This window comes from Dipodomys merriami, unplaced genomic scaffold (assembly GCF_024711535.1).
Source record: "Dipodomys merriami isolate MVZ:Mamm:240054 unplaced genomic scaffold, mDipMer1.0.p SCAF_1, whole genome shotgun sequence".
Taxonomy (NCBI): domain Eukaryota; kingdom Metazoa; phylum Chordata; class Mammalia; order Rodentia; family Heteromyidae; genus Dipodomys; species Dipodomys merriami.
The window spans coordinates 29,387,654-29,459,742 of NW_027202270.1; the positions used below are offsets into that span (position 1 = coordinate 29,387,654).

A 72,089-nucleotide genomic window follows, 5' to 3' on the forward strand; every position below is an offset into this window, starting at 1 on the left:
TTGGCCAGTGGCTCCTATAATCCTAGCTACTCAGGAGGCTGAGGTCTGAGGATCATGGTTCAAAGCCAGTCTGGGCAGAAAAGTCATGACTCTTATCTCCAATTAGCTCCCCCCCCTTAAAAAAATTCAAAGTGGAGCTGTGTCTCAAGTGATAGAGTGCTCGCCTTGAGCATAAACGGTCAGGGACAGTACCCAGGCTCCGAGTTCAAGCCCCAGGACTGGCACAAAACAAAAAAATTGCAATATTGAGAATTAGGAGATAAATAGGAAATTGCATCCTCTAAAAAAAATGACATCCTCTAAAGAAGGATAGAAGAAAGGACAAGGAAGATGTTTAGTTTTTCTTTTTGGAGGTTTATTTTTTAATGTAAGATTACTATTTACCTATTACAAAGAATAATTTCATTATAAATATTTATAAATTCATTATAAGTAATAATTTTAAATACATTTTGCTTTTTGTTTTTTTTCTTTGGGCTAGTATTGTACTTTGAACTCATAGTCTTCTTTGGTTTTTTACTCAAGACTGGTGCTCTACCATTTGAGCCACATCTCACTTTTGCTGGTAAATTGAGATGAGTCTCACAGACTTTTCTGCCTGATCTGGTTTTTTAAATCATGATCCTTAGATCTTAGCCTCCTAAGTTGCTAGAATTGCAAGTATGAGTCACCAGCAACCAGCTAAATTCAGGGGTTTGGTTTTGTTTTAAATTGTTAGCTCTCTAAGCCTCATATTCCTTGGTATAAAGAGTTTGTCTTAATATAATGCAAATCTCTCCCACACACTCATCCTTAACCTGTTATTCAACATCAACTCCACACATTTAACTCCTCAAAGCACCATGTTTGTGCTTTCACACAAATTGGCTCTCCACCTAACATATAACACTCCGCACACTTCATTTGATGGTTGTCTCCCTTGTCCGTTAAAATTCAATTGGTGTTACGCTAGAAATATTTTCCCTGAGCTTCTCTCACTCCCTCTTTGTAGTGAATAGTTCCCATCTTGGATCTGTAATCACTCCCTACGCACAGCTCTATCGGAGACCAGAAAACCTGCATAAAGCCTTGGATCTCCCATAGCCTGGGAACTTGAAGTCAGGGACTATATCTAAGTCCTGTGTGAAGTTCAGTGCAGAGCATGCCAAGTTGGTGAACTCATAGTGAAACAAGCAGCTCACATCTACTCATGTTGAAAATGAAGATGGTATAAGCAAAGGGATAATTTCCTGAAGGAGGTCATCCATTTTAAAGTCAACGACGCAACTGAAAAAAATGGACAAAGAATGAATTTACTGCTCACAGAAGAAAAAATACAAATAGCTCTTAACCATTTAAAAGGATGATGTAATTGAGTCATAAAAATGAAATGCATATGATCTAGAGTATGTGATACCATTCTAAACTATCAATTTGGCAATGATCAGAAATGGTGTTAACACCATGCTAACAAGAATAAATGGATTTAAAACTCTTAAATGTGTTGATGAAAGTGTACAGCATTAGAATTTCAGTGCAAAACAAACTGGCAATAATTCAAAGGATTAAAAAAATGCAAGTATACCTACTTCCCACAAGTTTAGAAAGATTTATGTATGATAATATTCATTCCAGTCTAACACTGTATTTAGAATTTTTTGTTTATGAACTCATGCATATAGTCCTAAACTATACAAGAGGCAGAGATTGGAAGTAAAATAATTAAAGGCTAGCTTACACAAAAAAATTAACAAGACGTCATCACAATCAATATGTCAAGCATGGTGGTTCACACTTGTAATTCTAGCTACATAGCAAGCACAGGCAGGAAATTGGCAGTTTGAGGGAATTCCAGGGAAAAAAATGCAAAAATCTATCTGAAAAATAACTGAAGTAAAAAGAAGGACTGAGGATGTGGCTCAAGCCGTGGAACAACTGCCTTGCCAGCATAAAGCCCAAGTTCAAACCCTAGTACTGCCAAAACAAATATCATTATTTCCTTAAGAAAAAGTAACTCAAGGCTGGGAAGGTGGCTTAGTGGTAGAGTGCTTGCCTTGAATGCATGAGGCCCTGGGTTCAATTCCTCAGCACCACATAAGCAGAAAAGGCCAGAAGTGGCGCTGTGGCTCAAGTGGTAGAGCGCTAGCCTTGAGCTGAATAGCTAAGGAACAGCGCCCAGGCCCAGGGTTCAGGTCCCATGACTGACAAATAAAAGAAAAAGAAAAAGTAACTTATATTTTAATAGTAAGTTACATGAAATAATAGATTTCAAATATTTAAAGGTTTTTCAAATAATTCTGATTAGCAAATCTCAAAAAATAAAATATTTCTCTATGACTTAGAAATGCAGTGATGGAAAAAAATGCAAGCCAGTTGTATTCCTTTGGAGAAGATAATTCTAGAAGAGCTACAGAGTATGAAAAGTATTATAAGAATGAGATGAAGTAACTTACTCTAGTACACTCCTGGTACTAGGCACTGGGAAATATGTGTAGACTCCTCCATTAACTGAAAATTTAATCCCCAGAACTAATCCCACACCTAGTATTTTACAGGTCACCAAAACCTATTTGTTTTTCCTTTGAGATCTAAACCAGGAAGTTTGTTCTCACCTTGCTAAACTCACCCAATATATGTCAAGAATATATGAAAGTATGCAGAGACAACAGGAAGGAAAATCTAAAGAAGGGACTCAGGAGAGAAATGTTTATGGTATTAAGAACCTATTTTGTTTTATTTTTGCTTTAATTGATATGCATTGGTAGGTATTTTCTGGTTTGAGGATACAAAGCTCTGTTACCTAGTAGCAGAAAGGTTAACATTCTGTTAGGACCACCGAAGTCACCAGGACATATTAGAGACAGGCACCTGCTCACTCCTTTAAGAAGCAGGTGCATCCTTCCTAAGAGGATCCTGAGTGGATTTCAGCCCTTATCACCATCATTAGAGGCCTTGAGCAGGGCACACAATACACAGATATACACAATATTTCTATCTTCTGTGGAAGGAAAATCATGTAGTTCCTAAGACTCTTTACCCACAATGCCATGTATAAAGCGGGAGAAATTCATTCAAGGCCATTTTTTCCACCCCTTCCCTTAGTCACCAGATACTCATAAATTTAGTTCAGGTATTAAATGTAGATATGGACATTAACATGAGCAAGGAAATTGAATATGAAATTCATGAAATAACCAACATCACTTGTCACTGATGATGTTTATTAACTGACTCTTCTTTCTGAAATGGCGGCACTCTCTCTCCTCTCTCTCTCTCTCTCTCTCTCTCTCTCTCTCTCTCTCTCTCTTTCTGCAGGTGACACCCACACATATCCCTCAGCGTTGGCAGAGATGCTCACGCAGATAACAACTGGAGTTCATGCTGCACATTTTCATCTTCGTGTGTCATCACCACCATGTAAAACCACAGCTATAGGAAAACAAAGCTGTTTGCTACTCTTGGGCCTCAACTGACATTTCCACCCAGCTCATAGTTTCTTCTTTGGAGACAGAGAAACATTTAAATCTACCACTGAGATGGCTCTGCCCAATGAAATACAAGTAAAAATCCAATCCTCTTGCCCTGAGATCAATTACCTTTTATAATGACTTATCCTCTCTTGAGAATCTGGCACTCCAGACCCTTATACAGAGTTTACATGACCAAATAAAAGGAATGGTCTTTGAAGCAGACATTTTGGCCCTTGGTGTTGTTCCAAGAGTAACATCAGCTGAGGAAAACTGATACATTCTTCGATCATCCAAATTTCATCCCAAGAGATTTTCAAGCATTAGGCCCAATGTCAACACCCTGAGATGTTTAACAAAAGGCATGCTGAGAAAGTGAGTCATTCTGCTCTGGACACTGGCCTGAGGTCTTGTGCACTGGCAGCCTCTGAATCTTCAAAGGGAAAAGTGCACCTTGTTCCTGGAAGGCTAGACAAGAGAAAATGGGAAGATCTGGCCCCTCCAATGTGTTCTTGAAGATCCAAACTTCGAGGACAAACTTCAAGGAACGCTACTGAAATATAAGGCTTTGGGCAAAGCCTAAGTAGAACAATAAGACTTTAGTTATGAAAACATCCAGCAACATCCAGTGGCTTCCAGAGCATCCTAGTTACCCCTGCTTATTGTGGTACAACAGATTCAGACATTTCTCCTCTGATTTTTCTCACCCTTCCATCATCTCTATTCCAGATGAGGGGAAGAGAAGGCAGATCTGCTGCTTAAAAGGGAGTGAATTCTTTTTTTCTCAGACTGGAGGGAAGGCATGAACTCAGGATTGTGGGCATTTACACAGCTCATGTATTTTTGTATCCAGAACATGGTGGAAGGTCTGTCAGGTGAAGAAATGACATTCACATCGGTTTCCATCTTGAACTCAAGTGTCAAGGTACTAGAATAAATGAGTGTTTTCTGTTTCTTTTAAAATTTTTATTAATACAGTAAAAGGACAGCTTATTATGAAGATCTATTTACTAGCCAGGATTGTTTTAACCAATCTTATCCTTTTGCAGTTCATTAGTCCTGATGAACCATTCATGAGTGACTATACATCTTTTCCAAGCTGTTGTTGCCTTTATTACACTTTATTTAACAACTCCTGATCCACCTATTTGATTCTTAGACTAAAATTTGCAACCAAGGAAACTGGAACTGCTCTGTGAATATTCAGAAAAGTTCTGTCTGTTGTTCAAGGGCCTTCCCTACCTACAAGTTAGTAGTTGAATGTGTGCGTCTGTGTTGAATAAAGTTGATTTTTAAATTTTTTTCATTGGCATATATTAATTTCATGAGAGGGTATCTCACAATATTTCCATACATGTATATAATATACTTAGATAAAATTCCCCATTACTCTCTGTATCTGAATCCAATTCTTTCTCCAAGTGCTGCAAGTTTTATTGGTTTGTTATTCATTCTTTTACTTTGAAACTGTTGCGAGTTATCTAAGAGCTCAGTTATGACATGAGCATGACAGGTGAAGATGCTTACATTTTCTGTCCTCAAATTTCCATTTGTGAGCTCTTCTTGAATCAGAGCCAGAAATTTATAGAATTTGTCGGTGTAAGATCACTTCATAGGAAAGAGCAGAGCTTCAGTAGGAGAAAGCAGTTTTAACAACAAAAACAACATTTTCAGAGGATTAGTCTAATCATATAGTTAAAGCATGGTCGATACTCCAATAAGAGGAAACATGACTTCCATGGAAAATAAACTTGCTCTTAGTTTTGACTTCTTTAACATAGTTTTCCAGACTGCAAAAAAATTTCTAAAATGTAGGTAACATATCTACAAGATTCTCTTTCACCAGATGCTTTACATGTGCTTTATGTATTTCTCTTCTAAATATGATTTTAATAATATGAATTAGTTTGCTCCTTCTCAGAGTGTGATTAGACCATTTTGTTGGACCATCAATTCATAAACCCATATGAAATTCATTTTGTCAGCCATCAAACATTTATTGCATGCTGAGCAATAAACAAAACAGATGGAATCCTCTCCCTTATGGAGCTTACAGTCTAGTTTGGGGGAGGGAAGCAATAAACAAATCAATAAAATGACTAGTGTAAAGATGATAAAATATTATAGAGAAAAAATAAGCAAGAAAGTAAGCAGAAGATATCAGCCAGGTACATATTTAGGGAAGAACCTTCTAGAAAAGTACTATCTATATGTGAAGGCCTTAAGGTGGGAACATGCCTGGGATATTTGAAGAAGAATATGTCAAAAAAAAAGTATGCATAAACATGGGGAGGGGCAGAAGAGAGACAGAGACAGAGAGGCAGAGAGAGATTCATCAAGCCTCAAATGACCTTGCAGGTACAAGATTCACTGAGTCTAGACCTTGCAGGAAGCTACTCTCATTAATGTGGATTAATAGCAGTCCTGGGGCAGTGCTATCTTGGTTCTACATCCATTACTGATATCATCTCTAACTTCCAGCATGGAGTTGAATTTAGTACCTTGGGATCAGTCCCCGAGGCTGCTGAAATTTCCATCTGACAATGCAAAAAGGCTGGGATGAGGAATGACATCATTTAATAATCAAAAAAGCCATTAAAATGTCCATGCTGACAGGTGTCTGACTGATTCAAGACTGAACTTTGAGTTTTCTCACAGAGCATTTACATCACACAGAATGTACATGTTAAGTCCAGCCTGAGCCTTCAGTGAGGTAAACTATTAGCCTGATGAGAAACTGTGACTGAAACTAAGCAAATAAACCAACAGTATACCTTGCTTGAAGTGAAATTAACATATGAAAGTCTGGCCTAAATGGAGGTATTGGTAAGCCAGAAAGGATACATGCCCTGAAGACAATATTTAAACACAAAATTAAAAACAAGTATATGATAGTGTGGTAATTTTAGCACTAGGTGCAGAAGATGTAATGGATACTTTGTCTTTATAGGTTTACATGCTCAGCCTCCAAATTTACATACTCAGCTCCCAAATAAAAAATACATGAATTATAAACTCTTACAGTAATAATAGCAAATGATGCTGTTTTTCACAATTATCATATCTGAAACTGCAAAAAAGCATTACTCCAACCACTGTTTTTCAACTTTTTCTAGGTTCACACTAATAGTGAAAATGGACTTCCCTACATAACATGACTTTGGTTTGGTTCTGTTCAGCATGAGTAAGAAAAATCTCAAGTGTGATTCATCTTTAGTAAACCTACTTATTGCCAAAGATCAAATCTTTCCATGTTCACAAAAAGTGTTTATTTTTTTGCTACTGCCATTTCTACAAATTCTCCAGCTCTATCAATTTTAAAAATATAATCAGATAACTTGGATTGAAGAATTCTGTGTGCCAAGAGGTTGGCCTTAGACACAAGTGCATATGTAAAATAGCAGTCCATCAAACAACTACTGGTGAACTTGACCTTCTCTGGATTAATTAAATACAAAAAAACAGAAGGGATTTTTAAAAATCAGAGTACAATATTTCCTGTCAGAAGCATAAGATTCCTAAGACTCCTCTCCTTCCCACATTAAAACATAATTAAGACTTCTTTATCTACAAAGTGGGGAAAATGCCTTACATTTCATTACAAGATACAATAGTTCAAGAAATAGAAAAATTGAGGATTTTGATGTTCTCATTGTCCCATTTAATTTCTACATGTAATTTACCTATATGATAATAAGTGAAAATATTATATGTCAAGAATAAAGACTAGGATGGTATCTTGACAGTATGCCTTGACTGTCATGACAGTAGCCATGCCCTCATGGAGATTATAATACAAGGACAGATAGATATTTGTGATCATTATGTCCATTTTACAATTGAAGAGTCTTAGTGGTAGGTGAGCAGTGACTTGCCTGAGGCCATTCAAATAGTGATGAGATTTGAAACACTTCTCTCTACATCTAAAACATAGGCTCCTATAGTACATGAATAAACCAAAGTACTGAACAAATGATAATGGAGGCAGTAGAGCTAGTCTTCAGGGTCCTTAGGTATATTTCAGTTGACCCAAACTGGAAGCAGAAAAATATCCATAGTCATTCCAAGATCAGATCTTTTTAGAGCATTTTGACATTGTTTCAAGAGTCATACTCCATGCCAATGTTTCTCCTGGGTACCTGGGTAACTGAACCCACAGAATTCTGGAGTGCTGAAAGTTTCTATAAAGGAACTCTTACACCAAGGATTCTTCTATTTGGTGCCTTCTGGAAAAGTGTCCACTCAATGCAGACATTAGCACATGGCAAGAATTGCTTCAATCCCTTTTTCAGAAGAAATTTCTTGGAACTCATCCCTTGTACCTTAATAGACACTAACCTCCCCCTTTCACAATATCATCTCTTCCCTTATGGGTGTTCTATGTATCTCACTTCCGATTTCCACACAAAGAGAGCAACCGTACAAAGTTGAAACACAGCAGCTTAGCTAGCATGTGCTGCTGAACAAATAATCCATCATAGTATTCAAATCATTTTGACATAATGTGACCTTATTTTTGGACACATTCTTCTTTGTGTGAGAGGATTCTTCCATTCTTTTGAAGTCATACTGTGAACATTAAAATTCTCATCACTGGGAATGAAGAAAGCAAGTCTACTTATGTTTTGAGGGAATTCTGTGACTTAAACTGACATGGTCAGAATTCATTAAAGTCCACATCGTTTTAACAGGAAAATAGCATCATATAACAACCAAGTGGCTCATTTCATAAGGAGGAAAGTGTTTTAACAGTTTAAAACTATTCAGTGACACTACCTTCTCCCTCAGTTTAACCTACCCTAAATACCTATTTAACCAAAGGAAATTATTTTCTAAGCTTTCCTCTCCATCTAAAATATCTTTGAATATCATACCTTGCTGGACTGAGATGGGAAAACAAACGTGGAAGGAACTTGTCTCACCCAGCAGTCTAGGAGCAGAATTCAAAGCCGAGAGAATCCACTCACTTTTTGTTGATGTCTCTAAGTTCTTGATCAAGTCAATAAATATATGATAAGCTTGAATTGGGGTCTTAACAAAGCAAGACTTTGCCTGTCACAGGAACTTAACTTCATTGCAGTGTCAAGATGATCTTAAAATATAGCCCAGATGTTCAAGAACAATTGGCTTGGTGGCCTAACAAGATGGCTGGCTGAAAATGAGGTGTTGCTTTCCTATCCAGAGCAGTGGTGTTGGGTAGTTGGAGGGGCGCCAGCCAACTGGCTTCTGGATAGGCAGCCCTGTCAGGGGCGGTATGCTGCAAAGTCTCTTGTTGGAGCGTAGGGCTGGTAGTGCCTGCGGGTGGGCCCAGGCCTTCGGGGAGTCATGTTCATGTAGTCACTCTGAAGGAGCCTTTTGGTTTTACTATTCATCTGCAGAAAAGAGAAAGGTCAACATGGAAGGACATTAAGAAGATGTTCTAAGGAGAAGTTCTAAGACTTGGGCACATCTATTCAGGACATCAACTTCCTGATGACCCAGATGACTAGCATTTCTGAAGTACTATGCACTTGGATAAAGACTATTCAAACCTATTAGTTCTTCTACATTAACTGGTGAAATCTAAACCAAAAGAAATATTTTAGAAAACAAAATGTATCTCCGTGCATCATTTGACCTGAATTGCAAAAGTGTATCTATTGGTATTTAAATACTATTTGAAAGCCCTTGCTGTTCAAAATTGGTTAAGTGTTCACATTACAGTTTCCTTACATTAGTTATTTATATAACATTTTTCTTACAATTAATTAGGAAAAAACCCTCAACTCCTCCAGAGTCTGGAATAATCATAACTTCACAACAGTGGAGTCAAATTAAATCAAATCAAATCAAATTACAGTACTAGACAACTAGCTACATCTATTTCCTTGTGTGTACAGAGTTCTATAGAGACAATAATGTATCCACCATTATTTCAAACTAAATTTCTATCCAGAGTAGGAATTAAAAGTCAAGATGAATGTGGAGCAAGGGTTAAGCACACCATGAATTGTGGCAAAGCTTTTGACTGGAGCCTATGACTGTGAGCTAAGAGTATCATTTCTGGATCAAAGTCATGACAAGATTTGTATTGTGATAAAACATAAAATTTCTAAAAGTAGAAATTTATCTGAATATCTGGATTCAGAATTCTCTGCCATGGAAAACAACGTTTATTTCTAGGCACAGAGGCCTAATGCATGAGTAGACACACTGGACATAACTGACATCAAGGTCTGAATAACTAAAAGAATGAATGACTTTAGCCCTGGCCTCATTTCCATGCACTCCTATCTGAGCCTTCATACTTTCCTTGTTAAAAGAGTATAAGATTTGAAAACTACTAACAAGTTTTTAGCCATATTTTCTTGAACTCTCACCACCATTCTACATAGCTAGTCCTCCATATCATAGGCTCTTTATCTATAGACTCAATTAATAACACAGAGAAAATACTCAAAATGATATTCTTGTCATTGTTCCTTGAACAATAGAACTGCCTACATAGCATATATATATGCTATGTACATATATAGTATATATCGTATGTATATATATATATATGCTATATACATAGCATATTAAGTAGGATAAGCAATCTAGAGGTGATGTAAAGTTTATGCATTTTATAGAAGATATTTGAGTGTCTCTCAATTTTTTGGTGCTTGAAGAACCAATCCCAGTTACGATACCAAGGAAAGCTGTTACTGATGACTTGCTCCTTTTTTTTTTTTTTTTGGTCAGTCGTGGGGCTTGAGCTCTGGGCCTGGGCGCTGTCCCTCAACTCTTCAGCTCAAGGTGAGTGCTACACCACTTGAGCCACAGCGCCACTTCCAGTTTTCAGGTGGTTAATAGGAGATAAGAGTCTCACAGACTTTCCTGCCTGGGCTGGCTTTGAACTTCAATCCTCAGATCTCAGCCTCTTGAGTAGCTAGGATTACAGGAGTAAGCCACTGGTGCCAGGCTTGTTCCTTTTATTATTATTTTTAATACTCTTCTTTGCCTTCTGTGACATCCCAGTTTCATCCTACCTCTGTGTCTCCTTTTCTGGCTCTTGTGGGCTCATCCTTCTCCAGCCATTCAATATTAGAATTTCTCCTCATCTAGTCATTTTGTCCTCTCTCCCTAGACAATCCTCATTCACATTCTCAGGTTCAATTACCACCTACTCATCTGAATGTTTATGTCTAGACTAGATTTCAAAAGTATGCTATATCTAACAGGTCCAAGACAAAGGTCAAGATCTTCTCCTAAAATTGATTTCTTCCTTGTGTTCCTCATATCAAAAAAATGACACTCCAAAGATATACTTGCCCAAGTCAGACCTCCTAAGCCTTAACCGTGACATCTCAATTTCTCTTACCCTTTGTCCCAAAGGACAGTTGGCAAGGTCCAAAGACATTCCTTTTTTTCTTTTTTTCTTTTTTTTTATTGTGAGAATACCGTACAGAGCAGTTACAATCACATGGGCAAGATAATGAGTACATTTCTTATCCAGCATTGCAAAGACATTTCTAAGTGTCAGAACAGGAAGGGATATCACTATCATGTACAGAGGAGTAGCCAGAAATGCTATTAAGCAAACTACTATGCACAGGGCAAGTCCTACAACAACGAATTACCTAACCCAAATCATCAATGGTATCAAGATTAGAAAATCCTCATCTAAATAATATGACCATAAAAAATAATGGGATGACAGGAAAACAATGAATCTAAAATATGTCACCAAATTGGAACATGTATTGCTAGGCTGCCTGGCTCCTTCTTCGACTAAAAGATGTTTGATAGTTTGAGCCTAGGTAACTAGAAGACAAAGTGTTCCACACGAAGGTATAATGCACAATAATAGGAGAAGTAAATTTGAAAGAAAAAGGTATAAATTCAGCTTTGATCCATGAGATGCTAGCTAGCCTTTCTACCTGGTCCAAAGAAGAAAAGATAGCAAATATAAATGAAAGAACATGTGAAAGCCAAGCATGTGATACTGCTCTTCAAATAGCTTGATTCTACATCCTTTCTATAAATAAAAGTCTAGGACTGTCTTGGGTATCAAGTTACTTGAGAGCAATGTTAAGCCAATGAAATGCTTGCCCCAAATAGGGTGTAAATGCTGCTACTGATAGCCCAGGAATCATTTTTAGCACTTGCTCTAACCCTAGAGAAGCCCTTTTGCCAAATCCCCAACTAACAATTCTGGTCTCTGGACAAGGATGAAATTATAGTTCACAAGGAGGTCCCAGTAATAAAGATGTCTTTCCGCTGAGGTACCCCATGTTACACACAAAGATGATGAAAATCTGCAATCAGCTCACATCTTATCCTCCCAGTATTATCATTAAGTAAATTTGGTTACTACCATCCTGCCTAAATGAAACGTTAGGATGAAAATAACATTAGGATAGAAATAACATGACTGGGAATAGTACCCATAACTCACAGTGGCTATGTGCATCCAACATATGCAGATACCTGTGCCCAGAGTACCCCACTATGGGCCTGTGTGTCAGTGCCTGCTGCCCTCTCAGGGACACTCCTCCTTTGCCCTTACTACTACTCTGCCTTATTCGCTTGTTTCCTGGGGTTAACAGGAACACACAGAACATACACAAGTCAATCCATTTAAAAAACAACAACAACAACAGTAAGTCTGGCACCCATGGCTCACATCAGTCATCCTAGCTACTCAAGAGGCTGAGATCTGGAGGATCATGGTTTGAAGCCAGCCACATCAGAAAAGTCTGTGAGACTCCATCTCCAAAATAACCAGCTAAAACCAAGGCTGGAGATTATGGCTCAAATAGTAGAAAGTGCCAGCCTAGCAAATGTGGGGCCCTGAATTCAAACCCCAACCCTTTTCCCACCCCTCAAAAAAAGCAGAAAGGAAATGGTCTTCAAGAATGTACTAGATTTAAAGGCAATGGTACCTGACCATACACTGTCCACATTTCCCACATTGCATTTCCCATGCAGCCGAGAAGAGCATGGTTTTAAAAGTTCCTTTGAAGATCATGATTTTAAAAGGCTACATGGAATGGATTATTACTCAGCTAAGTGAACAGTGAGTGAGAATAGCAGGTGCTTGTCCATGATAGCCTGACCAAGAGGTTTTTATTTACTCAAATGTCAACCTCAGGTCAAGAACTGAGATAGAATCTGCAGCTGTTCCCAGAAACCCACTCAGCCTAGAACAGCCTACAGTAGCGTATCATGGGCCCTCAGGAAGTAACAGAAAATAGCAACTTTCACCAAGCAAGCTATAGACTAGACAAAAATAGGAGCCCAGTAAATTTCCCAGGAAGTGGCTAAACCCTAGAGATCCCTCATGGCCTAGATGCCTAGCTCATCAAGGTGCTTGTTGTTTAAATAACAGCAGCAGGAAATGATGGCCCAAGATAAAAATGATACATCATATTGTGAAGTGTAGACATATTGCTATTTGTGCTCATTAGTTAGAAGATACACAGACCTACTTAAAGGGTATTCTTATTAGATAATCCGTTTGACTACAAGAGCTTACAGATGACATGTCACTGATACTGCCTAACTCAAGAGGAGTCTGGGAAATAGAATAAAACCAAAGTAAGTTTGTTTTGAGATAAACAAGACGAACTTGATTAGCAATTAATAGGACTGCCAAAGAAAAACTCATAACATCCTAACTCATAACTCATCATACATCATGATGTATGTTGATTTGAAAGTTAATTGCTTAAATTCATTAAAAGTGAGAAGCTGTGTTTGTTTTATTTGGTGGGACTGTGGTCACTCAGGAAATTAGCACCTCATTTTAAAAACTAATATTTGAACGCATATTTACCATAATTTCTAAATGATGGAAAGTACTCATTTGGCCACTGAAAGTTAAAGCAGTTCCCAAACTACTTCTCACAAAGCTAGTAAATTTCTTAGATTTAGGCCAGCCTTTCCCAGATCAGCATATGGCTCCCAAGGGGCCATGACATCTGGTCATTAGATTAAGAATTTGAGATTCTCAATGTGAGGACTAGAAACAGGCATAAGAAGTCAATGGGAAGGGAAAAAAAATACCAACTAAGAACGCTAAAAATTCTAAAATCATTAACAGCTACCACAAATCTGGAAGATACCTAGAATGAAGACCCACCCAAGATCCAGAAAGATGAAAGTTTTCAACTAACATCAGAGGCAGAATTTGGGCAATCTTGTTGTATTAAAGTCCTCTCTCCCCATAAAAATTGGGCAAATTGTAGAGGGCAAATTGGGAAAATTCCCAAGATGCTACCAATATAAAAAATTGACTTTTTGTACTAACAAAAACACTACTTTCATATTGTTGAAAGAAAAATAATCCTATAAGCCAGCAATTTTAAATAGCAAAAGTACCCTTGAAAAGCAAAGGAAAACTTATGACATGCACAGTCTCAGAGAGTTTGGAGGACAGTCCTTCCAAGAAATGCTTCTCATTTCATTTTTCAGGGAAACACACAAGATGGAAACTGAAAGCACCATACAGAATAATTATCATTGAGAAAGGTAAGTACCTAGCTAAAGGTTTAAAGTAGCATTATTACTCTCATTCTGTAACTCTTCTGTTTTCTATATTAAAGGACAGATGTATAAAATATTCATTATAAATCTATGCTAAAGGTCGTAAATGTATAAAGGCATAAAAGTTGTTGTTTTTACCATTGAATCATTCACCAAACATCTGGAGTAAATTGTAATGTAAAAAACAAATAGAATTCCCAGGGACAAGAAGTCTTTTTGTTCCCTGCTTTCCCCCAAGGGTCTTCTGAACTACAGGTAACTTGTAGGGAATAATGAAGGAGCAAATGTTAGTAAGAGGTCAAAAGGACTAAGATGATCTAAGACTGAAAGGCTCTTGTATAATGAGGAGGAAGAGGAGGACAAAGAGGAGGTGGTGGAGGTGGAGGCAGGGCAAAAAGGAAAACGAGATGAAGAACAGGTTGACCCACTGTAACAATGAGATGTACAAGACACTGTGTTGAAAACAAACTTTACAACTTCAGGCATGGGGTTGGGGGAGGGATGGTAGGGGAAAAACAAAGGAGGAGGCAACAATGCTCAATAGGAATTGTACTCATTATCTTACTCATGTAACTGTAACCCCTCTATACAGTATCTTTACAATAATATATATATATATTAAAAAAGAAGACAAAGATAATGATGAGCAGGAGGAGGAAGGAGGAGGAGGCGGAGGAGGAAGAGGAGGAGAACAGGAACTAAGGCCAGATAATCCAACAGCATGACTGAATCCAGGACTATCTCTCACATCTATCAAAGCTATAATAAATAGAATAGTTTCTTGATATGTTCAGATTGTATGTGCAGTGGAAAAATTACATAAAAGCTGTGTTGCTTCTCTTACCCAGAAAACACAAAGGGCCACAGTTACCAGAAAGCTGTAGAAAGCCAGGATTCCATCAACCACCACCAATACCCAAAAGGGTTTTGGCTCAGAAGGCTGGGGATCAGGACAATGATGTTTCTCTGGAAAACAGAACAGAATGGATCTAACAACATGGAAATGACAGTTAAGTTCACTTCACTGAGAACACCCAGAGAAGAACATGGAAGACATGAAACTATTAGTAACTACTCCTAAATGGACTCGCTCAGTTTTCAAGAAAAGTTAGAAAACTACTACTTGCAGACCTGCATTTACCTAACTTTGTGGAGTCCACTCACTGTATGATTCAAAATGACTGGTTCTAATGACTTCAACCCAACCTCATTCTATCTCTCCCATTAGCTGCCTAATCATCTAGACCTAAACTGTCTTTTTGAAGTAAGTAAAATGATACACATGTTTTCAAGCCTTAGGAAAAGCAGCATAGTATGGCAGTCAGAGTAGTGAGCTAGTAATCAGAGCATAAATGTCATTTTTGTGGGGATGTGCCAGTTCTGGGACTTGAATTCAGGGCCTGAGCACTATCTGAACTTTGTTGCTCAAGACTAATACTCTACCGCTTGAGCAACAGCTCCACTTCTGGCTTTTTTGGGTAGTTAACTGGAGGTAAGAATAGCACAGATTTATCAATACCCAGGCTGGCTTTGAGATCTGAGATCTTCAGCTCTCAGCCTCCAAAGTAGCTAGGATTACAGGCATGAGCCACCGGCACCAGGCTATTCTAAGCATTTTTAATCCTGGTTACACATTAAATTATTGGAGGAAGTTTGTTTATATGTGCCTATATATATAAAAGTATATTATATATATTAGTATATATTATGGTTATATTATATATATTAGGATATAAGTAGTTGTACAAAGGATTATAGCATTTATATGGGCAAAATTCTTAGCTTTTAAAATGTTCTTTTTAAATCAAGATTATTAGGTATAGACTTCTTTTTGTTTGTTTTGTCAGTACTAGGAATTGAACTGAGGACCTTATGTTCTCTAGGAAAATCTTTACCTTTTGAATCACACTCAATCTTTTTTGCTTTAGTGATTTTTTTAGATATGGTCTGACACTTTTTTTCCTAGCCTTGGGCTGAAATTTTCCTACCTGTGCCTCCATGTAGCTGGTATTACAGACATGTACCATCATGCTTAGCTTGTTTGTTGATATGGGGATGGGTCTCACTAACTTTGTGCCTGGTTTACCTTAAGCTTCAGTCCTCTTGATCTCTGCTGACTGAGTAGCTGGAATTATAGACATGACTCACTGTGTCTGTCTCTGCTTGGGCATTATGGATATTAGAAATTTAAATGAGATTCAGTAACATTCTCACATTAATTGGCTCCATTTTGCCAAAACACAAAATTATTCTGACATATTCCATGAATGGTTCATTCCTTATTCAGTATTTGATTTTTCTCCAGTAGATCTCTGTTTCTGGATAGGAGAACAAGCATTTATAGAAATTATGCCAGTATTTAATATAAAACTGAGCATATACCTTCTTGCTTAACATTCTATAGAAAAGGAAAGATATTGTGTAGCCACAAAGTATAACTAAGTATCTCTCTGAAGACCTCTTTTATGTTTCTGTATTGATAAATAAATTGTATTTTTCTGAGCTTGAGAATCTTATAATTTTTCTCCCCAATGTTTTCAGAGAATTTAACCTCACTATAAGCTCAGTGGACTTATTTCCTCTGATTCATTAGTATTGTCTAATAATACTGCACATGAGGACACGAAGCATTGTCCAACAGTGTACCCCAAATAACAAAGTTGATTGTTACCAAATTGTTACCAAATTTCCTGTCCTGGTCCATCATTCTTTGTGTGTTTGGAGAAATGGAAAAGCACTGAACAGAGAAAGACCATGCAGCACAAAAAGACAGTTCCTTTGAAACAGAACCCATTCTTCCTGAGTCCTGACCCATGTCACTCAGCTGCTTCTTCAAAGACACCTAGGCTTATATTGTACTTTACCCGCCCTCCCCCGCATGACCCTCTCAAATTTAGAATATTTTATGGGATCTTTCCTATTGACCATAACATCATCTCCCATCTACCAATCAATGTCAACGAAGGAAAGTAAAGGTATGGACAAAAAAATTCAATCTTTTCTTTTTTTTTTGGTCAGTGGTGGGGCCTGAACTCTGGGCCTGGGCGCTGTCCCTCAGCTCTTCAGCTCAAGGCTAGTGCTCTGCCACTTGGAGTCACAGTGCCACTTCCAGCTTTTTCTGCTTATGGGGTGTTGAGGAATTGAACCCAGGGCCTCAGGCATGCAAGGCAAGCGCTCTACCACTGAGCCACCTTCCCAGCCCAAATTCAATCTTTTCTAAAGTAAAAAAAAAAAAAATTACAAAAAAAAGAACATGATTGATCTTTATTAGCATTGATCCCACTTGGGACTATTCTACCTCATTTCTACCATCATCACCTAGTTTGCCAGACTCCAGGGTGGTACAGGGGTAGGACTTCAGGGTGGTACAAGGGTCGGCTTCACATATTACCTTTACATATTATGTTCACATATTACCTTTAATGTGGATAATGGTCCCATTGCTCCTCTCGTTGTCGAGGTAAGGAGGAGGATACATGACCTCAATCTTGCAGAAGTAAATATCTGTTTGGTTAACATGTAAATTCCGGAGGTAGAAAGTCACTGTTTCATTGCTTAAATTCCCATCACAGTTGAACCCAGTATTTGAGTGAAACTGAAGCTGATGGGAAAAATTGCCATTCACAACACAGACTTCCACAGCGTTGTCCAGCCCCTTATACAGGGAAGCCCGGAACTCCTTTGAGAAGAGATTGTAGGTATACTTGCAGCTCAGGTTGACCTCATTGTCATCTACCACAAGCAAGGGTGACTGCTTCACCAAAATCTTATTTTCTAGAGGAAAAAAAAATCATGTATTTAGAACCAGAATATAAAAATGTTCTTGAAATTAAATGGATTAATTAATCAAAGAAATAGATCTCCCAGCAAAGGCTTTCTCTTGGCAGATAAAGTTACACTATCTCTTGGAGTGATATGTTGTACCCAGTTTTAAAAGTTCACATTTTGGTAATGTATTCACCTTCCTTTAAATGGCCCAAGGAGCATGTTCTACCTGGAAGGTAAAATGAGGCCTTCTGTTGGCAGTAAGTGATGGAAAATGAATTGAAAGCACTCACCTTTCCTCCTGACAGCTGTAGCTTAGAACTGTCCTGGCTGCCAACACCACTGAACCATTTCCCCTCTCCTTGCCCCTAAACAAAGGCACTAAGAGGTCTTGGAAGAGAGCCTGAGACCAAGGCCACATCTGGCACTGATGCCCCTGGTGGACACAGAAGCTGTTGAGAACTTGAACCTCCTCAGTTAAAATAAGATTGCTCTCCCACCCCACCTCCATCTCACCCCACTTCCATCTGCCCCACCTGACTTCACTTTTTCTGCCTAATAACAGAGACCCTCGTTTTAAAGGGGATGAACCTCTTCAGCCAGGCTGAAGAAGATTGGTGGCCCTTCCCAGGTTTTCATCCCAAATAAAGCCTGTTGATCTGTTGGGTTGACCTTTCTGCTTTTTTTTTTCTTTTCTTACAATGAGCACCACAGCCATACACAGGGAGTTTTTGAATCTGTATTGAGATTCCTAAGATGTTCATCACACACTGAGCTGAATTCCTGATTAAGTGACATCCTTGGAAGTCTGACACTAATGTACAAAAATTTTTGTTTTTAACTTGTAAGACTGGATTTTATGAATGCATTTAAAAGTTTTGGAACTTTCTGACTTTGATCATCGGACATTCCAAGAGTAGGATAAAAAGGTAAGAGAGGATGTAATCCAGGAAGCTATTTCTTATTATTTTATTTATTTTTCCATAACAAATTCAGAGAGCAGCATCCCCAAGAGCTTTGTATAGATATTCCCTTAAGTCTCAGAGGATAAAGCGTTCAACAAGAGCTATTGTATCTAGATCATCTTCTACCTTCATGCTATCGAGATAAAAGAGCAACACAGTGTCTCCTTTTAAAGCAAAGGAAGTGCAGCTATGTTATCAATTCTATAAAGAACATATTGACATTGTTTCTCTGTCTATCCCCATTGCTACCACATGACAACATATTCCTTCTTTTAAAAAATGACTTCAGAGGCCTAAACATCAAACAGTTTGTCTAAAGTCACTAAGGAAATAATGAGCAAAAACAGAACTAAAGACACAAGTCACCCACACCACCTAAGAAACACTTAGCAGAATCAGTGAGAGCCAACTTTGCAACCAAAGGACTCACAGGGGTTTTGACCTCAACTTTTCAGAAGTAAACTAATAGCATTTTTGTTTTCAATTTAAATTTCAATACAAACAAAAACATTCTTGCTATTGTTTTGGGAGATTGCTAGTAATCATCTTTTTGTCTTTTTCAAAAAAAGATTACTTTAAGTAACACCCACATTCACACTTGAAAGGTCAAATAGAATCAGAATCTGTTAAAATGAAATTTATAATTTAACCTAGGTTTATTTGCTTTAAATTCATTTTTAATTATTTTAAATAGTCATACAAAGGGGTTTCTATTCAGCATGCTAATTTATATGTTTAATGCATCTTGAAGTGCCACCTCTTGCCATTCTCTTCTCTACCCCCATTTAACCTGAGTTCAAATTCATGTACTCTGAAGTTTTATTTTGCTTGAGTACAGGCATAAAACTCAATTTCTAGGTTTGTGTCGTGATGTACAATAGTAGTTTATACACACACACACACACACACACACACATATAAACATTAGAAATTTTAGAGAGAAAACATGTCCACATTCTCCCATTCCCATTAATTCTGATTTAATTAGTACAAGTAAGGATGGTGGTGGTGATGTGCTGTAAATGAATGTGTTCAGTTCAATGGTTGTTGTTTTTTAAATAGTCTATTCACAAAATTGTGGGTGGATCACCGCAATGTGATTCCAAGACATTTTCATTTCCCCCCAAGGGAATTTCCAATTCATTAAGTCATCTCTATTCCTCTCTTTTTTAACTTTGGGAAGCAAGTAATCTCCTTTCTGTGCATTCTTCTCAATTGGGCTATTCTATATCTGTGTGTTTTCCTACTGAAGACAATTGATATCAATAGAATCATACAATACGAAGCTTTTTATACCTAGTTTCTTTCACTTAGCATAATGTTTTTGAGGTTTATGTGTAATGTGTGTAATATGTATAATATGTGTCAGAACTCTATTGCTTCTTATGGCCAAACAAAATTCCACTATCTGAATATACCACATTTTGGATTTCCATTAATCACTTTTAGGTTATTGTTAATATGTTGTAAGGTGAATCATCCCAGAAGCCACATTTTAAAATATAGAATATTAGAGTCTTTCTTATACAGTTAACAGGCTGCAGGTCACCCATGTTACAAAGGCCTGCAGCATGCAAATACACATAACACAGCTAGGAAACATACTAAAGAGGAAGGAAATAACAAAAAATACCAATAAGCCAATTCCGCTCCAACGAGAGCTTTATTGGGACACCATGATGACTGGAGATGAGCCAGGAGACAGGACACAGGACACGATCTCAGAGACACGCGTGGCATTACCTCTTGGTAATGCCTGACTGGTCCAGGCCTAAATAGGTCAACGCAGGGGCCTGATCCTCAGGAAATTCCCAGTCCCAGGCACTGGACTGACAGATTCAGTAACCTATCAGCCAAGTGTCTGCCCCTGCCTCCAGGGGTCCGAACATGCCCATCACCTGGGAGGCAGGTGATGGGCAGGGGGTTTTCTTCCCCCAGCATGAAGACAAGATGCTAGACCATGTGGCCAATATGGCACATGCCAGACCTAATCTCCTTACTTCAAATAAGGCCACTCTGAACATTGTGTGTGTGTGTGTGTGTGTGTGTGTGTGTGTGTGTGTGTGTGTGTGTGTGTGTGTTGTCTCTTAGATATACACCAGTAGTGGAATTGCTGAGTCATATGATAATTTTGTGTTCAGTTTTTGGAGGACTTGTAGGAATGTTTGCCCAAACAACCGTTCCATTTCCATGTCACATTCCCACCAACCCTATACACAGGTTCCATTTTCTCTACTTTCTTACCAACACTTCTTATTGTCTCTCTTTTCTCAAAGCCACATTCATGTGTATCAAGTGTTATCTCTCCATGGCTTGATTTGCATCTCTGTAATGATGAATGATGCTATTTGTGAACCCTTTCCAAAGAAATGGATACTGTAATCATTTCTCCATTTGTGAACTGAACTATGTTTTTGCTGCTGTATGACTAGCACTTTTACATTTTTAAATCAATTCTCTTAACCAAGTCCATTTGGTTTGAAACTATTTTCTGTGTTGTTTTTGGCTTTGTCTCAAACATTTCCCCTGTGGATTCTAATATTCAATTGATGCTGAAACCAAATTGGTCAAACAGAGGTCTCAACCTGACCACCTATTAGAATCACTTAAAAACTTTTAAAACCTTGATTGCCAGGAGAGTTTAATCAGAATCTCTGGGTATAAGATTGAAGCATCAGCCTGCCTGCCTGCCTACCTGCCTTCCTTCCTTCCTTCCTTCCTACCTTCCTTCCTTCCTTCCTTCCTTCCTTCCTTCCTTCCTTCCTTCCTTCCTTCCTTCCATCTTATTTTGTGCCAGTCGTGGGGCTTGAACTCAGAATTTCGTGCTATCATGTGGCTTTCTCATTCATGGCTGGCACTTTGCCAGCCACACTTGAGCCACACTTCTACTTCTGGCTTTTTGCTGGTTAGTGGGAGATGGACATAGACTGTCATCCCAGATTGGCATCAAACCTCCAACCTCAGATCTCAGCCTTCTGAGTAGCTAGGTTTACAGGCCTGAGCCACTGGTACCCAGCTTGGCATCAGTATTCCTAACATTTCCCATGGAATTCTAAATTGCAGTCACGTTTATGAAACATAAACCTAATACATGAAGCCTGACCTCTTATTCTCAAGTTCATAGGCATCCATAGGATTTTCCAACTCCATTTTCTTAAACTAAAATTTTAATGAGCCAGACCATCTAAATCAATATCCCCAGACACACGCAAATATTCCCACTCCCACACTTGATTCACTACCTCCATGGCCTACCATCTCCTTCCTAGCTCTCAAGATACTACTGTCTGTGTCACGTATTTTCCACTTGGTCAGCTTCTGTCTTTGGAACATCTCATTTCATGTTTTGATTTGGTTTTCTTTTTCTCACTCATGTGAGTTTTCTATAAGCCTATTCTCTTCTTAAGAGAATACTGTAAGAGTAACAGGATCTCCTTAAGTAATTATTGAGTGGAAGATGGTAATCCAGCTTCATCATTCCTATCAGTAGCTGTATCTGTCAGTGTTTATCCTCTCTCCTCTATGTTAATGCTAATACTTAAATTCACTGACCCTTAAACATAGGTACTGTACTTGAAATAGTTTGCTTGCTTGATGATAATATGTGAACTACGTAGTTCAGTTTGACCTTGAATGTTTGGCCCTCCTGGCCTCCACCTCCTGAATGCCAGGATTATAGGATTCACCACAATATACAACAAACTTCTTGTTTTTTTCTAAATAGTTATATCCATACAACACTTGCTCCCCACCTTGATCCGTGTGAATATTTAAGAAAAGTTGAAGCAAGAAACTATTTCATAGGACTTCATTATCGATACCTAATTTTAAGAGGCATTAAATGAAAGAAATTTACTTTGGTGGTAAACAAAGATAACAATTACTTTAAGTAACATTGAATATGTGTGATCATTATTACTTCAAGTATACATAATCATTTTGATTCCTATTTTTCTCTTAAAAGAGATCACATGTAAAACTATGCACCCCTTACTCTATAGGACTAGAGTGTTTAAGGTAGAAATCAAAGTAACTGATAATTGAAATATCAACTAACAGTTGGCCTAGATATGTATTTGGTTCTTGACGTTTCTACAAATCCATAGTACTTCAATAATTTAGGGACTTATTTTGCAATAAAGCATGCAATAAGCATGTTTCATAGACTATTTGGTTTTGACAGAACTGCTCTTTCCCTATAAACATTTGAGCTTTCTTCTTGTAAGCATTTAGGCAAGGTCTCCTTAGGTCGAACCTACTAGTTAAAAGAGAAATATTGTTAACCTATTAATTGTCTTTTCAAAGAGTAGCTTGATGGACATTTACTTAACTGAATTGATAAGTTGTTTTGATGATGAATTTAGTGCTTTGCTTTTCAAAGCCTTTCCCAGCAGCTACACTAGCTATAGGTGTGGAGACAGGAAGCAGTAACCTCAAACCTCATTCCCTCACAACTCCTGCTTGACAACAGGCCAACATAAAGAGTGAGATTTGAGGTGCAATGGTACTTATCTGCTGCTTATGAGCAAGGTAACAGAGCTAAAAGATTTCCCACAGATAGCATGTGAATCCTCTGATATAACCAATGTCTAGAAGACTGAAAAGTGACTTGTGTTTCCATGAGAGGAGTAGGGGGAGGTTGGTGATTCAAAAAAAAAAAAAAAACCAGCCACCTGCCTTTTCACCTTTGTAAGTAGGTCAATTACCACATTTAGTAAACAGGTCAATCCTCTGCCTAAGTGGAGAGGACCTCTAAGGTATGTCTCCTGACATCAAAGAAGGAGGATATTAACAGGATATTTCCCATCAGTTTAGGTAGTGCACAGATTTCCAAAGAGGAAGCCTCCAATACACATCAGCTTCAAGTTCATGAGTTTATTTTATCTCATCTGCAGTCTGTATTAACCAGTGAGGTAAAGTGGTAAGACATGTATCCTTATGCTCATTTTACAAATGAGGAGATGTCAAATGAGTTGCCCAACATTTCAGGACAAATAAGTGACCCCTGGGATTTGAGCTCAGGCCTCCATGATAGGTTCTAGTCTGTTGTTCTTTACCCTCTACCTTGTTGCATCAAAATTTCAACATAATTTCAGTGATTGGTTCTAGACCTTATAAAATCTGGATTAGATGATGGAGTCTAAGAGGGAGTCAGAGAGAATACAATTAGTAAGGGGTAAATGGCATGAAAAGAGAACTGGATCAAGATGAATTTCATTTTTCTCCACCATTTTAAGGGAGTCCCACCTGCAAAAAATAATAGAAAGGAAACGATCTAAGCTAATGCCTTCTTTTACAACTGAAAACAAGTAAACAACTTTGTTGGACCAACTCACACAAATAACCAAAGAGGTAAGATGTAATGTATATAGACACCTAGGAATAATATTTTAAACCATGAATGAAAAGGAAAACATCTTTCTTCATTCAGTAAGACTGCATTGATTTCATACTTAAAGAAAGTACGTTTCAAACTTTTCGTACCTAATATTAAGTAGTTCTACATTATCTGAGATTTTGCTTTCTACAGTTTTAGTTAACCACAGTTAACCACAATCCAAAAGCTCCAGAAATAAACAATTTGTAGTTTTAAATAATGTATCATATAAGTAGCACAAGGAGATTTCCTGTTTGTCTCAAACAGACTGATCCCTTTCTCCACAGATCTATAGTGTATGTAGGCTACCTCTCTGACAGTCACATAGCTATTCTTAGGTCATCAGATCAACCACTGAGGTATTTTATTGTGTACAAATAACTTTGGATATGCCAAGATAAAGCTAGAGCTATAGAGTTCTTTCTTTCAGTGGAAAGTGCAAAAATCTCAATAAGAAATGGAAAAAAATATGTTGAGTGCTAAGACATGTGCTAAGAGTGGAACTTCCTCCCATGAAACTGTAAAGAAGGAAAAAGAAATTCTGGCTTGTTTTGTTGTTGCTCCTCAAACTGAGACCATTATAGCTATGGTACATGATGCATGCTTAGTTCAGACAGAAAGGCATTGAGAGTTTGATGCTATCCAAAGTTTCAGGCATACAAGGAGGGCCTTGAAATTCATTCCCCAAAAGGCAGGTGGACAACTATATACAAAACGTGTTGCTAACAATTTGAAAGACTTCCTAAAGGTCATGGATGGATCACAGATAATACCTACAGACAATTCTGTTGTACGAAACACTTCTTACAAATTATTTCTGATGCACAAACAGTAGTGATACCATTGCAGCTCTTCTGTTCAGCTTGCCCAAGTATACAAAAGGGATATTGGTCACTTTCTACTTTTACTCTCATTGGACAGATTTTTACTTCAGGGCTTCTGTGAAATGCATTTGTTTATTATGTTTAAATGTATAGTATTCTACACAATGGAACTCAATGCTTCCATCAGAAAGAATGGCATTGCCCCATTTGTAAGGAAATGGAAAGACTTGGAAAAATCAAATTAAATGAAGTAAGCCAGACCCAAAGAAACGTAGGCTCCATGGTTTCCCTCATTTGTAATAATTAGTATATGTCTAGGCTAGTCCTGGCAGAGGATCATAATAGCTCAGTAGCTATGTACATATGACCATATAAAATGATGCTAATCGAAATGAACTCCAAGATATGGAAACAAGAGGGTTGTTTTTGTTTTGTTTTGTTTTTTTAATGAACTGTGTAAAGCTATTCTCTCTTTTTCTTTCATTTTTTATTTCCTTTGGTTTAGCATCTGTTGTCACTGTTTTTGATTTTGGTACCCTGTGTATTGTATATCCATTTGTCTGATTTGGGGAATAACAAAATGGTGAAACAAAGGACGGAGGGTGAACCAAGGCAGCAGTGATATTCACAAGACACTATGTTGGAAATGAACTTTACATCTTGTGGGGGAGGGGAGTCAGGGAAAAGAGAAAGTGGGAGAAAACGAAGCAGGGAGTAACAATGTTTGACAAGAAATATACTCATTACCTTACTTATGTAACTGTAACCCCTCTGTACATCACCCTCATAATAAAATCAAAATTAAATTTTAAAAATGTATAGTACTGTATCTTTCCTTTTCTGTATCATAAGCACCATAGAGAAATAAAATGATAAGTAGAAGCTGGTGAACCAGAATAAAGCAAGAAAGCAGCCCTCAAGACTGAAGTATGCCTTGAGAAGCTGGGGAAGCAATTAGGAGGATATAACACCTGCTTAATGAGCAATTGATTTTCTCCCAGAACCTTTAAGAACTTTATTAGGCTCCATTTATGAACATCACAGTCAAGAGTTTCTTTTGCAGCTGAAAAACAAAATCAGGCTATAAGATCTAAGCTTATGTTATTTCCTTTAAAAAATCTGACTGAACAGAATTTCACATGTGCAAAAGGAATCAAAGAAAATGAAAGCTTACTATTTTCAACTGTGTTGTCCTATGAAGTTCGTGTGCCAATTGTAAGGGTGATATTGGTTTCCCTGGCACAGTACATCTCCCCCTGACCACAGAACTGCTTACATTTCTGTAATTCTCCTCTGAGTACATTTCCTGTTTGGGTCTAAGGTGCCTTTCAGAACATAGCCATCTGACCACTTATTCCTTTTCAGATGCTGTAACAGGCAGGCTTCCCCCAAAAGCTAATCCAGTGTTTGCTCTGGAACCTGTAAGACAAAATGCTCTCTTGAGTGAAAAAATGGACTCAATGGTCTGTGGCTCTGGTAACTCTTGCTAGCTTGGCCTTCTCCAGATATCAGAAAGAATACAGACATTCCTCAAACTATAGCACCTTTCACTACCCTCTTTGAACTACTAAGATAATAAAGCTACTAATGTTCCATCAAATGTTCAATGCCCAGATTCCGAAATTCATGTGAAATGAAAACAAAACAAATCAAGTTACGGTTTCAACAACACTGTGGTCATCTCATCTCTTTTTCTGTTGCCTGGTATTCTATCTCCATGTTCATAAGAAATGATGATTTACGAAAAATCTCTCAAAACATACCATCAAACAAGCATAACATACACATATCTATGTCGTCCCATTCAAGATTTCAATATAAAATATATGATACCTCAAATGGTTTATTCATAGACTGGCTTATTTACAAAAGATGGTTGACAAAGGTGTAGCAATAGCAGTACCTCAGCAGGGCACTGGTGGCTAACGCTTGTCATCCTAGCTACCCAGGAGGCTGAGTGCAAAGCCAGCCCAGTCAGAAAATTCCACAAGACTCTCTCCAATTAACTAGCAAAAAATCATGCATGGTTTGAGTGGTAGAATGCCAGCTGTGATAAAAAAAAATAATAATAATATGAGAACAAGAGCAAAGGCCCTTAGTTCAAACCCCAGTACCAACATAAAATATAATAATAAAAAGCAAAAATTCAGGGAGGAATGGATGACGACGTATGGCCTGTAGCATCAAGGTTATAACCACGTTTAGCTCTGAAGAGGTGAAAAGATAATGAAGTTGCCAGAACCAGAACCAGACAAGTGTGTAGAGGAGACTGAAGCATGACTTCTGTTGAGAAAACTAGCCCAAACAGCTCTCTCTAAGATGGTGTATGTCACAACTATCAGCTAATCAAGTACATTTATCAGGGATGCCAACAGAACATACAAATTTTAAACAACATTTAAGGAAACTTTAATACGAACAAGGACAAATGATTACATGTCACAATAAGAATAGCAATAGAAGCCTGATAAATAACTTTATAAGCACAAGTTGTTTTGGGGCAGCAGTAGTCTAAGCCATACTCTGATCCTAAGCTATATCTCTTATACAGACAGTCATGACAATGTACAGGACACTTGTCCTTGTTCCTTTCAAATCTCATTGTGCTATGCAATATCAGAAAGTAACCCAGAAGTCAAAGAGTTCACTAGTAAAAAGTCTGAGTACTGAGACCTAAGACACTCATTTTTTTTTATTGTAAAGATACTATACAGAGGGTTACAGTTACATGAGTGAGGTAATGAGTACACTTCCTCTTGAACATTGTTACCCCCTCCATTGTTTTCCCCCTACCATCCCCTCCCTCCCTCCCTTCCCCGAGGTTCTTTTTTTTTTTTTTTTGATTGTGATTAAGTGATTACATAATTTCCGGAAATTCACAGTATTGTGGAATAATGATGCTCATTTAAAGTCACAAGTTCATTCTAACTTTCCTGGAGCAAATTGTCTATCACAGTCTGTAATATATAATGGTGCTCACATGTTATATACCATATATGTGATCAGCAGCATGGGGATATTTGGTAGTGGTTCAACCAGATGAGTGGGCGTTCTTTGTTTCTTAAGTCCTGTTAGTTTTGTCATATCACCTAACATTTTGGATTTAGCATCCACTTATCAGGGAGACCATGTACTGTTTGTCTCTTCGTTCTTGGCTTACCTCGCTCAACATGATTCCTTCTAGCTCCATCCATTTCCCTGCAAATGCCATTATTTTGTCATTTCTAATGGCTGCATAATATTCCATTGTGTATAGATACCACAATTTTTGGATCCATTCATCTGTGGTGGGGCATCTAGGTTGTTTCCATATTCTAGCTATTGCAAACAGTGCTGCAATAAACATGGAGGTGCATGGACACTCATTTTTGATAAGGAAAAAATTATCAAAATGATCAATGAATACTATTTTTTTTTGTCAGTGGTGGGGCCTGAACTCTGGGCCCGGGAGCTGTCCCTCAGGTCTTCAGTTCAAGGCTAGGGCTCTACCACTTGAGCAACAGCACCACTTCCGGCTTTTTCTGCTTATGTGGTGCTGAGGAATTGAACCCAGGGCCTCACGCATGCAAAGCAAACACTCTACCACTGAGCCACCTTCCCAGCCCCAATGAATACTTTTTTTTGCAAAAAAAAAATATTTTTTTTTCCAAAGAAAAAGTATCATATATGATATCATATATATATATATATATATGATACTATGATATATTTATATCATATACTATATATCATATATATACATATACTATCTATCATGATAGATAGTATATGTATATATATATATGATATATAGTATATGATATAAATATATCATATATACTTCATATATATATGAATTCTGACTTCTGCTATGACAGTCTTTCATTTATTCATTCACTCAACAAATAAATATTAGAATCGAATGTAGCGTTTCTTGGGAGATGTAAAGATGTAGAAGAAATCTTAAGAGGGCTCCCTCTTAGCTCGGTATACTGCAAAGCCATAGATAGTGCATGAGCTTTATAGAGGTAATTGACAGTCACCAGAAAAGGCCTTTGTTTCCAGATGGGATGAGTCTGGTAAGATGAGAATGGTCCTGGGGATTGTTAGCACAGCAGTAAGGAAGGCATTGGATTAGAGCTAATGGGACAAAGAAGAGACCAATCAGGAAGCTGTTGTTATACCATCCATGTGAGCTCACAAGGCCTGAATGGCAGTAGACAAAGATGCGACAAGGCCTTGCTGTCTGCTATGCAGACTGATAGTAAGAATGGAAACTGATGTGAGTTCATGGGTTGGGTGAGGACAAGAGTGGACACACCACTGACTAAATGAGGTAAGTCAAGGGAAGAAATATGTATGGGGAAAATAAAGCTGTTGGGTATAGTTTTGGATTTGCGACATTTAAAGAATAGATCAAGCCTCCTAGAGGAAAGAAGTGAGAAATATAGGACTGAAGTTTAAGGAAGCTAGTCAGAGACAGAAATATACATTGAGGAGCCATCTATTAGAATAAAAGTTAATATTCAAACCATTTTAAAAAATCCACTGCCTGCACCATAATCCAAGAGATAACTGCCAGGAATTCAGAGTGTAAACACTTTAGAACAAAAGAAGCTCCTAAACATATAGCCACAGAATTTGGGTGCAGTATCACCCAGCCCCCTACTATTCACAGACCTACAATATTCCTTTGCTAGATGGGCATCGATGAGGAAATATGGCAAATAAACTTAAATAAAAGTGGTACCACACCAACAGCCACTGAACCACTCTTCAAAATCAAATTTTACCATCCTAAAAAAATTTTCTGTAGTCCACAGTAGATAACCAGAGGTTCTATGGCTTTTAAAATAGGTGTATTACAGAAATATGGTAATAGATTAAAAGGAAAACTCATAGATATAAAGGGATCTCTTCTATTATTACACTGTTTTCTAAATATACAATTTAATCTAGTAGCCAATCTTAGGTACTCCTAAGCCATGTCATCAAAATAACTCTGTTTTAAAAAAAAGACAAAAATATATTTCTCCTGTCTATACTTTTCTTCTAAGCACATTAGCATCTAAGATCCTGGTTATCCATCATCTCAAAGGATTTCAGATACCTGGCTTACAATTTCTTCTATTGGCTCTAGCAAAATCTAAGAACATCCACAAAAGAATAGAGTAAATGAGCTGCCTCATGAGAACCAAGTTTACACACACACACACACACACACACACACACACACACACACACATGGCTGCCATTTCAAAATTCTACTAAAGTGTTTTTAAGCAAAACAAAAACAAACAAACAAACAAAAAACTAAGCCTGAGATGTCCTCTAGTCCAATCTCTTCATACATTAAAGAAACATACCCCAAAAAGTAATGTCACAATGTGACAGATTATAAAACTTCTACTCCTAGTTCCCTACCTGGGGAAAGCCTTGGTTTAGCTTCAAGTTTGGGTAGGAAGCAGATGCAGTCTTCTCCATATCCTTTTTCCAAAAGACCACGGGGAGATGCTGAGATCAACATACATGACTGGAAACTGGAGCTTTGAGGATGCTAAGCAGGGCTGGTTTGAACACTGTGATCTTGTCATCACAGTCACAAGCCTAGGCCAAGTCCAGACATATCATGCATTATGTGTGAGTACTCAGGCAAGAATTTAAACAACATCTGAGGTAAATCTTTGAATTCAAGCTATGTATGATCTCACTGGCCCGTGGCCATCAATTAAACACTAAGACCTATTCTGATAGAATTAAATACAAATAAACATAGATTTAACAAAGCAAGGTTTGTTTGTTTGATTGGTTGGGGTTTTTTTGTTTTTGTGTGCTTTTTGTTCTGTTTTTGTTTATTGTTGGTACTCGGGATTGAACTTGTGTGGCCTAGAAATCCTTCAGGCAAGAAATCTTTCAGCCATGCCCCTGTCCAACACGTCTTTCCATTCTGTTAAACAAATCTCAAGCTTATCAACATGAAATGATTCATCTACCCAAGCTTTACCCAACATATCCCTCCTTTATCTTCTTGAGAAAATTGACCCATCCTTTCTTCCTCTTCCCTCTCCTCCATCCTCTTCTAATAGTCTTCTATTCCTCAAGTCCTGGGATGCTATACAAGTGCGCGCACGCGCGTGCACACACACACACACATAAACACACACACACACACACTTAACTAACAGTTGACTCCTCACACATGCCAACCATTATTAAGTTTTCAGTTATGAATATTTACTAACGTCTACAATACAAAGTGCCGTAGTAAACATTTGAGATGATAGAAGTTCCCAATTCACCTTACCTGTCAATTTTCTTTTCACTGACTCTGTTTTGAACCCCTCTACTTTTTCTTAATCCTTGAATCTTCTTTCCTCATGGTTATGCTTAAACAATGGTCCTACTAGCCTCCCAGTATTAATCTCTTTCTACCATTGAATGTTATTAGCCACTGTCTCTTGTTTAAATTCTTTCCCCCCTTGATTTTAGTGGCATTCCCTTCATCTCCCTGTCTCTTAGCCCTCCTCCCTCTCAACTCAATTCTTTATGTAGGTCGCTTGCTTACCATTTTCTTCAGCTGACTTCTAACAGAGAGTGAGCTCCAGATTCAGTTAAACTCTCTGCTTTTCCACAGTTATACCTTCTCCATTTAACAATCATGTCTCATGTCAAAGACATGATTCCTAAAAATTTTCTTCTTACCAGTTCAACTTCTTCAAGATGTCTTGAAAGTAAGACTTAAACTTCTGTTATCAAGTTTTCAGTCTTTTGTTTATTCTAATTCTACCCTACCTCTATGCTGCATAGCCCCATACCTTCTCACTTGCCATCTGCCCCCAAAACATACATCCATATTCCTGATTTCATTTCCTTGTTCATATTACTTCTTTCTCAGGCAACATAGTACAATTAAGAATCAACCTTATAGCAAGACTATCTGCATACTTACTAAGTGAACAGGGCTAAATGCTCCACCTGCTCAGGGTTTCCGTTTCCCTTTCTATGAAATAATATAATCATAGTAACGTCATAGGATTCAGAGAAAGATTAGATGATTTAATACAAGGAAATCCCGGTAGAACAATGTAGTTAGCAATTTTATTAAGAATATGATCCTTTAATCATCTACAATTCATCTCCAGTTTGATTCCAGACTCTCCATGAAGTTACCATCCTATGTTTATTTTATGAGCATTTATTTTATGCTTCCTCATTTTGATACTCATTTCTTTCCTTCTTCAACAAATGCCTGTTGAATATCTTCATGCTTCTAACATTTTGCCTCATATTGGGTTATAAGGATAAGACACGATCCTGCCTGGTCAAGGAGTTAATAGTTTAGTAGGAAAAACAGACACGCTCAACTTAGAATAACGATCTTGAGAACTTTAAGGAGGAAAGAAATCCCTTAGGTTTTCATTTAGTGCCTCAAAGGAGACTTTCAGGTGAGAGGTATAGAACGCATTCCAGATCATAAGAACAATATTTGCAAAGCCATTAACGCACAAAATCTGTTTCCTGGTGTTTGATCTTGTTACATGGTTTTCTCAACTAAATTGAAATCAAAGAGAACTGACTCAACATAAGAAATTCTTTTAGCACACAAGGAGATATTTTGGATACCAAAGATGGAACCAGGCCCAAAGCATCCAAAAAAGTAACTCAGTAATACTATCTTTTTATTATATTCTTCTAGGAACAACCAAAACACAAGTATTCTTTTCTATGAATTCAGAGAGGGTCTTTATTCTCTCTCATCTCTCTCATGTCTCTCTCATCAGATCCTCTAGAGAAGCTGCAAATCCAGTGAGGTGATTTTTTTTGACAATCTGTCTTGTGTCAAAATCCCTAAGCAATGAAAAGCACAGCCTTCAACTTTCTCAGTAAATTAATTTCTCAACAAAGAATCTTCTTCATTGTTCAAAAGAGGGACATGTCAATAATCCAGGTAGCTAACATAAATGAATGACTGATAAAGAACAGTTCCTGGAATAATCAGTACGTGATCTGGCAGATTGTGAGTCAATGAGGAGATGTGGATGCGGTAGAAAGGGGCTCACATTTAGATCAGAGCACAAAGTACACTGAGTGAGTAATTCTGAATGATGCCATCAGGAACCAGCTACCTTGCTAGTCAGAGTCCCCAAGATCATGAAGATGACAGTAATGACCATGTTGAGATAAAGGAGCAACTCTAGTTAAGTAAAAAAAATTCTTCATCACCTGCAACTTCTCTTATAGCAATGAAAACATAAATACATATAATCTATATGATGACACATAGACTAAATCCAGATGTCTATGAAATTAGCACTGAATTATGGAAACCTCTTTTTCTGAGTCTCTGCCAAGCAGCTAGGTAGATTTTGATTCCATTCAATGTATTTCTCTGATAGTGTTCAGTCAACAAAATCAGAGTCAAAGGTAAAAAGTCACACACTCTCTTTGCCAATGCTTTTTGCTTGAGGTGTGAGGATTGATTCTCAGCAATCTTTTTCAGACCAAAAGCTCAGGGTGTGTTGGTTTTTTTTGTTCTTTTGTTGTTTTTGTTTGTTGGTTGATTGGTGACAGTGGTACTAATACCACATCATTGAGCAAAAGGAGTCCAAAAACAAATCACCATAAAGGAGATATGCAGTTGCTTTCACACAGTTTAGAAACCTAGCTTAGAAACTCCAGCCACCCAGAGGTCATTTTCCCAAGTGCCCAACTAAACTCTCAACAGGAAAGTCCCATCCTCTGAATAAACTTCTTGAAGAAAAGAATAAACTGTAATTCTATTGCTATGAAAAGGGGTGGGGGGAGATGGTATACCTTGCAATGACATGCTAATAAAATAAGTGTGCCTTGCACTACCCTATAAGTTTTATACAAGAAAGTCTGAGATAAATTGTGCAGCCTCGCCAATGATTATATGAGTTAACACACAGATGAAGAGCTATTGTTTGGGGAGACAATAAGCCACACACAGAACTTTCTTCTGGGATGTTGGTGGCACAAAAATTTTCATTTTGTCACCACACACCCTGCAGGAAGCTCTTGGAAGAAGACAGCCATACAAGATAAATGCATTTCTCCACTCTTGAGAATGAAAGATATAAAAAGGGGAAATCTATGTCTGAAGTTGGGGAGGCAGCAAGCTCCCTTCTCCACCTATCACCAAGGTCCGAAGGTGAGCAACACCTCACAGTTACTATCAGTATTTCTAGTCTATCTGTTTCAATGACTCATTTTATTGCCTGGCATTGATAAATCAGTATTAATTTTGCAGTCCTTGTATAAAAGTCTTTGCAAGATAGTTACCTTTTTTTTAAAAAGTGGAAAAAGTAATGTATAATCTTAGGGAATGTAATAGAGTCCAAATCATTCTTAAGCTATGTTCATACTTTTTAAATACTCATCAAATTTACTCAAAATGACAAAAGACTTTTTTGATTTTTTTATTGTACTTAGTGAATTTTTTAAGTCAGAAAAATTGACTGTAGTATATTGGAAGTTGTGTAAATACAGCAATCTATTTATTAACTTGCATTTTCCAGTGTTCATCTTTTTATCTTACATTCCCAAGCCCAGCCCCTATGCGACACTTAACTGTAAGAGATAAAATACTTCTTTCTGTGCACAATTACTACAGAGGATATCATTTACTGATGACAGAGCTAAAGATAAAGTTTTTAATTATTTTGCTTTGCAGATAGGACTTTTTATTAAACAACAATCACTTTGCTACCGTCTGCTCTTCTCTGGGAAAACAAAGCACTGGGGTTAATGCAGCAGTACTGAAATCAGTCATGCCCAAACTGGACGTTTTGACAGTTTACTTGCTAAGGTTTATAGGGGAAAAATGAAAAGAAATATTCTTGTGGAAAACTAAATGGCGTTCGTCCTGGTTTTTGTCCTCATACTATATGACCAGCTTGCTAAAAAAAATAACCAATGTTCACTAAAAAACATGTGGCCAATGTTACATGTGTTATCTACCAACAAGCACAAGTAATTTCCATTTCAGAGCCTTCATTTCAAGCCTTTCATTTCATATTCTAAAGTCTAACAAAAATCTTTCTTGTGGATCTCCATCATATAAGTATCCAAGTGTCATAGAAAACAGGTAACCTTTGCAAAGGAATTATCAAGGTTACACTCCCCTTACTCCTCTTAAATTGTATTTCTTTAAATTATCCATTAAGGTCTGGCTACAGCCTTACTCAATTTGTGAATAATCAGGTTAGGCATAATCTTCACCAAATAAGTATTTTCAGCTATGTTGTGACTCAATAAGTTAAATTTATTAAATGAATGGAAATAAGAAACCATTCTTCATACACACACACACACATACACACACGATCTCAACAGGCATAACAATAGTTTCTCATGATTCTTCAAAGAACAGTGACACAGAGACTTTTCTCATGTCTAATTTCTTCATGGAGGGTAAACAGAGAGAAAAACAAAAAGCACATGGGACGAAAGGCTTTGTACCACTTGGTTAGAAATGAATGGTACACTTTTGTATATTGTAATTATCTTACTTCTCATAAGCTTTCTTACTGGAAGAGGCATTTCAAAAGTACACCCTCTACCTCTACTCTTTCCTGCTTCATTAATGTACACTAAACACCAGATCCTGAATGCTAGTAAGAAAGCAAGTTGGCATTTGAAAAGTAAATGTTTGTCAAAGTAGAAAACAAGTGTTCTACATGTGCGAACTCTCTGACTGCTTTTTAAGCTATACCCTTCTTAATAAATGTTCTAAAGGAAAAAATACAAAGCTTCGAGTCCTACCAAGAGAAATCTTCAAAGGGGAGTGAACGAATTGATGACAGATGGCTGTCCACAAGGCACATCAGAAAAGCATTTGGTGTACAATTACCAATGTTAAATAGTGTTTAGTCAGGGTAAGGCTCTCTAATAAATTGAGACAGTTTATCCTTAAAAATAAATGTCAAAGACTCTTTAAACAGGTAACTAAAAACATTTTCAAAATAAATTTCAAAGATTCTTCTGGAATGATATTAGTAGTTCTAAATGCTTGGCTCCAGATAACATTTCACCAACTGTTGTCTTTCTTTATATCAACACCCTTTATAAATAAGATGCACAATTCATGCTTACTACCATGTCAGACAACAAATCCTGTGTGTGTGCATGCAGGCTGGAAAATGATATTTTTGGAGGCACATACATGATGTTTAAGAGCAATACCAATGGATAATGCCCTCCCTGCCCATTAAAATCAATGGGAAAAAATGAAAGAGAGTGGCTCAGAGATGTACCTCTCTCTTTCTATCCTTGTTTAAACAAGTCCATCTTTTAAGCCAAATCCTTTTTCTATACAGAACAAGTTGAATAGACATATCACTCCAACTTACCAAAGTAACAGGCTTTTTCTGTTGGGAACTGATTTTCCAAAGACAATTTTAACTCTGGATAAATGTGGATATATAAAATTAAAAGTCACATCATATTTGGTCAGATAGCTTGCCAGTCAAGAGCACAGGCTCTTGAATCAGACAAAGGTGATTTGAAATCTGCCAGCAACAACTGGGAGCTGTGTTTCCTTCAGGAACTTTCTTAACATTCCTAATTCATTCACTTCTGTCTCTTCATCTGCAGTGGAGTTTATAGTATTATCTCATTTCACCTAATGGTAACAACTATCATTTCATTTTGATTTTCACAATGACCTTGAGATGATGAGGATTGAAGGAAGCTTAAGTTTTAGAGAGAGGAAAGTAGCCTAAATCCAGCTAGTTTCTTCAAAAAAAAAAAAAAAAACACATCCCACCGGCAAGCACCCAGTCAACTGAATGTCTGAGAGGATTTCTCTAAGCTGAAGAGAAAGTTGAAATTCACCATATGTTTTTGGGGAAACAGTAAGGCATCCAAAAAGTTCCTTGTGAGAATCAAGTGATACTCAAAGTAAGCGCTCTACAAGTATTAGACTTCTTGTCAGCCTTCCTGGGAACTTAGAGGATTTTAATATAAGTAAACAGATTTTAGCCAATAGGAGGAAGAAACTAATTTGTTAGTATTTGTGTTATACTAGTGTCTATGGTAACTCCAGGGTTCATTTTGACACTCATTCAATTCAGTAGACATTATACCAACACAGGTCTTGCTAGCCAATGATAGAGGGAATGAAGCATTTTCCATGGATTATTTCACTTTATCCTCACAATGACCTTGAGACAATATTTACCATCATTCCCATTTTTCAAGTAAGGAAAAACAGAAGTTTAGCAAGTTTTAAAACTATCATAAGCTCAATTAGTTGAGAGTTATAAGAACCTAGACAATCCAAATTCAAAGCTTTCAGAGCTAACTGACTTATATCGTTAATTTTTAAAAATATACATATATATGTTTAAATTTCTTAGAGCATCATCCACTAGTAACTGAAGAAAATCTTATTTGCTTCCAAAGATGATTTGCTCAGATGCTATGCTGTAGTATTGGCAATCAGTGAGTTTCTAAGTGAATAAGCTGTTCTATTAGAGCAGAACCACATTTCAAATGTATTCAATGCTAATCCATTGATGAGCATTGAATACATTTTAATTTTTTTAATAAAGAATTTTAATTTTTTTAAATAAAGCAACCACACAAATTAAAATTTTAAGAGGAGAAAAGAAATCAAAATTGTTTACCTTTTACTTGAATTGAGGGGAAGAAGTTGAGACCCAGGAGCAGCAGCCTGAACATCATTGTCCTCCAGTAGGCCAGGGCTCCCCGGAGGAACCCAGGGTGAAATGTGCTGCAGGCACACCTGCCAAGGCCTCAGAAGCCTCCAACTTACTTCCCTTAGGGCACATGATCAAGGGACTTAAACCACAAGACATCATGACTTTCACACAGGATATTACATTGTTTTGATGACTTTAGACTTTTGTCTCTTCTTTTACCAGAAAGCCTTTTCTTGTCACTGGAAGAGAGTTGGTCACTATAGAATGGACTTGTGAGAGTTATTCTACATGGATGGGTTTCACTATAGAGAAAAACCCAGCAGAGACTTAAGAGTAGACAAACAAGTATTTACAAAGAAAGATGGAAGTTTCTTTACGAAGAGAGATTTTCATAGTCCAGGAATAGGCTATGTAAAAAAAAAAATACAAAGAGAATGATATTGAGGAATTGGGAGATTGTCTGATAAGTGTTAACAGGAGTTATAATGTGTAGGGGGATCATGAGCTAGCCCTTTGAGACATTTAACACATTTCACTGGTGAGCATCTAGACAGCTGAATGCCTGGAGGAATTTCCCCACACAAAGAAAAGGTCAAAAACTTGAGCGGCAAGCCTATGGCTGGGTATCCATAGTAATAGAAAATTTGACCTTTGCAGATATTCTATAGATATAATACATTGGGTTAATTGAGCTTTCAGCAAGATAATTGATATGAAAATATATTGACTCATAATAATTATTGGTCATTCTTCTTGCCTAGTAACAAAAATATTAAGTTATATACAACATTTTAAAAAAAGCTGCTGGGTGCTGGTGGCTCACACCTGTAATCCTAGCTACTCAGGAGGCTGAGATCTAAGGATCACCATTTGAAGCCAGCTCTGAAAGGAAAGTCCATGAGACTCCAATTAACCACCAAAAACCAGAAGTGAAGGTATAACTCAAAATGGTAGAACACTAACCTTGAGCAAAAAAGTTCAGGGACAGTGCCCAGGCTCTGAGTTCAAGCCCCACAACTGAGGAAGACAACAACAACAAAGGAAACACATCCAAGACCCTTAAAGAGACAGTATGGAAGCCCAAAGTCCCTTCATATCTTATACTGTCTATGTCCCTCAAGAAATCACGCAAGGTGGAGGTGGAAGAGAAGGGGGGGGGAGATAACAATGCTTGATAGGAAATGTACTCATTACCTTGCTCATGTAACTGTAACCCCTCTGTACAGTATTTTTACAATAAAAATGTATTACAAAAAAAGAAATCACACAAGGTTATATAACAGGCCATAAAACAAAGGGATTCAACAGGTTTGTGTTTGTTTGTTTGCTTGTTTGTTCATTTGATTATTTTATTTTTGAGACAGGATCTTACTATATATATTTATGCTAGTCTTAAACTCATTATCATTCTGCATTCTAAGTTCTAAGATTAAAGGTGTGTGCCATTATGCCAGCTCTACTTTTATGCGATCAACATTTTTATATTCCATATATGAGTGAGATCATATGGCACTTGTTTTTCTGTGCATGGCTTATTTTACTTAATGATCTCCAGTTCTACCCATGTCATTATGAATGATAGGATTTTATTTTAATGACTGAATATTATTCCATGTATATATGTACCACATTTTCTTTCTCTATTCACCAGCTGATCAACAATCAGTAGTTTCCATGCCACAGCTATTGTAAATGGTTCCAGACTTGAACATGGAGAACAGATAAATCTTCAACATATTCATTTTGTTTTCCTTGGACATATACTCAGTGTTGAGCTTACTAAATCATATAGCGATTCCGTCCTCCATACTACTTTTCATAATGGCTATACCACTACAATCCCCATGCCTACCAACAGTGTACACAAGTTCCTTTTCTCAAACCCTCACCAACTGCTGTTATCTTTTGTTTCTGACAATAGTCCTTCTTATTCTAACAATAGTCCTTCATATTGTAGTGAGGTGCTATCTCAGCATGGCTTTGGTTTGCTTTTCCCTGGCAATTTAATTAGTGGTGTTAAGCACTTTTCATATACTTGTTTCCTACTTGTTGTGTCTTTTTTATATATTTTTTATTGTAAAGATACTGTCAGAGGGGCTACAGTTACATAAGTAAGGTAATGAGTGTATTTCCTCTTGAGCATTGTTACCCTCTCCTTTGTTTTTCCCCCCAGCCCTCCCTTCCCTCCCTACCTCCCTAACCCTCCCCCCACCAAGTTGTAGAGTTCATTTTTAACATAGTGTCTTGTACATAGTGTCAGTGTTACAATGGGTCAGCCTGTATCCTTACTTCAGCATTTTGTTATTCCCTTCCCCTCCCCAAATTAGAAAAAATGTATATACAAGATACAGGGCACCGGAATCAAATACAGAGAAGTATCTATTAAAGTATATTCCTCATGTTTAGTTGAGTTATTTGTTTTCTTTTCTTCATTGAGCTCTATGAGTTCCATGCATATTCTGGATATCCACAACTTGATAGATATATAGTCTCCCATTGTGTAGGTCTCTTCACCTTTATTATTTCCCTTGATGTGTAGCAGCTTTTAAGTTAGATGTATTAGCATTTATTTAGCTTTGGGGTTTTTTTTCCCCCCTATACTTCTGGAGTCTTCTCCAAAAGCTCTTTCCAAGCCAATGTCTCAAAGCTTAAGTATTTTGTAAACATCATTTTTCATGGACACATACTCTTTTATATTATCCTGAAGATCCTGGATGGCCTAACTGTAGGTGGAGGAAGTTTTCATTTCCCTCCCTCCTGATAGGTGAGAGATTAAAAGCCTTTCATCTTCAGTAGGCTTTTTTGTGTACATTTCAATTTTCTCACAAGTAGTCTTTGTAACCTTCCCATAGTGATACATCTTCAAACCTTTGAAACAAATGGTCCTTTGAAATGATTCAGTCACTCATCGAAACTGCTGGTAAGTTACAGAGTTGTGCTCTACTCCTGATGAATATCACTTTGAGATTTTAACTAAGTTTTCCTGTTCTCACCTTCCATCCAGTTAGAAACTAGACAGTATGTCTTACTTAGGACCTGGTGTCTTTCTAGGGACAATTTTTCTAAAATGAAAGAGTCACTAAATTATACCCTGATCTAGAGTGAGAGACTCTAACACTCGTTTTACAGATTAAGCATGTGTATAGTAGAAACTAATGTCCCACAATTTCCTATTAAAGAAGACTGGGCAGCATCTACTTGATATTATACATGTGGCAATGCTTAACTAAATCAAACTTGAAGCAAAAGAGTCAATTTTGTGTCTACCTCCTTTCTTGTACTGAAACTGAAGCCCTATAAGTTATCTTTCTCAAATTCATAAAATAATACTTTTATCAGTTGACCAATCCTATTTTGGTTTTCATTCTATGGAATAAAAAGGAGCACAAACAGACAGTTGATTTTCACTCTCTTTTAAAAATACTCTGTTACACGAAAGAAACAGATTATTGTATTAGTCATTTTAAATTTACTCTTGAAATTAAATGGCATTCAAACATGTTGTTAAGAGGTAGAAATGAGGTCAGATAATGTGATGTTAGGAAAATGAACCCTTAGATATGTATTTTAATGTTTTTTTTCTTTCATGCATGTGTTTCTAACGCATTTATACGATTATTTCTTTGTTGCTTTGTATGTCCCTCCCCCACAGTATAACCCCCGCTTTCACTATATTTGATGTCAGTATAACTTGTGGAGGAGATGGGGAAAAACAAGTCGTTTAAGGATACAGGTGGACCTGTTGCAACAATGAGAAGTACAAGTTGTCATGTCAAAACGAGCTTTACAACGTCGGTGGCGGGGGGAGGATGGGGGGGCGGGGGGAGGCTGGGAAGGGATGTGAAGGGTAAACAAAGGAGAAGGCTGCAATGCTTGGTAAGAAATGTATGCATTATCCTGCCCATGTAATTGTAACCCCTCCGTACAGTATAAAAAATAAATAAATAAATAAATAAAGAGGTAGAAATGACAGAGGTAAAATAAGGGACCTTAAGCCCATCAAAGCACAGAGAAAACCCTCTACATTTCTAATACTGGTTTATGTCCTGATATGTGTGTGTGTGTGTGTGTGTGTATGTGTGTGTGTGTGTGTGTACCAATTTATGTACCAAAATTATAACATCTATTTCCCAATCACTTTATATTCTAGATACTTACAACTGGAGATGCTATTATCCCCATTTACCGATGAGAAAATTGATCCTCAGTTAGGGTTAAGAAATCTTAAGGAGTAATGGAACCAAGATGAGAACTAGACACTTCTAGCTAAATGCGATGGTAGAACTGAAGTGCTACATTGACGATCTACAGCCAACCCTCTCCAGTATTAAACACAAAAAGATGAGAATGTTTAATACCATTGTTACAAGACAGCTAATGCCTTTTTAGAGGTTAAGTGCCAAGAATCACTGAGGGAAAGGAAGAGTGACCCAAAGACACTGGAAAGCATAATTAAATTATACTTCATAAAAATGTGCCTGTATTTTTCTGGAATAATTCCACATTCTTTAAGTCCATATGTGTTCTTGACACTCAAGGACATTCTATAGCATGGCTAAAAAAACCTACCTTAATCAAACAACAAGGATACTGTAACCCAACCACATGGTTTGCTGGAGAAAATATGACATAGGTGACTAAATTCGATATGCTGTTTCAAATATAACGGGAACTATGTCTAGGAGCAGACCTTGAGAGGTAAGAAGAAATTTCAGAGAATTCACTACCTATTTCTCTTTACCTAGGATGTTTCTCTCCAATCTGTTAAGTAAATCACACTTGTCCTTCCAAGTTCAGAGTAAATAAAACTTCCTCAGATGCTTTCTTTAGCCACCATCAACCCCCCCCACACACATACATACATACACACACTCGCCACTTCACCTTCAATTGATCTAAACTTTGTCTCCCCACTGTAAGTGCCTCCACACTTTTTACAATATGGTAGAATGCAATGAGGAAAATGTATCTACAGATTTGTTCATGCAGTTATTTATTATGTGCCTCTTATCAAACCATAAACATGAACACAGAGTCCACATCTCTTTCATTCACAGAGTAACCCTGTGTCTAGCATACAGTGAGTGTCATTAAGACATTTACTCAAGGCATAAGACACTCCAACATGGCTCTCCTGACATCCACCTTCAGTTAATATGACTGCAATTATGGCTTTCTCTCTCTGGTACCCTAACCAGAGTATTCTTGTCTTATCTGGCTTCCTAAGATCCAGACACTAGGAATACTCCAGTATACAGTGCACCTTGATACTAGCTAAGATTTCAGCCCTGTAATACCGTCTGTTTCCTTACCCTGAGCTGAGTTCAACAATGTAGGCAACTCAAACACCCACTTCTTTCCCTCCCCAATTCTCTTATAATTGAGGCCAGCACTACACAAAACACTCAGCATCTCCCTCCCCTCTTTTTGGGCCCTCTATGAGCCCCACATCTCCCAAAGAAGATGGGGATTTCTCCTGTACAGAATGCATACCAGGGGGCTGGGAAGGTGGCTCAGTGGTACAGCGCTTGCCTTGCAGAATGCATACCAGACTCATTTTGCTACATTAAATGTAGAAGAGGAAATATAACTGGCATTTAACTGGGAATTCCAGTTACAAAAGTCACAGGATTTGGACCTTCACTCACAAGCCTTGAAGATCAAATCCCAGTTGGGCCCATTTCTAGCTATATGCTTGAAGAAGGCCAATTCCTCTTGTGCAAAAGAACGATGAAAATATCTTGCTCTATATGTTGCTCATATTTCTCACAGTGTGTGAATCTCCCTCATATTTAAGATAGAAATAAGATTCAATCTCCATTTCACACTTTTCATTAGAGCTGAATAAATGTTCATTGGATTGCTTAGAATAGATGGTGGGAAATAACATGCAACGTGTTTAACTTGAAGCATGAGTACTGGCAGAACTCTGGCGTAGAAATTTGCATAGTATTCTTCCTGGATGCACATCCTTTGGTCATAACATAACCAACAGGATCTACAAGGCATCATTGAGGATCTTCAAGAATTAGAGTTGTCTCCAAAACGAGCTTTACAACGTCGTTGGAGGGGGGGAAGGGGGGGAAGGAGAAGGATTGGGATTGGGGGGGAGGGGGGAGGCTGGGAAGGGATGTGAAGGGTAAACAAAAGAAGGAGGCTGCAATGCTTGGTAAGAAATGTACGCATTATCCTGCCCATGTAATTGTAACCCCTCTGTACAGTATGTTCACAAATAAAATAAAATTTAAAAAAAATTTAAAAAAAAAAAGAATTAGAGTTGTCAATTTGTAAGCTATCAAGGAGAGACCCTGCGGCTACTCCTGCACAAAGCAAGTCTACCAGGATAATGCCTTCTTTGATCCAAAGTCCAGCAAAAATCATGCCTTTCATTTTCACTTCTAATTTTCCCCCAAAGCCCTGCCTTATACATGTTGTAACGCTCACAGGATGATTGTGGGGAAATAATGAAGCCTGAGATTCTTTCTTTGAGTTTTGTAGATGTATTCCAGCTGTTGGCATTAAAAAAAAAATGCAAAAAATAGACAATGATAAAAAGAGTTGTGCATATCATCACAAAACAACAGCACCAAAGGAAGGAAGGAAGGAAGGAAGGAAGGAAGGAAGGAAGGAAGGAAGGAAGGAAGGAAGGAAGGAAGGAAGGAAGGAAGGAAGGAAGGAAAGAAGGAAGGAAGGAAGGAAGGAAGGAAGGAAAGATACAGCTGAGCACCAGGGGCTCATGTTGATAATCTTAGCTACACAGAGGTTGAGATCTGAGGATAATGGTTCAAAGCCAGCCTGGAGAAGGAAAGTCCATGAGACTCTTATCTCCAATTAACTACCAAATGAACTGGGAGTTCAAGTCCCAGGACTGGCACACATATATATACATGCACACACACACACACACACACACACACACACACACACACAACACACATATACACACACAGTTATGCTAAACATAAAGGAAATAAAAATAAGAAGAAACTACCATATTGGCTAAGTAATTACACTATCTTTCTTGTAGAAGAGATTTGCATAAACAATCTTTGAGGTTATAGTAAAGATTACATGAAAAATATGGTTAAAATCATGCAAAATGAAAAAGAAATGTAAATAAAAACACAATGAACCTATTATTATTACTATGAACCTACCAGATAAGTGAATAAAAGTATGATAATTATCACATTAAAAAAATTATTTAAGCCAGGCACCGGTGGCTCATGCCTATAATCCTAGCTACTCAGGTGGCTGAGATCTGAAGATCATGGTTCAAAGCCAGCCCAGACAGGAAAGTCCATAAGACTCTTATCTCCAATTAACTACCAGAAAAGTGGAAGTGGTGCTGTAGCTCAAGTGGTAGAGCGCTCGCCTTGAGCTGAAGAGTTGAGGGACAGCACCCAAGCCAGAGTTCAAGCCCCATGACTGATTTAAAAAAAAAAAATCATATAGAACAATTGCATAAACATCTTTTAACCATTTAGACAAGTTTATCTCCCCGAATTATAAAAGTGGTAGCTAAAGATTATTATTGTATTCTAGTTATAAGCTACTGAGCTAAGGCTCATGCACACTTCAACTCATTGAATGCTCACTTCATCTCTAGACTAGGAGTACCTTTATCTCTATTTGATAGTTAAGGAAACAGAAACTTAAAAAAGGTTAAATCATTTACTCACAATGACACACAAAGTAACTGTCTCAGTCTGTTTTGTGCAACAGAATATTAGAAACCAGCACATTTATAATGAGCAGAGGTATATTCTCTAATGTATCTTAGAGGTTTAAGACCAAGAGCTAGTTATCTCTCAAGGAAACTTCTACTTGTAATATCCCATGGCAGAAGGCAAGAAACAGTGAGACCAAAATCATTGCTTCAATGCTTGGTAAGAAATGTATGCATTATCTTGCCCATGTAATTGTAACCCTCTGTACAGTATGTTCACAAATAAAATAAAATTTTAAAAAAAGAGAAAAATTCCAATATTTACTCAATAAATATTTTTAAAATTGATTTTAACTACTAAAAAAAAACAAAATCATTGCTTCAAGACCTTTTATAATTGACATTAAACCATTCGGGGGACTATAGTCTCCCATTAGACCCCAACACTGCCTCTCAACACTAACAAAATGCTAAGTGTAGCTGGGCGCTGGTGGCTCACGCCTGTAATCCTAGCTACACAGGAAGCTGAGATCTGAGGATCACGGTTCAAAGCCAGCCCTGGCAGAAAAGTCTGTGACGCTCTTATCTCCAATAAACCAGGAGAAAACCAGAAGTGGCGCTGTGGCTGAAGTGGTAGAGCACTAGCCTTGAGCTGAAGAGCTGAGGGACAGCGTCCAAGCCCAGAGTTCAAGCCCCACGACTGACAAAAATAAATAAATAAATAAATTTTTAAATGATAAGTGTGTTAGTTTCTTTTACTGTGATAAAATACCTGACATGTAGAATTTTTTAAAAAGATTTCTTTGGTTAGTTCAGAGGTTTCAGTCCATGATTGGCTGGCTTTGTTTGCTTTTAAGCCTGTGACAAGGCAGAAACATCATGATGGAAGTATATGGGGGATGAAAGCTGTTCACTTCATGCAGCCTGGAAGCAGAGAGAAAGAAAGGAGGGAGGGATAGGGGACAATGCCCAACCTTCAAAGGCACAGTCCCCTAGTGACCTACTTTCTCCAACCAGGCCCTGCCTCCTCACAGTGCATTCAGTATAAACTCACCAATATATTAACTCATGGACAAAGTGAGCACCCCATGACTCAATCACCTCTTCACTGTGCTGGAACTGAGGTGTGAGCTACCACTCTTGGCTCACACTCACCACTCTACAGCAACACCAGCTGGGGACCAAGCCTATAGTACAAGAGCCTTTTGGAAAAGAAAAAAAAAAAAAAACGTATTTTCTTTTTGAACTATGGCAGGATTACGGCTCTATCATATGCTTTGGGGAGGACATAATCAAAGCAAAGTGGATAAACACACCTGAACTTGAGCTGGCAACTTCATAAAGATTGCACTAGAATTGTATATGTGGTTAGCAGTCTTTTTTTATCAGGACTATGTGGGTCTCTCTTCACTGCTGGCCTGAGAATCACTCAGACACAGTCAAGAGAAGCAAAACTTGTTGGGCTGGGAGGGTGGCTCAGTGGTAGAGCGCTTGCCTTGCATGCCTGAGGCCCTGGGTTCGATTCCTCAGCACCACATAAGCAAAAAAGAAAAAAACCGCAAGTGGCGCTGTGGCTCAAGTGGTAGAGTGCTAGCCTTGAGCTGAAGAGCTGAGGGACAGCATCCAGGCCCAGAGTTCAGGCCCCATGACCGGACCAAAAAAAAAAAAAAAAAAATTGTCAGGTCTTGACATCATCTTGAATGAATGGACCCAGACCAGGGATTCATGAACTATCAGCCAGAACAATACATCATCATGGATCTAAGCAATGATGATCTGAACATTAGGAACATTTCACAACAACAGGTTCATTCATTTGATAATCTAAATAAAGCAGAAGAGTGACATCATTAATATGGAGAAAGGATACTAGTAATCAGCCTTGGGTTAGGCCATTATGATAGGGTAATCTTACATCTTTGAACCCTTGAGCCAGGCTCTTTTATTCTACCTGAAGATCCATCCATCTGGTTGCTGGTATGACACAAATGTACCAAAGGCCCTGTGTCTAGTTACTTGTTCAATTTCTTGGAATTATTAAGGATACTTGGATAGTCTCTGAAAATCTGAATGATAATTCAATATACTAGCATTACTGGGATCTTAAGGGCAAGGTAGAAAAGGCATTCCATTGTACATCTTACACTGAATCTGATTTGACCCTCTTCTGTTTCCAGCCGTGCAGTCAGGGAATGGAAAGGAGGCCACCTCTGACCCTCTTCAGGAGCTGAAATGCTGTCCCAGCCTTGGGAAAACTGTCATGCTCAGTTTTCCACCTTTTGGAACAATTTTAAGGGCCTTCATCCCCTAACATGTTCAGAACAGCACCTCCAGGAAATAGAATTGTTCACCTCAGCCTTGCTGGCCATGGTGTCTCATGTTACTAGTCCCGGTGGGAAGCTTCTCTTCCTCCCGCTTGCTGTGTCTCCCTTCCCCCTATCCTTTTCCTCTAGTTCCCACACTCACTGAATAAGGAAGGTCAATCCAAATACATCTGTCCACATCTTTGGAATGTCACAGAGAAGTAACAGCTGTTGACCTCTGTTCCAAATACATTATCCTGTTTGTCCCAAAAGTAGCTTGGGTGAACTCCAACTAACATATATAATCACAACCTCCTATGGGGAATGTAGGACCAAGAGGATGTATTCTTGCTTGAAATACTTGCTTTAGTAAATGCAGTACCCGCTTTCAAGTACTGGGTTCTATTACTGCAAATGATAAAAAAAAAAATAATAATAATCAGCTGAGTACCAGAGGCTCATGTCTGTAATCCTAACTCTTAAGGAGTCTGATCCAGAGAATGGCAGTTTGAGGCCAGCCCAGGTAGGAAAGTCCAATACACTCCATATCTCAAAATAACCAGCAAAAAGCAAGGCTGGAGGTATGGCTCAAGTAGTAGAAAACCATCTGAGCAAGCAAGCCAAGCAAGCACAAGACCCTGAGCCCAGGAATGACAACAATAATGATGATATTAATAATCAAAATAATAACTATGGCTAAAGTCTACTAAGAACTTATGTGCCATAAACTAAACTACAGACATCTCAAATTTTAATACTTTTTCCTTTAGATTTTAGAAAAGATAGAATTTTACTTTGTATCTAAGTGACTATCCTTCTGCAGCTCAATCAGCACACACACACACACACACACACACACACACACACACACACACACACACACACACACACACACACACACACACACACACACACACACACACACACACACCCTTCACTAACCTCCCTTAGACACAGATGATAAAATTGAAGATCTGTGTGCTTTCTCCTAAAAATATTGGAGTGGGGGAAAAGGAACTTGGGAGGAAAAAAAATCAAAGCTGAAATTGAGATGCTATAAACTATCTGACAGTACAAAGTAAAGATCAAGGGTAAAAATGTTAAGCCTAAAGCAAGGTCCAGATAGAACACCTAAACACCACAGTATGTATTATATCTTTCATACATTGTCTGGATACAAATTCCAGACTAGCTATTCTCACAGAATGCAGTTTCTGAGATATTTCAGGGAGTTCAAATTTGTAGTGACCAGAGTACAGCTCACCTTTCTGAGAGTAGAAGCAAAAGGAAATTTCCCTTTCTTCCGGAGTCTAATGGAGACTGACTTCTCGTGCTGTTATTCAATCTGGCATTTACTCAGGCCAAATTGTTCTGGGGTCTTCTAGAAAAACATTGCAATTGTTTAGGTGATTTCCCTCTAACCAGAATAAACAAGAGTGGGAATGCCAATAAGCAATCTTGAAAATGCACTCATTTTCCCAACAAGCTCATATTCATTGAGTAACACAGAGGATGTCCAGGGGACATTAAGACAGTCCCTTGTCCCCAGGGAACTCAAAGCTGGAAGAACCACTGAGGAAAAAGGCCCTTATCTACTTTAACAGGGCCAAGGCCTCAGGGCAGGACCAGCAGGATTTGGAGGATAAACAGAACTGGCCCGACCAGCAATGTGTAAGAAAGAAACTTTCCTTTCAGGCCCAGTACATGTTCCTCTCAAAAACCTAACCTGCATGGATTTCTTAGGGACTCACAAAGAGTTCATTGTGGCTGGCACAGAAAAGACTCTGAGGAAAGGCTCAGGAGATGGGTCACGAAGGGTCTTTATGCCAAACTATGAGTTTGCTCTTGGAAGAGAGCGCACCAATACAAGTCAGCACAGAGGTCTTCATTATTGTCACTCATTATCACTTCATCATTGTCACGTAGGAGGCTTCAGGATATTTCATCCAGAATTTCAAATAAGTTTAACCTCATCCAGGCACTAGTAGCTCACATCTCTAAACTAATCTATTCAGGAGGCTGAAATCTGAGGGCACAGTTCAAAGACAGCCGAGGCAGGAAAGTCCATGAGACTTGTAATGATGGTTCATTGGAGAATGAATCACCAAAATGCCAGAAGTAGAGCTCAGATGGTAGAGTGTCGGCCTCCATCAAGAAACCTTAGGGACAGTGCCCAGGCTGAGTTCAAGCCCCAGTACTGGCAAAAAAAGAAAAAAAAATAGATTGAATCTTAGGAATCTCACATATCAAATCCAAATGATTGCCATCAGTTGCCCAAAACTCTATATCCAATGTGATTTGTGAAAGCTTTGAGAAGTTCACTGGAGGCTTGAGAAGGGGAAGGGGGAGCATAGGCAAAGGCACTCTGGGGACTTGCAGATTAGGATGAGGATAAAGCTATGAACTCAAGGCAGCCTGCAAACTGCTTCTCCCCTTAACCCTTAAATCTCAGCATTTTTCCATTGTTAAGGCTTGAGGAAGCTAATAAACTACTAGCATCTACTTGCTAATTCAGTTCTAAATCAAGTAAGAGAAAGTAAGAAAGACAAAGGAGTCAGGCTGAGAAAGAAACTACAAAGAACATGGTTAAGACCTGTGGCCACAAGCACCTCTGAACTTAGCAAGCTTACCCACCAGCTGAGGGCATTGCCATGAACTACTGGCTCTGCCTTGAGGACAGAGTCTTCATCACTGAACTACTACATTGCCCAGAACTCGGAACATGAGTTCATTATTTAGTATTCCCTAAACAGGAGGAAACTGGGACAGGAAAACAGAAGCTATAGCGTTATGTATTAAGTAGCATTAATCAAGGGCTTTCCAATTATCTCATCTATTATGTTAACCTACTGGACATGTTATCTCATTGGAACCCCTTAGAGGGGCTGTTATCAAACAGTTTTATAGATGAGAAGGCCAACTAAGTAGCAGAAAATAACTCAAACATACTTCTTCCAGCTCTGAGATTGTGATCTTGAAGAAGCTGATGAAGTCCCACTGAGGTCTTTGCTCTTTGCCATTAAACTATAGCTTCAGAATAGATTAGGCTGCCTGAAGCCGAGAAAGAAGTCTTATCAGAAACACTCATTTGGTTTGTGTGATGGAGAGTGGGGGCGAGGGAATTTCCTCTTAAGCTTTAAGTTCCATTTCCAAAATCTCTGAAGAAATGAACAAACGTCTCCTCTTCCCTCTCCTCTCCTTCCCTCCTAGATGCAGAAGTAGAAGCATTAGAAGTTCTACAGAGGGAGTAAAGGTGTAGTACTTATCTTTAGGTGCCACCTAGACCTTAAAGAAACCTGGCTGACTTCTCAGGGCTGGCTGACCACTGCCATGCCTGCACTGAGGCGTTCAGATCTCCTAAAAATAGCATCAGAAAGTGGCTGAGCAGTGGGAGGTGGCAGACTAGCTAATGATTTGATTGTACTACGCTTGCAGGTGGGTCATCTCTGAGGCAACAGCACAAGGGAACAGAGAAGGTTCAGCCTGGTTGAGTGGACTTTGCATAGGTTCTGGGGGTCAGAATTTAGAGAAAATGCTGTTGTTCTTTTCTCAGACTTAGGAGACATTTGAGGAAATACATAATTTGTACCCAAGATTGTGGGCAGTCTCTCAGATCTAGTCTTACTAGATTAATCATTTTCCTGGAAATTATACCTCTGACGTGGTCTGCAAGCTGGACAGAAATGTGTGTGTGTGTGTGTGTGTGTGTGTGTGTGTGTGTGTGTGTGTGTGTGTGTGTATTATACCTGCTCACACAAGGGATTGACAAGAATGTATGTATGCTATACCTGCCCAACCAAGGGATTGGCAAGGACTTCTTGCCTCCTCCCTTTTTCTCCTTGGTCAGAAAACAAAAATGTCTCTTACAAATATGGATATGAAAATGGGTGTTTTGAACTCAACAGTCTTAGAACATCCAAGCCTAAGTCCAGTAAGTCTAACAGTTCTTAACCTTTTTGTGTCAGGGACCTTTTGCTAGTCTAAAAGCCTAAAAACCCCTTGTCAATTATTTTTTGAATACATAAAATAAAACATATAGGACTGAAAAAACTAAAGTACTAAAATGCATTTTGTGTGTGTGCACGCACGTGTTGTGTGTGTGTGTATGTGTGCATGTGCACACATGCATGTACTGGTCCTGAGGCTTAAACTCCGGGCCTTCATACTGTCCCTGAGCTCCTTTTGTTCGAGGCTAGCACTTGAGCCACAGCTTCACTCTGGCTTTTTGGTAGTTTATTGGAGATAAGTTTCATGGACTTTCCTTCCCGGGTTGGCTTTGAACTGAGATCCTCAGATCTCAGCCTCCTGAGTAGGTAGTATTACAGGCATGAGCTAGCAGTGCCTAGCCTGAAATGCAATTTTTAATTTTTTCAACACTAATAATCTTGGCCAGGTATAGTGGTTTCAGCCTGTAATCCCATTATTTGGAAGGTAAGGATCAGGAGGATTTAGGACTGTGGTTCAAGACCAGCTCCAGGTTGGAAGTAACTTAGTCATATCCTTTCTCACAAACAAAGCTGGCTGTCATGGTTTCTGACAGACATTTCTGGCCACCTCATGAACTTCCTACCTTGATATTCAGTTTGTTTTTCACAAATGCCTACAATCTGTCATTCTTTTACATATCTGTGTGTTTGTCTACTTTACCTGTTATAGACTACTTTTTTTTTCAAAGCAAGGAGGCGTGTCTGGCTTGCTCACTGCTGCACTCTAGTACCAATACATACCAGGTGCCTAGCAGGTACTCAACAAAAATGTGGTCTGTGGATGAATGGACAGGGAGCATTCCCCACTGTAATTTGCAGCTGGGCAATCAGTAATGTACTCTCTAAGCACCTATACCAGGTCAGTTATGGGAGATAAGCAGGGTGAAGAGTGCTAGACAATATAGATCTAAATATATCCTTCTACAATATGGATCAGGAGCCATAAGCTATCTGGCCTTTCTTGATTGTCCTACTGACTGTTGTTCCAGCAGCTGCAATTCACTGTACTTTCTACACCAACATCTCACACTGGTATGGATAATCCGGGATCTCCTTCTTTGGGAATGGTGATGGAAAGCATAGGGATAAGAAGCATACTGTTGTCTGGTCTCTGGACTCAAGGGTGATGCAATCCTGGCTTACTGAGTGCTCTTCCTGCCATGTCCTCTCAGTTCAGTGTCATAGTAACAGGAAGGGCCACTTTTGAGAAAGTCTCCTCCCTGGAATTCACTTCCTTTGTAGGTCATTCATGTTTAACAAATGATTAATGAGAAGTGTACTTATGATAAGCCCATTTGTATGGGCTGGGAAGAAAATAAAGCATTCTTTCAAGACAGACAAAGTACAAAGTTCCTACTCTTCCTTTCTTTTTTTATAGTACTGGGACTTGGACTCAATGACTATGCTCACTAAGCAGATTCTCTACTACCGGAGCCCCACCTCATTCTTTTTATTTAATTGCCTTAGATTAAGTTTCAGAACAGTTCTTGCTTATTTTGCCTAGGACCCACCTTAGATTGTGAGCTTCATACCTAAGGCCACCTAGATAGCTTGGATGATAGTCATGCACAAATCACACCCACCTTCTTGGTTAAGATGGAATCTCACTTTTTTTTTTTTTTTTGGCCAGTCCTGGGGCTTGAACTCAGAGCACGTGTACTGTCTCTGAGCTTCTTTTTTGCTCAAGCCTAGAACTCTATCACTTGAGCCACAGCACCACTTCTGGCTTTTTCTGTGTATGTGGTAATGAGGAATTGAACCCATGGCTTCATGCATGTTTGGCAAGCACTCTACCACTAAGCCACATGCCCAGCCCCCCTCATTAACTTTTTGCCCAGTCTGAACTCTGACCACAATTCCCAAATAGGATTGTAGGCAAGAGCCACTGAGTCCAGCTAAGTGTCTACTTTTATATCAATGGAAGCAGAGCATATTATCTTGGTTCATATAGAATTGTCTGTCTAAAACACTTACATACTGGATAGATGCACCAATACAAGAAGGTAAATCCAAAGAAGAATCATGTATATGTATATGCAGCTTCACATTTGCTGTCTCTTACAATGAAAAGTATACAAGGTATCAAGTAGAAAAATGAGTCTCCCTCCTGAGGGTATATAAACTGGACTTTACTATTCATCACAACTACTGTTACTTTAAGAGAATTTCTGTAATTAGGCACCACCCAGTCCAACAAGCACAATGGAACATTTTCTTAAGGATTACCTCACTCCTACTGCCCTACACAGGAAATAATTATTTTGGTAGTCACCCATAAACAGTGAAACACACTTGCTTGAAAAATAAGCTCTTTTTGACCCTGTAAGTCAGTGGCTTCACAAGCATAGCTGAACTTAGTTTCTATCCAAATTCAACAATCTTGTACGTAAATGGTGCCTTATTCTTGGATTGTGGGTTCCCATGTCCAGGCCACACTTCAGAGTTCTGCCAAAATGCCACCACAAACAGTGGTTTCCTTGTATTTCTGGCTATAGAAGAATGTAGTATCAAAGAAAAATTATATTTCTTTCCTAAGAGAGAATATGGAATATGGAAATTCCACAGATGTCCTAGCAACAGATTCAAACACAGTAGTCATGTCTGAAAAATTACTTTTGCTTTTCCAAACATCAATCTTGGGACATGCCAGAAAAATACAGCAATGTTGAAAAAAGTAACAGTTGTGAGCAGGGGTTTGGAATCTAAGTGGGAAATCTAGACCTCCACTGTCTACTCACTGGGGCTTAATATAGCACTTTCCTTCTCTGTGGAATTCCTTAAAGGTAGTACTCAAAGGAGAAGCCATAGATAGTCCCAGCAACCTATATCTGAGAGAAGAAAGGTTACCTACTGAAAATAGAGTCCAAGTAATGAGGCCATATTCTCACCTAGAACTAACTCTACTGAACTCCCAAGTCACTGATTGGGAAAAATCTCTGGCAAGACAGTCTTACTTGACAGTTTTAACCCCATATGAAAGGAGTTTCAATACAACAAATGTTCTTTCTATCTCATCCAGCAGCATGGATAAGATTCAGCAGTCCAAGGCTCAGTCCTCCACTGGAGGGTCAAGAATTCAGGTCCCTTCCAACATGTAGCTCTACCATCCTTAGATACCCATTAGCTCAGCATCCACATGGCTGCCCTTCCCTTTCATGGCACAACCCAGAAATGGCATCACTTCTGTTTATATCCCCATTAGCCAAAGTTTAGATATGCAGAACATGGCTACTAAAATAAAGATAAACAATAACTCAGGGACAGCTAAAAATTTCCCACTGTTGTCCATTTCCATATTTCTCCTTTGAATGATGGACAAGTCATCAGAAGACATAGCCTCTCTTCTTGTAAAATTATTATGATGTCCATCTCTCCAAAATTACTCAATTTATCAGACCACCTGTGTCAGTATGAGAACTGATATACCAAAGGCATGTTAAGGTCCTCTGAGTAGAGTTACCATGCCTGTGCACTGCTGTGTGATAGTATGTGGCCAGGACAGAAAGCAGGGCTGTCCTTCTCCCTGGGAAACTCCCCCAGTGACAGTGTCCTACAGACCAGAGACTCTGCCCTGATAACCATAGGCTCAGAAGTTCTCTCAAGAGTTGCAAGGATTACCTGGTTTTATATTTATCTTTTGTTGTTGTTGTTGTTAGTCATGGGATTTGTACAGAGCTAAGATGTGGAACCAACCCAGATGCCCCTCAGTAGATGAATGGATCAAGAAAATGTGGTGTGTGTGTGTGTGTGTGTGTGTGTGTGTGTGTGTGTGTGTGTGTATGTGTTATATATATATTAGAATATATGTATATTAGAATATATGTTAGAATATACATATTGGAATATGTATATATTAGAATTCTATGCCCCCTGGGGTTTTTTTGATCAAGGCTAACTATCTACCTCTTTAGAACACAGCTCTGCTTTGAGTTTTTAGTGGTTAATTGGACATAAGAGTCCCAGGGACTTTCTTGAACAAGCTGGTTTTGGATCACAATCCTCACATCTCAGCCTCCTGAGTAGCTAGGATTACAGGTGTGAGCCACCAGTGCCTGACTATGTTTGTCTTTTCATATCCCTTTATAAATAAGAAAATGATCTGGTAATGAGTCAGGAACTTGAACTCCTAGGTACTTTCAGCTTTAGAGAAAAGGGGGATTTCTTCAACCCTGAAACTGAAAAATCAATAAAGATAATAGTAAAAGAATGGGGCTACATGTTAACTTGGGATTTCCTTGAGAGTTTCTGAGATCATTCCAAGAAATAGGGTTTGTAGGGAAGAGGTTTGGAAATAAGTGATCCACCCCTTCTCTTAAGTCATTTTGGAATGAGATTCACCGGCTCCTGAAAGCAGGGAGAATTGCTGAGCTGGGACTTCCCTTAGATTTTCATTCACTAAGGAGGAATGAGCAAGGGGCGTCATGTTGAATGGATTAGAAACCCACCTGGTGTTTACACAAAACTACAGGATGTACTTAACATCCTGGCATGAATAGGCCACCACTTGGCAGCAAACAGACAACACCTGTTTACAGTGTCCAGTATGGCCAAAAGAAATATATCTACTGATACCTACCAAGAACCAAATGTATGGATGTTCAACTTCTTAAAAAGGCTGAGCAGAGAATTAGAGAAGGGGGACACATTGAAATACTTCTCTCCCCATGGAATAAAACAGACAAGTGAATTTGTTTTTCTGCTATGAGCTGAAATAGAAATACATTACTACCTTGTTGCTATCATAACAGAAAAAAAAACATTTGAAGTGAGAAATATTAGTAAAGAATACAATCATCTTCCTTTGACAGAGACCTACAAGCTATAGAGATGTTAAGACTGAACAGCTGATGTTCATAATTATATGTAGTATGCTTATCATGGCTGTTGCAAATGTAGTTGACATACATCCATACTATAGGACAGTGGAATCTTAACAATGATTTTAGTTACAAAACTCAACCATATTCCAACTTAGGCCTCTGGTCAGGAAACATTATCACATCCTCTTCCTGTTTCTGTCCAAAAAACTAGAACAAAACCCCTTGGAGGAGGTCCAGGATGTGAGGAAGAAATTATTTTAAGTGTTGTTATGTTTAGCGGGACAGCAGGGCAACATGAGGTGACCTCTATATCTGAATCCATGCATAATAATAATGAAGCAAGCCCTAAAAAGATCTGCAATTCTCATTGCTGGCAGTGGGCAAGGGAAATTGCACCAATGTCCTCCACACAGACCTATTTAGTCACTCCTTCCTCCACTCACCCTTGTACAAGCCTTCCATTCACACTTACCTCATTCATAACACTGTAACTATTTGTTCACAGGCCTGTCTCCAGCACTGGCCTGGATTTGAATCCTAGCTCTGACACTAACTAGTTTCTGTGACTTAGAGCAAATCCCTTAACCTTGCCACACTTCGGCTTCTTCATCGGTGAAACCAAATTAGTAACAGTGTCTGGTGTATAGTGGCTGCGAATTTTTTCAATACCATTGTAAAGCACATTTGGGGGCTGGGGGTATAGTTCAGATGGACATGGCTTGTTTAGCATGTGCAAGGCCCTGGGTTCCATCTAGAAAGAGAAGAGAGAAGAGAGAAAGAGAAGATGAGTGAGGGAGGAGAAAGGGAAGGGGAAGGGGAATGGAACGGAAGGGAAGGGAAAGGAAGGGAAGGGGAAAAGAAAGAGATGTCCTAGATCGGGTATGCACCTGTAATCCCAATCATTTCAAGAAAACTTTAGTGTTCTTCTGCCTACCAGGACCTTGATTGAAATAAGAAGTCAAAAGTATTAAGACAACATTTTTGGAACTGAAGATATTGGCCATTCACAGACATGTCAATAAATAGTCTCATTTAAAAATATAATCCTTGTTCTGATTAACTTTTGCCTAGCAACCTTCTAATAGCTTGTTGTTCTAACTAAAGAAATTGAAGACCCTGACCAAAACATCCTGTATAGAGGTCCTTATAATCATTCAGTATCTCTTCTTAAATCAACAGATAGTAAGTGGAAAGTCAAAAGGAAGTGGAAGTGACAGAATTAACTCAGTTCACTTCAGTTCTATGGAAAAAAAATCACAAATCTGAAGGGGTGGTATTCTAAGATCAATGTTCAAAGATAAAGGAAATGAGGTTTACCAGACTCAAGCTTCTGAGAACACAGCTGCTAAATGTCCCTGTGTACAGATGCTGTTCTTATTTTCTTTCTAATCTATTTCCACCATCCTTTTTATATTCTAATGAGTTTGACTATTTATCTATGTTGACAAATACAGGCCAATTTCTCATAGCATAAAGCTTCATGTAAGAATAGATTCTGGCTCAAAATATAATGTCAATAAAGATAAGCCCACTAGGGAAATTCTTAAAAAATAAAAATAATAATAATTACTTTCCTACAGATGAAGTAAAAAAAAAAAAAAGCAAAAATAAAACCAAAATCATCTTTGGTCCAACATTCCGAACCTTGCACCATCTTAATCTGTTGCTTCATCTACCCACTGACATGAGTAGAAACATGCCATGCTTCTTCTTGCCCTTTGACCTCAGCTCTGTTCTATGACCCATGACCAGAAACACCATCCTCCTTGTCTTTGCCATCTATCCGAATCTGATCTTCCAGTCTTCAACACTCAGGTGGACACCCACTCCTCCACTGCACCTTTCCTAATTATAACAACAGGTAGATTTTCTCCCCAACACCTCTGGCACTTACTTACCTGCCACTTACTTAATTGTATGACACTCTACCTCTTGAGCCATTTCACTGCCTCCCTCCAATCATTTTTCTGGGCTAATTGTTGATGACTTCATTATCTTTCCAACAACTTAATCTCTCATGTCCTCTTTATTTACTCCTGTTGTGTTGTCTCTACAACACTTCAGCTACCCATTGCTACTTTGTCACTACCATTGCCTGAGCCCTCCCCATGATCTTAACTTCAACCACTACTCCAGTTGACTAAGCCTGCTTACTCTTTTCACTGTCTCTCACATCTTTCATGTTCTCATTTTCCTCTTATCCAATCATCATTGCCTTCACTATCCTGTATCCATCTTTAACTTCCTGAATCTTCTCTACTGCCTCTATAATCCAAGCTTGGCTATATGCAAAGCCTCCCCTTTACTCTGAGTCTATACTTGAATATGACTGAAAATAAACATGGAATCACTTCAACTATTCTTATTTAAATTATGATTCTCTTACTCTTTCTAAAGCTTTCAATTTGATTTTTGTAGAAACAATAATCCTCTGAGGGGGTGGGGAGCAGGAAGTGTAGTCTTGGAGATGGGAGAGCAGGGATGGTAAGGGAAAAACAAAGGAGGAGGCAACAATGCTTGATAAGAAATGTACTCATTACCTTGATCATGTAATTGTAACCCCTCTGTACGGTATTTTCACAATAAAAAAACTTATTAATAAAAAAAAATCCTCTGTGTGAGCTTACCTGATATTTCATTAAATAATAAGTATAACAAATGCAAGTGGTATAAACAGATTGGAAAACAAAGCTTACTCTTGGTAAGCATATGAGTCAAGACTCTTGGTACATGTATGAGTCAACTGAAGAGAACAAAAGTGTAGGGTATAATAATGAGTACCCTACTGGCCTAGAGTTTTCCAAGAGTCATGATCCCCAGAGAATTCTTAATATAGAGGATCCCTCTGTTAATTGTCAAGACAAGTGAGGGTCAGCGGAAAGCACATCCACTGTTCTCATACTTATGAAAACTATAAAGTCTATAAACAAGCAAAAGAAGATTTGTTTCCTACTATCTTATTTCTATTTAGTATGTATTTGTTGAACTTAAATAAGACCATTGGGAAACATCCATTTTTCCAAGCTCCTTCCCTTATTAGCCATGCTACCATTTTGGCCTCATCCCATAATAATTATTTCCTAGTTGATGTCAGAGCATATATATCAGGTTGCTTTTACCCAACAAAAAAAATTATCTCTTCTACACAGCATTTGTCTAAAGGCAGAGTCTCTCAATCATTTTTTTTTCAGTAAAGAACCTTTCATAGATTTTTTTTCCCTAATTGCCTTCCTTTGGAATTTTAATGCCATTTTATGCTGTAGATCTGCTCATCTACTGGACACATATGTATGCTTTACATATTAAAAAGTAAGACTGAACACTAACAGACACATGCACACACACACACACACACACACACACACACACACACACACACACACACACACACACACAGAGCCATATGCATTCTTGTGGAGTGATATGGCTTTTGCTGAGAATGTAGGATTTAGAGCATAGGAAATGCACCCTACACATGGTCCCTCGGTAGCTGACAAGATAAACAGATAACACTTGTGAGGAAGTGGTCTGTTTGAGTGGAAAAGCTGTCACTACTTCTTTTTTTCATTCCTTTTATTCTGCTTCTCAACTTGATGTCTTCATTCATACCAACTGAGCTCATATTTTTATTACAATGGTAAGTAATTCAATGCCAGACTAAGAGTAGAGAGACAATATTTTCATTTTAAAATGTATAATATTGCTGGGCACCAGTGGCTCATACCTGTCATCCTAGCTACTCAGGAAGCTGAGATCTGAGGATAGAGGTTCAAAGACAGCCTGGGCAGGAAAATTTATAAGAATCGTATCTCAATTAACCACCCCCCAAAAAACACAAAACCCAGAAATGGAACTGTGGCTCAAGTGATAAAGCACTAGCCTTGAGCACAAACGCTTAGGGACAGTGCCCAGGCCCTGAGATCAAACCTCAGGACTAACACACACACACACACACACACATACACACACACATACACACACACACACACACACACACACACACACACACTACATTGTATAATTTTAAACAATCATAAGCTTAGGGACACTGTCCCTAAGCCTGAGATAAAACCCTCAGGATTAGTACAAAAAATAATATAATATTAAACAATCATAAGCAAATTACCTTTTGTTTTTTAGATCATTAGTACATTCTTTGACCAGATAAATGAAAGTATCTGTGGACCATATTATCTGACAATATCATACCATTTCATGTATACTCTCACCTCCACACTGGCTCAAGGTCAATAGCATACTTCTGATAACATTCAGGGGAAAAAAGAAAAGAAAGAACAAGCAAAAAAAATAGAAAAAAGTGAGGAAAGAAGAATGCTTTATTATTCCAGAGGCAATTATGAAATGTCAATTTAATAATAATAATAATATATTGTCCTAATATGTTAAGGAGTTTTGTCCTCCAATATTCACATCTAATACTGAAATCTTATTTATTTTCTTAAATCTGAAGCCAGGAAAAAAGAAATGTTATTCTGTGTGCGATTCTTCCTTAAGTTTCTAATAGTCATCTTTTTGAAAATTACTGATGCTTTTACTTTCTAAATTTATCTGTGCTTTCATATCTTTTAATGTATATCCGATTTATGTATAGTTTGTAGGACTCCAAAACATCCATGCAAAATGGATGTGGTTCACTAGATAGTTTTAGATAATTCTCTTACAACTGGGAAGCAACTTGGGAAAAATCTGAAGATCATTAATGCTTAACTGATATAAACAACAACAACAGAAAATAAGTTTTGTTATCAAGAATGGAGTCACACAAAATAGCTAAAATATTTAGAAGAAGCATTATTTTGTTCCTTTCCCTGAAAAAATTTCGCATCAAGCATTTAAAAATTTATCCATTTCAGGAGGATAGAAGAATGAAAGAAGACACAAAAAATACAAGGCACATTCCTTATTGACATCCAGAAACCCAACAAAACTTTCCATTTTCCTGCTATTTTCAGCTAGAATTGTTTAAGATTTTTCACCTACATGATTTCTTTTGATAGAATTTGAGAAGTATGGCCAGAAGCTATTGGCTCTGTGTAGCTAGTAATCCTAGCTATTCAGGAGGCTGAGATCTGAGGATCATTGTTCAAAGCTGGCCTGGCAGCAAAGTTTCTGAGATGCTTATCTCCAATTCACCACCAAAAAAAAAAAAAAAAAAAAAAGGCTGGAAATAGAGCTGTGACTCAAGAGGGAGAATATTAGCCCAAGTCCTAAAATCAAGTCCCAGGACTGGTACCAATAACAAAAATGGGAACATAATTGGGAATTATATACCATAGTTTCCAATTCCCATAATATGTTAAATATGTAGAATATGCCTTCTTCCATCAGACTATACGTGCCACAAGAGCCTGTGCCTGGTCTAATTTGCTCACCATTCACACAGTGACAAACACAGGGCCTATGCACCTTTAATACATTTGTGTTGAAGGACCGAACAGATTAAATGTAAGGAAGGATATTTTCACTCGATGCTGCAAAAACATGTATTTATCTCATCTGTCTTAATTGCTGTGCTTATTCATCTTAGAGATATGTTGTGCTAAACAGAGTCTATTAAGGAATATCCCTGACATTAAGGGACTCACTGTGTATCAAGGAGAGGCCTAAATCAATAAATCATCATACAATAAGATATAAGAAATACTATTTATGCAAAGAGGAAAGAGAGAGGTAGCAATCCAATGGTTTCATATTGAAATCAGAATTGTATCTAGCAGTCATCTAAGGGTAGAAAAGAATGGTCCAAAACTGAAGCTCTGTTTTGTTTCACTTTGCTTTGCTTTGTTTTGTGACAAGATCATAGAGAAATTTGTCTATCTAACCACCTTCAGGTCTTGGTTTAAGTTCTCATCCTTCACAGAGATTTCCTCTCTTCTGGTCCTTACACACACACACACACACACACACACACACACACACACACACACACACACACACACACACACACACACACACACACACACACTGAGTTAAGTAGCTCCCTGTGCCCTTCCACTAGACTAGAAAGTCAATGAGGCCACAGAACATCTCCAGTCCACTGTCAGTTATGTCTCCACATCCTGGTACTATTTCCAACACATGATTGATTGCTAACATGATTTATTAGATCAACAAAATCTCCCTTGCAATGTATTTGTTTTTCTCTTTTCATACTAACTTATCTAATTTTTCCATTCAATAAATAGAAAAAGTGTTCCCTTTTCATAAATAGTGCTCTTTGCAGGCCTTTGAATATGATTGTTTTTCTCATATTTCCAGACATTTTCATTCACTAACTGAAAGTTAATTGTATTATATGCAGCTGTTCCCAGTGGGGAATTAGACCTGAAGAGGGTATCTGAGACTCTTTCCTCCACCCCTGGGAGATAATCACAAGAACTGGATCTATTTGTAGTCTCCCAGAATTACCTCCTCATTTGATTTCTCCACACCTCCCAGGCACATGCTATCCAAACAATTTAGGCTGAAAAAGGAAGACTTTCTTTTGGAAAGTAGTTAAAGATGAATGTCCTCAGGGGAAAGGCAAAAGGTCAGCATTCGGTTTCCTTGTCTAAGATTAATTCTTACCCTCTGCTTTCACTAAAGGGAGGAAGAGAAGGAGGAAATGAAAAGCAAGATCTTGGCTTACAGTTCCCCAGATATTTAAAAATAGGAATTTAGGAAAGACCCTGAAAGAGCTTCAAGTCCTATGGCAGCAAGTTCTGAGGTCAATAGATCCTGTGTCTGGTGCTTTCTTAGGCCATCTGGCCACCAGAGAGAGATATTTTAAGTCATGGCAAGACATGTGGCAACCTCAGAAACCACACCCTCAGAATGCCAACCCCTCTGACATGTCCACAGGGCAAGTCTGACAAGAGGAAGAAGTAAAGGATGAATATAGGCATTCTAGTTCTACTGAAATCCTTAGGACTTTTAAAAACTGCACATGAGTAGGATTCTTTGATTTATTAAATGTTCTTCTGAAAACTGGAAAAGCCAGTCATATTTGGATGTTTCCAACTGTCCAGATGTGTCCTAGATACAGCCTAGATGTCATGAAGAGACTTGATTTAAATATGGGGTTTGTTTTCCACTGTAGAAATATTTCTTCCGAATTACACGAAGTCTTTCACACCCTTGGAGGAAACAGAAAAACGTAGCTACTGAGAAGGAATAATGTTGGTTCCCATAAATATTGGCTAAAAATAGACATAGAATTAAAGAAAAAGGGTTTCAAAGTTTTTCCTAATAGAGTTCTTGCCATATCCACAAGCTTTAAATGACTACTAAAAGAAAATGTAGGGATATTAAGTCTATTAGATATCTATTATTTGTTCTAATTGTAACATGTAAAGTGTTATACCACCATTAATAATACCAGTATTAGCACCTAATATAGCTGAAATCTCCGGAAATTTTCTATTGGTTTTGTATTAAGACTAGAAATGAGTATCACTCTCAGTTTCCTTAAGGTAAACTAAGTCAAATTTAAAAGGGGAGTATCATCTCCCTAAATCTTGAGTTGATGGTAACAGACTGGGCCATTTCTTAAGGGCCTAGATTCTGTTCTTACTGTTCATTTGAAAGACAAACCAAACTTTCTTTTCTTTCTTTCTTTCTTTTTTTCTTTCTTTCTTTCTTTCTTCCTTTCTCTCTTTCTCTCTTTCTCTCTTTCTTTCTTTCTTTCTTGTCCTGTGGCTTGAACTCAGTACCTGGGCACTGTCCCTGAGCCATAGTGACACTTCCAGCCTTTTCTGAGTAGTTCATTGGAGATTAGAGTCTCATGGACTTACCTGCCCAGTCTAGCTTTGAAGCACGATCCTCAAGGTCTCAGTCTCCTGAGTAGCTAGGATTACGCACTGGCACATGGCCAGACCAAACTCCTTACCACCCACCAAACTGTGGCTTGTGTTAATGAATAAGTTGAATACAGGAATTTCATTATGTGCAGTCCATTTATCAAAACATCATTTACACACCACAAAGAAATACCATTTAATTTGCAAACAAATAAATAAAATGGACCAAAGACTATCTCCAACATTCCTTTTTATACCAGTGTTTCATGTGCAGTCCTCCACAATAACTTTGAAGACAAATGAGGGAAACATAAGGCCAATGGCTTTTCCTACATGCATCGTACCATGATTTCTGCTGGAGTTTTGTAACTTTCTTTGGTACCTAGTAAGCCTAGAAAAATCTGCTACATTGTATTTTGTTTCTTTTGTTGTTGTTGCTTGTTTGTTTTGTGTTTACCTCCATAAATGGTAAACCAAATTGGGGACAGGAAATCTTAAGAATAAATACATCAGTTAGTGCTTTAAAAATAACAAGAATTTGGAAGGAACAAATTTTGGATCTTATTAAATGTACTTGGTACTAGGAATTTAATGAGAAGATGCACAGAGTAATAAAAATAATGGAATAATCCATTAATTGTTTCATCAACCAAAGAGATTAAGGCTCCATGATCCAATCACTACCCTAAAGCCCATCAACCAAGCCTTTGTTCATGGAACTAAATGTTCCATGGAACATTTCAGATCTACACCATAACATTCGGAACACCAGCAAAAACCTTTGTAATCTTTAAAAGTCTCAGTCCAGAGCCATACTCTCCTGAAGACTTCTCCAACATTCTCAAACAAAATGTCACTGTTTTTCTCTACCTTTCTTTTTCATATTAGTGGTATCACTAATGTATCAATCATTTCAATCTGCTTGTAGTATAATTATTGACAGAAATCCTCCTCTCTTGGAGACCAGAGGCCCTCTTGAACTCATTTCCAGAATATAACACACTATCTTGTATCTTAAAGCAACAAATGGTCATTTCAAAATGCTAATTTTGTTCTATGAGCAGTTACACTTTCTCCTCTTTCTTTCTTTTCTTTCTATTCTTCTTTCTTTCTGTTTATTCATTTATTGCTTTTTAAAACTTTCTACTTTAAACTGTATATTGCTTGATCTAAGCTATCAGTCTTACAGAAAGATGACTGAAAAACTAGCTCCCAACATCTCTTCACTGAAAAGAGTGTCAAACACTACTAAACTGAGATAGATTCTAGGTATATTTCAATAATCCCTCTCTAATATTCCCCTTAATGAGAGACAATTTGATAAATACACACCCCATTTTTTATGCTTTGCTATAAGTAAACTCTTGAGCAGTCATAAAATCTGTTTGTCCTACAAGTATTTCTGTACTAACCCAGAAAAATATCCTAACATTAGGTCCATGAAGAGAACCATCCTAATATGTTTATTTCTTATGGAAACAGCTATCAAAAAAATGGCTGTCTTCATTATGTCTAATGAGAACCTTACTAAAATAGTTTCCTCTCCCCACTTTTTTCCCCTTCATCTGAGAGGGAGGTTGTCCAGTAAGAGCCATAATCCTACTGGCTAAAGTTAAGTTGTTACTTCAGCTGTGGCAGAAGGATACAAAGCCTACTGGGATATATTAGATAGAGCCCATAGTTGAGTGTGTATTTGTGTGTGTGTGTGTGTGTGTGTGTGTGTGTGTGTGTGTGTGTATACATAAATACATATCCATATATATGTATGTATTACATATATATGTAATATTATACATAGATTGTATATAGATACAGATATAATGTGCTTAGGCATCAGAACTAAAACATCAGAATTTCAAGGCTTAAACATGCAACTCCTATTTTCTGCAGCATAGCAAAGTAATTTACTCTCCAAATAAAATAATCATCTGCTTTTTAGATCAGAGGTTCTCAAGTATAAGGTTTCCAAACCAGCAGCGTGATTATCACCTGGGAACTTGTTAGAAATGCAAATTCTCAGCCACACCCTCCACCCACTGAAGCAAAAACCCCAGGTGTAGGTTCAGCAGTCCTGTTTTAACAAGCCCTCCAGGGAATCCAGATGCACAGAAAGGTTTGACAACCACGGTTCTTCTGTGGTCTGTGGGTGCAGGCTTTTGCATCCCCAGGGAGCTTGTTAGAAATGCAGAATTTCAGGCCCTAGACCTATGGGGCCTATACATTTTAACCAGATCCCTGAGTGATGAGTCCACACATCAAGTTTGAGGAGCACAATCAAGGATAGAATTGAAAATTTTAGTCTGAATAATTAATAGGGCACTGGGAATTTTGTGAACAATTCTCTTGTACCTTCCTCACTTAATCTCCCAGAAAACTTGTAGATCAAATATTGTGAAACCAGGGCAGCTAAGTTGACTGTGGTCCCTTGCACTCAGCAAGGAAAGGATTCAGACAAGACCCTCACAGGATAGGTGATAGAAAAGTTTATTCGAAAAGAACAGGGCAGAGAAGGAGAGCTTGTGGCATGGGATGACAGCACGCCAGTCTATCTCAGCCATCTTTCCTTGTCCACCACGTTACAAAGCTTGGCCTTGGGTTAATTAGGGAGTCCTTGAAGACTGCTTTCTCCTTTCAGTTTTCTATATAGTCATGGAACTAAAGATTTAGTGCCCCTTCCTTATTTCCACATTCTTTTATCCTTACTTACAGGTGTTAAGTAAGGATGTTCCTCATTCTTTTGAAGTCATCTGCTCCCATTTCATTGTCAGGCAGGTTTTGGCTTCTCCACTTACCTTGTCATCTGCAATTTGTAGAGGCTAAAATTCCCTGACTACCTGCTTTTCTATTAACTTCTATCACCAGGAGAGAAGACAATTTACCAAATGTGGAAAAACCAGCAAACAGAATTAGGTCCTGGATTGGACTCAAGCAATTTGACTTTGAAACATAGACTTGTAGTTACCATCTATAACTAGTTTGTTTGTTTTTTAATGTAAAGGTGATGTACAAGGGGGTTATAGTTACCTAAGTCGGGTAATGAGTGCATTTCTTTTTGAACAGTGTCATCTCTTCCCTCATTTTCTCCCAGTTTTTTTTTCCCTCCCAACGCCCCTCTTCCCCATGTTTTACAGCTCATTTCAAACATAGTACCTAGTATCACTGCTGAATTACTTTGCCCTTTGTCCCACCATTAATTATTCTAAGTAACTCGAAGGCTGTTGGTTTGGTTTGGGTTTTTTTCCTCATCACACTGCCTCCCTAACAGCAATTTCACTCAGCAACCAATTAAGCCTTTTCCTAAAACTAAAAATGATATATACAACTATTTTAGCTGAGCAAATATTTTGAAGTCTGTTTTATAACAGACAACTCTTTTACCTAGGGAACTGGCAGTCCTGGAAGCAGTCACCTTCCCCTCCTGCTAGGTCACATCCTGTGCCACCTCTGGTCACAGGCCTCCCATCTGATCTCAGGAGGGCCGCAGACCCTGAGGTCACAACCACATTCAGTGTGGCCACGCCTTTCCCCCACCTGGCCACACCTCTTCCTGTCCCAGGCCTAGATAAGTCCTGGCCCAGGGGTGGGTAGCCCCTTCCTTTTTCAGCTATGCCTCTCCACCATGTCTGGCTGGGGCAGCATTTTGATAAATAAACTTCTTTTCCTGCCTGAATAGCAAGTGATATTTTCTTCACCAGCTAACTAATGAAACCTACCTATTTAATATACCTTACATATATATACATACAATGGAATTCTATGCCTCCATCAGAAAGAATGATATCGCTCCATTTGTTAGGAAATGGAAAGACTTGGAAAAAATTATATTAAGTGAAGTTAGCCAGGCCCAAAGAAACATAGGTCCCATGGTTTCCCTTATTTGCAATAACTAATATATGTCTACAGCAAGCAGAAAAGGTCAAAAGGTATGTACATATGACCATATAAGATGATGGTAAGCAAAATAAACCCCAGGATAGGGACACAAGTGGGTTTTTTTTTCTTGCTTGCTATTGTTTTTAACATATTTATAATGTACCATGTGATTTTTTTTGTTTCTTTGGTATGTTCCTCCCCCACGGTATAACCCCAGTTTTCACTATATTTTTCCGGTGCCCTGCATCTTGTATATACATTTTTCTGATTTGGGGAGGGGAAGGGAAAAAAATGTTTAAATAGGGGTACAGGTTGACCCATTGTAACAATGAGATGTACAAAACACTATGCTGAAAACAAACTTTACAACTTCAGGTGCGGGGAGCCGGGAGGAGTTGGGGAAGTGGGGAGGGAAGGGATGGTAGGGAAAAACAAAGGAGGGAGTAACAATGCTCCATAGGAAATGTACTCATTACCTTACTCATGTAACTGTAACCCCTCTGTACAGTATCCTTACAATAAAAAATATATATTAAAAAAAAACTAGTGTTTTATCTGAGGACCATGAAGCATCACCACAGCATTTAAGAGTTTATAGACACTCAGCTAGTTACTTTGAGCACATACATAAATGGATATACACAAAAAGTTCAAAACATCCTCCCGTGGCCATCAGAGCTTCAAGATGAAAATAATTCATCCAGGCGGTCCCAGTCCGCCCTGCCGCCCGCCCGCCGGTGCCTCCTGCTGCCCGCCTCACCTCGTGGGCAGGGCCGGCCGGGCCATGGAGTCCTGCGACATCGTCACCAATCAGCCCATGGTTCAGGGGTGATCAAGGCCGGCTTTGCAGGAGACCAGATTCCTGTTTTCCAAACTATGTGGGGCGGCCTAAGCACCTGAGGGTGATGGCTGGAGCCCTAGAGGGGGACCGCTTCATCCGACCAGAAGCAGAGGAGCACCGGGGGCTGCTGGCCATCCGATACCCCAGGGAGCCCGGCGTGGGGCGGGACTGGAATGACATGGAGCGAATCTGGCAGTATGTCTATTCCAAGGATCCGCTGCAGACCTTCTCGGGGGAGCATCCTGTTCTTCTAACCACTCAACCCCAGTAAGAACCGGGAGAAAGCTGCAGAGGTATTCTTCAACGTGCCAGCTCTGTTGATCTCCATGCAAGCCGTGCTCGGCCTGTACGCCACAGGACGCACGACAGGAGTGGTTTTAGACTCGGGGGATGGGGTCACTCATGCTGTCCCCATCTGCGAGGGCTGTGCCATGCCACACTCCATCATGCGGGTGGATATTGCTGGCTACTGGCCACTGCTATGCCAGGAAGGGGCCGACTTTCCCACCTTGGCTGAGTTTGAGGTTGTCCTGACCATCAAAGAGCGAGCCTGCTACCTGTCCATCAACCCACAGAAGGATGAGGCTTTGGCGACAGAGAAGGTGCAGTATACCTTGCCAGATGGCAGCACATTTGATGTGGGCCCTGCACGTTTCCGGGCCCCTGAGCTGCTATTCCAGCCAGATCTGATAGGTGATGAGAGTGAGGGGCTCCATGAAGTACTGGCCTTGGCCATCCACAAGTCGGACATGGCCCTTCGCCGGACACGGTTTGCCAACATTGTGTTCTCGGGTGGCTCAACACTTTTCAAAGACTTCGGTGACCGGTTACTAAGTGAAGTAAAGAAGCTTGTCTGTAAGGACGTTAAAATAAAGATCTCAGCTCCTCAGGAACCGTTGTACTCTACATGGATCGGTGGTTCCATCTTGGCCTTCCTGGATACTTTTAAGAGGATGTGGATATCCAAAAAGGAGTATGAAGAGGATGGTCGTGCTATTCATCGCAAAACCTTCTAATGCCCAAAGAGGGTGGAACATGTTGGAGGGGATGGAAGAGAGGCGAATGTGAGCCTTTGCCCTTTAGATCGGGGCTCACATTCTAGGCTTAGGCTTCTGCATGCCCTGAGCAGTGGGCAGGTGGTAGAGAAGTGCTCTCCTGCAGCCCTCCCCCCACATGCGTGCACGCACACATACACAGTAACATTTGACTGCATGGATGGCAGTCTAGAGCTGGAGCATAGGGATTGAGAAGCCCGGTATCAGGTATTCCCCGCATCAGGGTCTGTTAGGCCTGTCCTTCTTGCTCTGACTCTCAGAGCTACTTCCCCAAGCTCCAAGACCAGACTCCTTGATGCCCCATTTTGTCTGACAAGTTCCCACGCCGGGCCAGTGTCTGGTCTGTCTGGGGAGCAGGCTGAAGGAGGAGCTCTCCAGCAGACACAGTGACACACATCAGTGTGTCTCATGCCACCTCTTCTTCCTGACTCAAGGGCCACTCAGACCCTTTTGCATACTCTTTCCCCCCTTGTCTTGATGGGCAAATGCCTTTGTGTAGGGCTGAATAGAATACTGGGCAGTCCTACATTCCCAGCAAGGATTTGTGAGCCAGGGTCAGAGCATCAGAGCCACCGACAGCCACAGCCAGCCAGAGCTCATGGTTTGTCACATTCGCCCCTTGCTGCTCCTCTTCTTTACCCTAGTGCCCTGGGTGGGAAAGGGTTAATCATCTTCATTTGTTGAGGGACAGCCACTTAACCGGGGTCAGACCCAAGGGGGGGAGCATTTCCTTCTTGCCTCTCTCAAGAAAAGGGTCTTCACTGTGGCCAGGGCCCTACCACCCTCCCCCAGAAAAGTACAATAATTTAACACAGTTGCCTGAAGAGATTTTTTTTGTAAATCATTAATTGTAGTAATAATTATGAAAAAAATCATCTGAACTTAGTGGCAATCATACAGAGGATCTGGATGAATCATTTGTAATTGGGACCTCACCTCCCTTCCATATAGGAATGGGAGGAAAGGACTGGGCTTGCTAGTTTTAGTTGACTGGAGTAGTGAAGGTATCCAAAGAATTAAAGGAGTTGGAGATGAGGCCTGGAAACATTCAAGGGGAAAAAAAAGAAATCTTCATTACTTTCAGTCTCAGCTTTTAGAAATAGTTGAAGTGACTAACACACTAATTTTGGTTTTGAAAGTTACATCACACCCATTAGTATATCTATCCTAGAGAATTCCCCATCAAGTTGCCTTTCTTTCCTCCTTAGCTTCTATTGAAGTAAGGTAGATTTCCTTAGGATTTTTATTAAGAATTATATACACCTCACAAATAATTTTCATAAAGTTACATTATAGAGTTAAAAAACTGTCTACACACCAAACAAACAAACAAACAATGTATCTACACCTAGGGAATAAAACCTCTCTGTTTTTGCTTATATTTTGCTTTATCTTCAAAGAATCCAGAGTTTGTTAAATAGATTAAATAACAGTACTTGGAGAAGCAAGGCTACTTGAGACATCTGCTTGAGGCATCAAGATATTTCTTCAACAAGAAATCAAACTTTCTTAAGTTCTATTTTTCTGGTCTGGAACTCATTATCTAGCCCTTTGAAGTCATGATCCTTCTGTCCCAAACTCCTGAGTGGTGTGATTAAGCATGAACAACTTTGTGTGTGTATGTTCCTGAGGATTGAACCCAGGGCCTTGTGCATGCTAGGCATGTGTTCAACTCTTGTAGCCACAACTCAGCCCTTTTTGTTTTACTGTGTGTGCCTAAGGGGACCTCCAACTCAAGATTCTCTGCCTCTGCAATCGCTGTAATGACAGGTCTATGTCAGCATGCCTTTAAATTGTTTATTAGAACTCCAGTATTAAAGACATTTCACTTGAATTATCTGGAAAAGATCAAAAGGTTCAAAAGAAAATTCTTCTCATTCTTAGACACCCAAACCAAAATTCAGTTTTGGAAGGCTTCCTCATCTGTAAGATGTTCAGGAATCTGCAATGGACTGGACCCCAAAAACCCAGCACTCCACAGTTGAGAGCACAGGGACTACTTTTCTTCCTTGTCCAGAAACTATCATGAACTCAAAAGGGGTCATGGCCCAAAAGATCAAGGTACTTTGCCGTCCAGTAGAGATAAAAGTAGCTCTCCTTCTGAGAAGCAACCTCAATTCCCCAGGCTGACCTCACAGACCAGCAGCAGCAGCCTGTGCCAGCACAGAAGGAAAAGAGGAAGAAAGATATGA

At 38.6% G+C, this 72,089-nt stretch overlaps 1 protein-coding gene and 1 pseudogene across 2 annotated transcripts; one reads left to right on the top strand and one right to left on the bottom strand.

Annotated features, from left to right (window-relative positions):
• Positions 1-2,515: 2,515 nt before the first annotated feature.
• Positions 2,516-37,597, bottom strand: Cd28 (CD28 molecule). Its single transcript, XM_070018806.1, has 4 exons — positions 37,516-37,597; positions 17,373-17,729; positions 14,800-14,921; positions 2,516-8,818 (listed from the first exon to the last, which is right to left on the bottom strand). The coding sequence occupies exons 1-4, from the start codon at positions 37,571-37,573 to the stop codon at positions 8,690-8,692; spliced, it is 666 nt and encodes a 221-aa protein (XP_069874907.1). The 5' UTR covers positions 37,574-37,597; the 3' UTR covers positions 2,516-8,689.
• A 31,188-nt stretch (positions 37,598-68,785) lies between these two features.
• Positions 68,786-69,858, top strand: LOC138832402 (beta-centractin pseudogene; annotated as a pseudogene). Its single transcript, XR_011373555.1, has one exon. The product of XR_011373555.1 is annotated as a beta-centractin pseudogene (transcript).
• The last annotated feature ends 2,231 nt before the right edge of the window (positions 69,859-72,089 follow it).

What these genes read in the sequence shown, in the direction of transcription:
- Cd28 (XM_070018806.1), bottom strand. Translation starts at nt 37,573, where the DNA reads ATGATGTTCAGGCTGCTGCTCCTGGGTCTCAACTTCTTCCCCTCAATT. An exon ending in GACCATTATCCACATTAAAG is followed by an intron (nt 14,922 to 17,372) that starts GTAATATGTGAA and finishes TCTGTTTTCCAG; the next exon opens with AGAAACATCATTGTCCTGAT. An exon ending in TGGCCCTTTGTGTTTTCTGG is followed by an intron (nt 8,819 to 14,799) that starts GTAAGAGAAGCA and finishes TCTTTTCTGCAG; the next exon opens with ATGAATAGTAAAACCAAAAG.